The 66,279-nt window shown below is 40.6% G+C and overlaps 4 protein-coding genes across 6 annotated transcripts in view; 2 read left to right on the top strand and 2 right to left on the bottom strand.

The window, feature by feature from the left end:
* The first annotated feature begins 6,086 nt into the window (after positions 1 to 6,086).
* slc5a3b (solute carrier family 5 member 3b) lies at positions 6,087 to 11,685 on the top strand. Its single transcript, XM_042426872.1, has 2 exons — positions 6,087 to 6,402; positions 8,536 to 11,685. The coding sequence occupies exon 2, from the start codon at positions 8,832 to 8,834 to the stop codon at positions 10,965 to 10,967; it is 2,136 nt and encodes a 711-aa protein (XP_042282806.1). The 5' UTR covers positions 6,087 to 6,402; positions 8,536 to 8,831; the 3' UTR covers positions 10,968 to 11,685.
* Positions 11,686 to 32,798: 21,113 nt separating this feature from the next.
* Positions 32,799 to 39,723, top strand: casq2 (calsequestrin 2). The gene is made up of 11 exons (XM_042426638.1): positions 32,799 to 33,319; positions 34,785 to 34,869; positions 35,073 to 35,173; positions 35,286 to 35,397; positions 35,865 to 35,938; positions 36,031 to 36,161; positions 36,313 to 36,358; positions 36,456 to 36,510; positions 38,718 to 38,818; positions 38,930 to 39,004; positions 39,103 to 39,723. The coding sequence occupies exons 1-11, from the start codon at positions 33,083 to 33,085 to the stop codon at positions 39,373 to 39,375; spliced, it is 1,290 nt and encodes a 429-aa protein (XP_042282572.1). The 5' UTR covers positions 32,799 to 33,082; the 3' UTR covers positions 39,376 to 39,723.
* A 1,369-nt stretch (positions 39,724 to 41,092) lies between these two features.
* Positions 41,093 to 60,912, bottom strand: LOC121907129 (vang-like protein 1). Of its 2 annotated transcripts, XR_006098800.1 has the most exons (10): positions 60,653 to 60,912; positions 55,942 to 56,191; positions 54,046 to 54,217; positions 47,746 to 48,174; positions 46,927 to 47,102; positions 46,145 to 46,278; positions 44,199 to 44,349; positions 43,790 to 44,024; positions 42,623 to 43,126; positions 41,093 to 42,367 (listed from the first exon to the last, which is right to left on the bottom strand). XR_006098800.1 is itself a non-coding variant. In XM_042426513.1 (9 exons), exons 2-9 carry the CDS (start codon positions 56,010 to 56,012, stop codon positions 42,866 to 42,868), a joined length of 1,629 nt encoding a protein of 542 aa, XP_042282447.1. In that variant the 5' UTR covers positions 56,013 to 56,191; positions 60,653 to 60,912; the 3' UTR covers positions 41,093 to 42,865. The 2 variants fall into 2 exon arrangements, 1 of the variants encoding a protein (XP_042282447.1); XM_042426513.1 differs by having other exon boundaries at positions 41,093 to 43,126.
* Positions 60,913 to 64,320: 3,408 nt separating this feature from the next.
* Positions 64,321 to 66,279, bottom strand: part of LOC121907414 (helix-loop-helix protein 2-like) — a 2,565-nt gene continuing 606 nt past the window's right edge. Inside the window, exons 1-2 of one of the 2 annotated variants that reach the window (XM_042426959.1) lie at positions 65,902 to 65,951; positions 64,321 to 65,307 (exon numbers count right to left, since the gene is read on the bottom strand). In XM_042426959.1, the coding sequence (XP_042282893.1) occupies positions 64,907 to 65,278 (372 nt within the window). In that variant the 5' untranslated portion in view covers positions 65,279 to 65,307; positions 65,902 to 65,951 and the 3' untranslated portion in view covers positions 64,321 to 64,906. Of the gene's footprint in view, positions 65,308 to 65,901; positions 65,952 to 66,279 lie in introns of those variants that run through there. The other variant, XM_042426958.1, reaches the window with a different exon arrangement.

Raw genomic sequence — 66,279 nt, 5'->3', positions numbered from 1 at the left:
CATTTAGTTGTTTCAGTTTCAGGACCCTTATATGGTACAGTTATGGTATACTATAGATAGTTTTTTTCCCCATGAGTCATAAGTTAAAACATCTGCTGTGAAAAAGGTCTACTGTTGCTTTTGCATCAAAGCAGAGTCCTTCTTGTCTCTGTCTCATGCTGTAGGTTTCAACTGTACTGCATTTCTGCTTGTAGTTGATCGTTATCTATAGTAATGACATGACAAAATCCCTTTGTAAGACAAATGTAATGATTCTGAAAATGATACATTTTTAACTGACTTGTTGAATACGACTTGTTTAGTATTAAAATAGGTTGTAAGTGCACACAATAACCTGCAGATACAAGTTTATGTCTCTAGATGGAGCTCCTGTGTCTTGCAAAAGATTTTTGACCTTCCATAATGTGCTAAAGAGAGAGTGCTTCAAGTTTAACAAAGCAGTGCAAATGAATAACTTCAACGACAGTATACTGCCACAGCACACATATACACATTTTGTTATGGAATATACAGCATGAGCTTAATATATAAAAACATAATATAGAATTGCAACATCTCTTGTTCCCTTGTGCTTCCCCTAACATCCAGATGTTGAAACAAAATATACATCAGTGTTGTAATGTGAGATGAGGACATGATGTGTGCTGTAGCCGGTGAGAGCTTGTGAAGAAACCAGGAAGAGGTGTGAACTGTAGTAATAGGTTTGAGTAGCATTACTCCTCTTGTACTACATGTAGTATATAAACAAACAATACAAAGGCTCCCTGAACGTCACAATTTGGGATTCAGCTCTCCAGAACATAAAACATTCCATTTTTGAACATTGTTTAGTCTGGACGCCAATAAGATGGTATTACATGGTATTTATTATATTTAACATTAGGATGTTGCTCTATGAAATTAGGACAGTGACTGGCAGTACGTGCTCCATGCTTTGGGAGAAATTTGGCACATGGATGTAAGTACATACTTGAAGACAATAACGAAGTTAAATTTATTGCAAAATGTAAGTACATACTTGAAGACAATAACAAAGTTAAATTTATTGCAAAATGTGCCACAGTGGTCTCACTCTTTGCCAAAAAGCCATTCTTTGCAACATTCAGTCCTGTAAGGAGAGGGTCTTCCTGGGTCAAACAGCGGTGGACATTTGTAAATAATTTACTGCAAAATTTCCACATTTTATGACCAATTTGTATTTTTACAACATAGGCAATTATGAATACACAAATACAGGTCACAGTTCATATTACAACATGACATTGTGACTCAGGACTAAAGTCAAACAAAGGTCAGGCTTGAAGTTGTGACTCGTCACCGACATGTTCTACCCTTCATGTCCTCAATGTTCTATGTAAAGACATGAAAACTGGTTTACAGTAAACAGCAAATGCCTTTTATTTTTAGCCCTGGCAATTTTTTGAAGTTTTTTCCCATTTGAAAAAACAGAGAAAAGTCTATTATACTCACACACACAACATCTAATAGAACTTGCAATTAGATGTTTTCTTTTCAGAAGCTGACATCACACTATTTCACCATTTCTTGTTTGCATTTAATTGAAAGTGACAAGTACTAAACAAGTCCTCAACAGGCTACTGGAGAAAACATCTGTTGGGTGACATTTTCACAGACCAGTTAGTATCATTTGTGACTGTGTGATCTATTACATCAAATATAATGAATGTTTACAGCATTTACAGGCCTTTTACAGACCTAATATGGATGTCAAATAGGGCTTCTAATTATCAGTAGGCAGCTTGTGCACCATAATAATTCTCACAGGGATTGGATAAATTCAGACTATTACACTAACTTCATCCATGCACCACTAGAGAACATGAGCTCACTTTTATAATAGAGCATCTTTTTATAGACTCAACGTAATAATACAGTATTTACCAATGGAAAGTATGCCTAATAATAGAAAATCTTTCTATTATTAGAAACCCAGTATTGGACCTGCTGGCTGTGCTCTAAAAGTGGGACAGCCTGTTATTTTTGCATTGCATTATCTAGAGTGTACATCCAATAATCCTATTTAGCCTTGAAAAGTGAAACAGAAGTAGTTTTCACTTTTAAATACTTACTCATGCCAATACTTTAATACATTATTTCTTTCTGTAATAGGTCCTGAACCTTGAGACATAGATGTTATGTTTTTTCCTCAGGATTCCTTGCGCCATGTATGCATCTATATAGTTCTGATCTCTTTTTCTGTCAACACAGAGTTTGTGCCATCATGATGTTACTTTTTTCATTCAACCCTCTCCAAATTTGATCAATTTAATAATCATTCACTTATTTCATACTGTTTCCTATATGGTAAATGGTTGCCAAATTCTTAACCACCACAATGTGTTTAAAGTCCCCCTCCACTTAAAAAAAAGTGTAGTAGGAGATATGTTGTGTCGAGCAGTTGAACATTTTAACTGAACAAGATGCGCAAATTCATAGACTCTGGATTTTTCAATGAGGAAGAGGAGAAGGTGTCATTTCATGAATTTCAAACTAGGTAATTGAACTTTTTTGTGTCTTATACACTTAAGACACTCAGAAATATTATGGCATTTTGTCAGTAGGTGGCGCTACAACAACATAACATATTTAAATAGCCACAACAAAAAATTTGCATAAATCATCCAAGTACACAGGCCCTGTCATTCCCAGGTTTTTTTTCAACCTGTGCAACCTGTTTTCTGGGTTCACCGGTGTTTTTATTTGTGAAGTCAGTTAACTCAAAGATAGCCTTGCTATGCCTGAAGTGCTTTGTGACACAAAGGGGCAACTATGATCATGTTTATACACTACACACATGAAGAGTGCTGTGTAACAGTACACTGGTGTTTCTAATCAGCCAAAACTAAGCTCAACTAAAGGGAGTTGTATACTGGAACATGATTGGCTCCAAACTAGTTGTGATCTTACAAATCATGCTCGTAGGTACGCCCATTATTAAACTCTATTTTCTGCAAGCACAGAGAAACTTTCCACTTTCAGCTGACGCATGTGAAAACAGCCTTCTGGTGTCAAACTCTGCACGTACATCATTCTGCACAATGAAGCTCAAACATCCTTGTGAAGTGACAAGAAGATAAAACACATTTTTGAGCCGAGGGGGACTTTAACTTTTTTGATGAGTTTGCATTTTCAGATGATATCTTTAAAAGTTGGAATAGGAGAGGAAAAATATCAAGATAAACAAAAACTCTATAGGCATAAAGTAGAATATTAACAGAGGGTTTATAAGGTGTTAAATATAATAAGTGCATATAGGCTACATGTTCAACATTGTTAATTTGGCTATATATCCTTTTTCCTTGTTTGTACTCATGTGAGTCTGTGTGTATGTAGGTTATTTATTCCTCCCAATGTTTTATATCTTTTGGGATAGCTTATGTAGGCTGTTTGGTGTTGCCAGATGATGTTTAATAGCTTATCATAGGCTACGTTTTGGTTTGTCACTGATTCTGCTCTGTTCTGGTCATAACACAAGCAGGCACAATAACAATGATAATATAATTCATTCATTCATACGAGAAAATAAAGATGGATTGATAAATAAGATATATTTATGGCCTATCATGATCAAGATCAGTTTCCTGCCTGAGCCCGATCTCTCTCATTAACCGAGGTTCTTCTGTGTATGTTACCATCGTGAATTTATATTCACTACAATGTATGAACGTTAGACCCAGTGACACTGAAACATGAGGTACTCAGGTGGAAAAAAATAATTAAATTAGTTTGTACAAACAAACTAAAGGACAAGTAATAAAAGGTTGATACACCACTGACGTACTCAGAGAGTTGTTGTAATACATCTTTCTGCGTGTGTCCCGCTTCTGTCGAGCAACCTGCTGCTGGCGCTGAAGAACTACGCAACAGAAAAGCGCAAGGCATGCCGGGAAATGAAGTTTTCTTTGAAATGGAAAATTCCAATATATCTGTTAAGAGGAGTGAGTGGAAATTTACTCCGCTTCCCTCCCTCCATAACATGCAGAGCTGTGTCTGCCTTGCAGGATGTTTTGCTGGAAGTCAACCATTCTGTTAACCTTCTTCTCATCTGACCACTGAGGCTGTGCACAGTTATTATTATTGGGAAATGACAGTGATTATGACTATGAAGCCGATGTGTAGGCCTATTAGCCTAATATTGCACTATTTTTATGCTATGTTATCATTATCACCATTATTATTATTATTATAATTATTATTATTATAATTACTATAATAATAATAATAATAATAATTATTAGTCGTAGTAGTAGTAGTAATACTAGTAATACTAGTAATATACTTTAATGTGTATAGTATACAGAAGGAAATCATCATCAAATATTATGTTGACATGCACAGCAGGGGTCTGAATGTGAAGCCACTCTGAAAGGAAGGTGTTGCTGACTGATGATAACTGGAGATTTGCATTTTCTCACATATTTCATTTGTTATTAATACTACAACAACAACTACTCCTACTACTACTACTACTGCTACTACTACTACTACTACTACTACTACTACTACTAATAATAATAATAATAATAATAATAATAATAATAATAATAATAATAACAATGTTATATTTTTAAGCCTAATCCACTTTAACCCTTACTAACAGTATTACGTTGCAGCCTATGCCTACATACAATGATGGCACAATACTTGTAAATTAGGTCATGGTGGTGGTGGTGGTGGTGGTGTTAGGCTATGATTGGTGGGTTTTCTCCTGTGCTCTGAAATGTCAACCATTTCCTCTTGATCACTTGCCTGATGCTTTCCAGTGAATAGCTTCATCTTTGCCAGGTCACTTGTAAAATGAAAACATGTGTTGCTTGCAAAACCTAAGAGTATGCATAACTTTAATTTCATTTGTGATGGGCATTATTGGTATATTACAGGCTAAAATTATATTTTAGGGAGGCTTCTGAAAATGCAAGCATGCAAAATGTCAGAGTCAAAAAAAAAAACTTTTCAAAAATCCTCAACAATCATTCAAATCAGCAGCTGCTGGCAGTTTCTAGATTGATCCAGATTACAAAAAATCTGATTAGAAGTTAGACCTGTGTAATCAGTCAGTGTAGGAGTTTCTGGTATTTTCTATGATTTGCAACACGGCAGTGTTATTCCTGGTGAAGTAGCCTCCTTGATATCTATCAGTGGTTGCATGTTGGAGAAAATTTATCCAAGTTTAAGTATAAATTATTTTGTTTGATAAGCAGTGGTGTTAGAAGGCTGAAGTGAAACAATCATCCATATATGCAAATATCTATATACAAATGCCATCATTAGTTAAAGTCCCCCTCCACGCAGAAATACATTTTTCTTCTTATTCCTACAGTTGGAAGTTTGAGTTTCATTGTGCAGAATGATGTATGTGCAGAGTTTGACACTAGAAGGCTGTTTTCACAATCATCTGCTGAGAGTTTCTCTGTACTCACTGAAAATCTGGTTTTAAGGGGCAGGCATACAAGCATGATTTGTGACATCACAAATAGTTTGGAAGCTAATCCTGGTCTAATATGCAATTTACACAAGTGTGATGTAGAAACTTGAAGCCTCCAGTGCACATACACAGAGAGAATGGATTTTACAGTGAAGTAGGAGACATCTTGTGTCCAGCAGTTAAACATTTGAGATGAAATATATTTGCATATTTATAAATTCTGGATTTTTTTAATGAGGGAGAAGGAGTAGATGTGATTTTTAAGGGTTAGAGATAAGATAATTGTCTTTTTTTGTGTGAAAAAAACATATCAGACACAAAAACACAAGACACAAACATGTCTGGAGGGGATTTTTAAGTATTATACTATTTAGAGGAGATGTGTCTCTTTAATTCCCTTTAATTTGATAAAATAAATACATTAAACCTATACGTTCTAAGTTAGAAGACCTGAAAACAAAGTGTGAAAATACTCTTCTGCAATTAAAACAAGGAAGATGAGTGCGTTTAGTGGCCGCACTGACTTTCGGTTTTGAATGACAATTACTTAAAATATTTTTTTTATTCTTAACATGCAGATCAATATTACAAGAGTCTGGGATGAATTGTTGGAGCAATTTCCAGTAGGCGTAGAGGCACTCAAACGCGTCACGGGTGTGCTACACGTGTGGGGCGGGGACCCAAGCTGTCTTCTACCTATAAACGAGAGGAACGAGCGGCATTGTCTGACGGTTATCACCGTTCTTATAAAAACCCTTGAACCCTGGAAGAGAGGAAAGCTGGCGGCTAACGTCAAGTCAACATATTGACGGAGGAGCACTGCGTGGTACGAGAGGAAAGCAGCGATCCTGGAGCGGACGGTTTCTTTCAGGAAGGAGCCACTCATTCGTGTCTCCCCACAGGGGCGTGGAGTGGCCGTTTTAGCATCTTTAGCTCGTCTGCTAACAGCTAACACGGTACATAATTTAGTGTTTATCTGTGTAAAAACATTGGAGCCGGTTAGTCAATGTGTGACGACTGCTTGAGTACTCGAGTGTTTTTTTTTAAATCATGTAAAATAAGTAGTCATATATGTCAGTGTTAGGACTGTGAAGCTGCGTTTTCGGTGATGTCCCTTAATCTATCATAGACTGTCTCATACAAATGTCTCAGCTAACTGTTATTACTGTTGAGACATCAGGCCTACATTTTTACCGCTGACGTCAGCCAGGAAGAAATGATAAATATTTACGAGCTTACATTACATATCATACTTCTTTTATAGTGTTAAATACACACGCATGAATCCTGTAGTACACATAAAATAGCAAATAGTGAAGAATACAACTCTCTTGAAGATGCGCAGCTTGTGCGGTCGGATGAATGAGTGACTGTTCTAGAAATTTCCTGCAGGTGCATCTGTGCACTACATGCCTAGCCGTGGACTGGTGTCGCATCTCCTTTGTATCCAAAAAGTCAGTCTCAGCCTCTAATTAATTAAAGCAGCATTGTTCTGCACACCAGCTATCCATTATGCCACTCTTTCATCAATGGTGTCATTTGGGGCTTAAATGTTTTTTGGCAGTTGATTTTGATTACAAGGCATTTGCTATAACTTATGCTTGAGTTAATTGAATCCTTTGTGATTCATGCATGTCATGACTGGCTCGCCTTGGCGTCTCTCCGGGTAAATACCTTCTTGTGTCCCTGGCACAGATTCTCACATTGAACTTTCTTATAGCAGGGCTCTAGTTTTATCAACACTGGTGGAAGTGGTTGTAGTTGAGTTTATATCCTGTTGCTTGAAAAGGAAGAATAGAAGAATTACACCTGTTGTTGTATCTATTTAACCCTATTATATGAATCAACCTGGGCTGAAGTTAGTGTCCCTGTGGCACTAACAACACCATATTTTTAATGTTTTGGCAGTGCACTATGTGAAGGCTCTCAAAGTAGGTCCTGGCATACATATTGGATGGTAGTGCTTATGTTTGAATCCCGCATTATGTAACTTGCAAATTAAAAAATATTAATCTATTGAACAACATTGCTGCATTTCAGAGCCAGGGTCTGCAGGACAGTTTATGGTGAACACATGGACTGTAGCCCCTGATGATGAGATGGTAAAATGAAAACAAAGGCTTCTTTTATTGAGAGGGAGGGTTATGCATAAAGCCTAGTTGTGAAGACTGAGGCGTGGGGTTGTTTTCTACCATGCATAGTGTGCTAAAACCTCAAGAGAAGTCAGACATCCAAGTGTGTGTGTGTGTGTGTTCGTGACACAAAACAGATGTGCTCACACAACTGTGCATATTGCTTTTTGCTGAAATGGGCTTTAATTTGACCCATCTCACAATTATCTCCATGTATTTGTTGAATTTTATTACTTAATGCTGAGCACACTGAATAAGCTGTATATTAATAACTTTTTTAATGCAATTTTAAGCAAGGGTTTAGAGAGGGTCTAGATTTGGTGACGTCGGTGTAACAGATCTAGTTGTGTGTATGAGTTATGATTGGTGAATGTCATTTTTAAAAATTGCTTATTTTGTGTGATTAGGTGATGTCATGCGTGCCTCGACTCTTTATTTATTCATAGCCTAAACCAACCAACCGTTGCAAGATTTTGAAGATGATTTAAGTCAGGCCACATATTAGGTCCTGTAGGAACTGCATAGTCCTTGGCTACACATGTTTGTTCCTTCTTGACTCTCCTTGATTTCTTGCATAATGTTATTAAGCTTTCTTTGAAGTTTACAGTAGCATGGCTTGAATTCTTTTGTGCTAAAAAGATTAATCTGGAAAGTCATAGGCAGGCTAAACCCAAGGACTGGTGCTGGAAAAATACTGCAGTTGCAAAACCAAATTAATTAAAATCAGCTATCTTTTAATCTTCATGGTTTATAGAATAAAATCTTACATGAGTAATTCTAATATTTTTATGTTATTCATCATGATATGATGTTCAGTTTTGACTGCAGTAATTTTGAACCTCTGTTTTTATCGTGTTTTCAGACAGGCTGTTGTGAACTTTCATTTGTGTTCGGTGTATTTTCTGCTCAAATTAAGGCTCTAATGAGGCGTTTTTCTTTGTCTTTGCTGTCTTGCAGGAATGTTAACTCTAGGCCTTTCTAGACCAGAGGCGTACAACATCCTCCTCTAAAACTAGAACGACCTCAGTGCCGGTGGATAACCCCCTCCGAAGCACACCTAGTGAATTTGACCTGACGGTGGATACTACAGCTTCCATCCAGACAGCAAACCAAAGCAGAGCATTTCCATTGCTACTTTTTTGTATTCATTAAATCTATAACATTGACTATATATATTCCATTTTTGGACGGATTCGTATTCCTACGAGAATTATTTCCAAGAGTTTTTTTTTTTTTTTTTTTAATCTATAAAAATGGGTCCTTTAATGGAAACAGCTGACATAGCAGTGGTTGCACTGTATTTTGTCCTGGTGCTTGTCATCGGGTTTTTTGCCATGTGGAAAGCCAATCGCAGCACTGTGACTGGCTACTTCCTTGCTGGACGTTCCATGACATGGATAGTGATAGGTGCATCACTCTTCGTCAGTAACATTGGCAGTGAACATTTCATAGGCCTGGCTGGATCAGGAGCAGCAAGTGGCTTTGCTGTCGGAGCATGGGAGTTTAATGCACTTCTACTTCTGCAATTGCTTGGCTGGGTGTTTGTCCCCGTGTATATCCACTCTGGAGTCTACACCATGCCTGAATACCTGTCGAAACGCTACGGTGGAAACAGGCTGAAGGTTTACTTTGCTTTCTTGTCTGTGTTGCTTTACATTTTTACCAAACTTTCTGTGGACTTGTATGCTGGAGCTCTCTTTATTCAGGAGTCCCTTGGTTGGAACCTTTATGTGTCTATTGTCCTGCTCATCAGTATGACTGCACTGCTCACTGTCACTGGTGGTTTGGTGGCAGTGTTGTACACAGATGCCCTTCAGGCAGTGTTGATGATTGGTGGAGCCCTTACCTTAACCATCATCAGTCTAGTGAAAGTTGGTGGACTAGAGGGTGTCAGGACTAAGTACATGCAGGCAGTTCCCAATGTTTCTGCTATTATTGCCACTGGAAACTTCTCTTACTCTCCCTCCTGCCGCATTGAGCCCAAGCCCAACTCTCTACGCATCCTTCGTGGTCCTCTGGATGAAGACATCCCTTGGCCAGGCTTCCTTCTTGGCCAAACCCCTGCATCTATTTGGTACTGGTGTGCAGACCAGGTCATTGTTCAGAGAGTACTAGCAGCAAAGAACATAGCTCACGCTAAGTGCTCAACACTAATGGCTGGATTTCTCAAGATCCTGCCTATGTTTGTAATAGTCATTCCAGGCATGATCTCCCGGATCATGTTTGCAGATGAGATAGCCTGCATCGGGCCAGAGCACTGCATGGCAGTGTGTGGCTCTCAGGCCGGCTGCTCAAACATTGCCTACCCTCGCCTGGTCATGGCTGTGATGCCTGTGGGACTCAGGGGTCTGATGATGGCAGTGATGATCGCTGCCCTGATGAGCGATCTCGACTCGATCTTCAACAGCGCAAGCACCATCTTCACCCTGGATATCTACAAAAGTGTTCGGAGGGCGGCAACTTCACGCGAGTTGCTGATGGTGGGACGCATGTTTGTTGTGCTCATGGTGGCAATCAGTATAGCCTGGGTCCCCGTCATTATTGAAATGCAAGGTGGACAGACATACCTTTACATCCAGGAAGTTGCTGGCTACCTCACTCCACCAATCGCCGCCCTCTTCTTGCTAGGAGTGTTCTGGAAACGGTGTAATGAAAAAGGGGCATTTTGGGGAGGCATGACAGGTTTCACACTTGGCGCGACACGACTTATCCTAGCATTCATCTACCGCCAGCCTCGCTGTGACCAGCCAGATACTAGACCTGCCTTTATTGTTCATGTCCACTACATGTATGTGGCTGCAGGGCTGTTCTGGATTTCAGGGCTGGTAGCTGTGGTGGTCAGTCTCATCACCTCTCCACCAGATGAGGAGCAGGTTCGCACCACCACAGTCTGGGGGCTCCGCAACATTGAAAGAGTTCCCATAAAGGACAAAGAAGAAATGTACAGGCTGACTGAGAAGAGCCATTGCAATGGCGATGGAAGCCTCCACAAAGAAATGCCTCCAGATGTCAGAAACGAGAGATGTCTAGATGGGGCAGATGTCAAACTGCTGGTCCCATCTACTGACCACGACCCAACAACCCCAAGTACAGAAACATCCCCTGCAATTACCCCTGCTGAACGATTTGGTAATGGAAAGATAGAGATGATCCGAGCAGAGGAAGGCTGCCCCACTAATGGGGTGACTAGCAGGTGCATACGTTTACTGGACTGTTTTTGTGGATTTAAGGAGGGATCACAGAGCGCTCAGCAAAAAGCGGTGCAAGATGATGCAAGACTCATCGCAGAGATGCTTTATGAGCCACCTAGAGTCAAACTTCTCCTCAACTTGGGTCTGGTATTCGTCTGCTCTGTCGGTATCTTCATGTTTGTTTATTTCTCATTGTAGTCCAACCCTGCACTGAACTAATAGTGGGGACTTTTGTGAAGATGGGGGTTATGTGTGGGTGGGAGTGGGAGAGTATGGGGGGGGGGGGGCGCTGTTACAAACAGCTGAATTTTCTGAAGATTCAAGAAGCTCTGTCTGTAATATTTACAGTTGTCTTTTGTAGCTCTCTAACAGGGATCTAAGCTTATTCTAATCATTTTTTAAATGATTAAAGCTTCTCCACATAAAAAAATGTTCTCCTTTATGACTATGAAGCTTATTTGGCACTGGTGTGTCTTTTTTTTGTACAGCGCTTGTTAATCCTGCATTCAGAATATCTACTGGGATTTTTAGAATTGTTGTACTCTAAGTGAATTTAATATTTGCCTTATTTGACATATGCACTTATCTTCATTTTTTTTTTTGTATGGTGAAAAACATTCTGTGATTTAAGCTTATTTACCCTCTCTTGTTGACAGTGACTGTAGGCTTAGTTGCTGGTGTAGCATACAAATGTCTGTAGTAACTCTAAAACAGTTTTAGCTTATAGGCCATGACAATTTTGTTTTTAAGTTTCAGCCATTGAACACTATGGTTAGTACTGCATTATATCAGTAGAAGTACAACTATGTGATGACTTTTTAATTTTATTGGTGCCTGGACACTAATGTCAAGGTTGTTTAGTAAGTTACCTAATAAATGTCCAATTCTCTGCTAGAGAGAATATGTGTAAATCATATCCAAGCCTCTCTTTTATTTGGGGACCATTACGAAGTTTGTAAAACAGTTAATATTAAGTGCTATGAAGCATTGCTTCTCTGCTGTTGTTATGTATGACCATTTTTATAATTGATTTTATTTAGGTATCGTATCAAAAATTATTGATCATCAAATGTTAAGCTTAAAATTATTATCTGGTATTATGTATGTTTGCAGCACGGAAAATGGAAAGAAAAGCACAAGACTAAAAATTCTTATCCTTTTTAAAGATTATTATTTTTCCATCCTAAGAGAGTAAATAGCCAAATTTATCATAGTATGGTACTCAACCATTTTGATTGGCTGTTCAGTGTTGTCACAGATGACCAAATTCCAGTCATATCTGGAGATGTACAGCTATTATTTAATGAGATATATTTCTACTACTGTCTTTTTGTTTTGATATTTTTTGTGGCTGTATTCTGTTACATTTCAAAACCAACATACAGCTTTTTATGCACTACTATTGCATCATAACAAAAAGCCACAAGCACCAATGCTCGTGATTCTGTATCAATTTATATCTTATGCATAATCTCATTTTATGATTCACATTGTTGAAAAGTGTGTTGAGTCTGTTGTATTATGTTAACATTGTGTACAGTATAATTCTGGGTTCATTGGGTCACCTACACTATACATTTCTTCTATGGCAGGAGATCTCTTGTGTATCTACTGTGTGTGTCAATGTACGTTTAATGCACTGCAGTGCTATAATGTAATTTAATGTTGTTTCAAGTGCATCTTTTTTAAACCTCCCTACCAAATGTGTCTTAGTGTGCAATGCTTAAATGGAAAAAAAAAAGTCAGTCAGATAAAACACAATAAATGGTTTAGTTTTACGTCCTGAAACTTCTGTTCAGCACATTTGGTTAAAGTCACGTGATAAATCAGACTTGAGAATGATAATACAAAGCAGAAAAGACATTTCATTTTGTTGCAGGATTAGCACATCACTGGATGAGCTTGCTCACAACATTTTAAAGGGTTATTCTACCAGGTGCATAAAGTTGCTGGGTTCCTGGATTTTGGTCATAATTTACACACTGTAAAGTGTACAGAAAACAACACCCCAACCCTCAGATTACAAAAAGTAAGTGTTTATACTGTATTTTGGAACTTGACAAGCGTTGAATGACCTTAGTCCAAAAAACCAATGTGATAATATGACAAGCCAATCCTTATCAATGTCTGGTAAAGATGATGCATAATATATGGAAGATTGATAAGTGATGATTGCTGTGTGGCAAACAGCTTTAAATCTTTTTCTTTGTTTCTGAGAGAATATACATTGTTATTTTTATGGATTTTATTTTTAGAGACTGAAAATAAAGTTTCTGTGGAGACAAAAAGACAAATGTGTTTTCATTCTTCATGTTGTGAAAGAAATGAAATGACAGCAGGAAATTATACAGTCCCAGCCACTCCGGAGCCAGAGGAACTCTCTTGCCACACTGGCTAACGTTGGTTACAAGATACAGTGAAGTTTTGTCCAACATAATTATCCATTTGAAATAAAGACTCATTGTAATATGCGTTTAATTTCTTGTAAAGTCAGTTGATTTGTTCATTTGTAGGTTATGAAAAAATATTGCAACACCAGAGACATTCTTTATGGATCATGTGATTATCAGCTGGTTCCAAGTTATTTTCAATTGGTTCAAGTCTTAAAGAAATGGCAAAGTGATTTTAATTTAAACCAGATTAGTTGTAGACTCCACTCCAAGTTATGTCACATTGTGAAGATGGTAATGAATCATTTTATTACCACTATATATTTTGGGGCTTTTCTGTTATTGTTGACTGGGATTACATAAACCCCAGTGAGGCTTTATTAATCTGCTCAGAGCCAGAAGAGGATTGGGTTATTCCAGGCTTCAACCAATCAAAAAGCTAGGATCAGTGGTTTGCAGATCTACACTTCTTGCCAGTTTAGCTCCATGCATCGATTTACTGTCTGTCAACCAAATATTAAACCTCTGTAACTTTCTGAAAGTAAATTAAAAGTGACCTCATGAAAACACAGCTTCAAAATGTAATGCTGCTTGTTGTGAAGCCGAAAGGGGCAATATACAAAATTTGGCAATGTCATGTGGTTAGATAATGTGTTGACTAACAGTGTGTTTTTAAAAGCGATCCAATCAACACAGTAGAATTAATCTCTCTTTTAGTCAGAGGGTGGCATTTAGAGGCCATGATCTTCATTCCCATTTAGCCAATGACTCATATCACTGATTCACTATGACTAGCTTCAAGTAGTTTAGAATACATACACCCACAGGGCAGTGGGAAGTTGGGAATAAAATGGAAAAAATGTCCTACACACCTAACAGGTTTTTAGCAGGTATTTTGACCAATGCAGGTAAATCAGTAACTGATAATGGTACATTTAAATCATCTTTAATGTCTCCTGAAAACTTGAGGAAGTGCACAGTTCTGTTCATTTCATGTGTTAAAGGAAATTGCAAAAGGTCAACCCTACTTCACCTTTGCTAAAAGAGAACCCCTTTGCTGCCTTCAGGCATGCATGCCGTCAAATAAATGATTAATTGAACAATAAATTCTTTATTGTTATTACTGAGATGATAAGACTATGCCCTCTCTGTCCCTTAAAACACTACAGCTGTATCCTAATATATTATACCTATTTTAGTTACTGTAATACTCAACACACACTGTGAGATTAACAGCCCTGTAATTCAAATTATTTTGAATTCTCTTTGTCACTGATGATTCCACCTCTCCTACACATTTTACTCCTCCACCAACCGTGACCCGACTCATACCCTCCCTCTTTCCAAGAGGAAACTAATGATATTGTCCTTGTGGAAAAGTACTGGCATCCAGGCCAAGCTTTGTTCATTGTCTATTTTGGACATTGAAAACACGGACAATAGCCTGAAACAAATGCTCCAAATGGCTTCACTGCGTTGTAATAATGATATTATTAGATGGGATGAACTGTCTTCTTTCAGTTGCTACATGTAACATAAACAAAAAGTTTCATTTTATATGACTTTACTCATATATTATATAGTTATTTGCTGTGTAGGTTTGCCAAAAACTGCATGAAAAGTCAAATTCACATATATAAAAGTTACATATCTAAGCAGAAGAACAAAGAACCTTTCCTAGCATAACAACATATCAGTGTCAGATGCTCTCTGTGGAGGATAAGATACGATTATTTGCCTAAAGGCATGCTGAGCAGGACTTTCCCCAATGAAACACCATAAGTTAAATGTAAACTACTAAGTCTTTGCTTACACCCTATTGGTAGTCTGTGTGTGTCTTAGCAGTGACCCAGCCATCTGCCAATGTTATGTCTACTTATTATTACTGTTTGGGATCTTTTAGGGGGATAATCTTCTGGCCAGGGATGTGTAATACAGAAACATTCATGTCCTTAATTGATCTTCTAAAGGCAGCACTTCCTGTCATGCTGTCTACAAGCTCTACTAATTGAATGGTTCAGGTTATAGGTGGATGTTTAAGATATGGTGTAGGGCTGTGGTTGGGTTTAAGGTCTCAAAATAGAAGAACACTTTGCATATCTGTTTCATGAGACAGGTGCATAGGAAAAGGACGAATGGATCAAAATTGCAAACAAACTCTTGCACACTATCTAACTTGCAATGATACATTTATTTGTGACGTTTCCATGCTAGACCATTGTCAGGCAAATAGTTTGGATAGAAGACTGCAAGACTGGAAGCCATCTTTTTATTTCATTGTCACAAACTATTTGCTTTATGAAGGTCTAGCACAGAAACGTTGCAAATAAATTTATCATCGCAAGTTAGACAGTGTGCGAGAGTTTGTTTGCAACTTTTGGGTTCAAGGTCTGTCAATCCTGGCAAAAGAGGTGGGATATAGGACTGCCTGAGGGGTTCAACATGAAAGGAGGATATGAAAATAATGTAGTTACGGTTGTCTGAGCCTGAGCCTGCAGTGCCTGATAACAAATGAAATAATGATGGTAGTATTAAGTATTAAGTATTTATTAAGTATATATTAAGTATTTACTATTTAGCTATTAACCCACAGTTCATTGATAGATCTTTATTGAGGAAGACATTTTGAAATGTCACAGTAGGAAAAGCACAGGTTTAAATAATAATATTAATGGTGGCTGAATTCCCTTCAGTCCTGATATTGTGCATGCTGGCTCACTGTCACACTGTCATGGTTTACTGGGACACTTTAATGGAACAGAGCTATACTTGTGGTTTTCCTACTGTGGCAGGTCAAAATTTGTTGTTAAAAAGGCCTATTGTCATTTAGTAACAGCCATACTGTTTTAAGTTCAAACAATCATTGTTTCTTTAGTTTATTTACCTGTAACTGCCCTCTTTATAAATATCTTGGCATCTGGCTTGATGAGATATTTACATTTAAATACTGTGATGTGAATTGGTGAAGATACCTTCATTGGACTGACAAGCGATGAACTAATGAGTATCAGGTGTGATTGAACGTCAGGTGGGACTGATTGCGCAGCCTGCTGAACTCTGGAAAAAGGGTAGGGAAGAGCCGGGCGTTTGTGTGTGTAGGTCTGGGGAGCGAGCTTCCAGCAACGAAGCCAAGTACGATAGGGAGTTAGTGAGTTCCTGTGTTAGGAGGGGAGGTCCGCTGCCTCCTTTAGTTAGTTAGGGCTGGGGCTTTAGGAGCGCAAGCCGCCGCCGCCGCTCTCCAACCTCGTGACTCTGGCACGCCGCCGTTGGCGTTCCCTGCCTGTTCACCTGCTGCGCAGTCCAACAGAACTGTGGTTAGTGAAGATTGTCATTTTGCCTGATACTTTTGTGGTCTGGTGTTGGTTATTCTGAGGTCTCTGACATTTATCCCACATAAATTCTGGTCTCTATTTGAACTCAGATTTATTACAATACCATATAGACAATCTTGTCAGCAAACTGCATAAAAGATTGGCTTTACAGAAGCAGAACCCGCTTCCCTATGATTAGTAGAGAGAGGATTGTTGAAGCAGGTTTCCTATCAGTTATAACTTATGGAAATGCTGCTCCTTCCACTCTTAAACCCCACGCATGGTCTATCATTCTGCCTTCACATTTATTACTGGTGATAGCTAAAGTACTATTGTATCCTGTATGAAAAGGTGAGTTGGTCTTCTCTGGCAGACAGGTGTAATATATATTAGTATTTGCTTATCTGTAAAGCCATTGTTGGAAAGCTACCATATTACATTGCAATGATGCTGGGTTGGAGCTTTGGACCTTATCTAACTTGCTCAAATGACTGGCTTATGCTTAAGGTCCCCCAAGCAGGGTCTGAATTTGGAAAGTCAGCCTTTTACTTTAGTACCCCCAATTCTTGGAATGATCTTCAACACATGCTAAAAATCAATACTCTACTAACCTATGGACAATTTAAAACCATGATCACAAACCTCCCTGCTTCAATGTGTAACTGTTTTAACTGCTTTTTATTCATTCTCATTCTTCGAGTTTAAATAAATGTGGCCGTATGATCTCCATGCCACCGTGTGGCACTGTGCCAGTTCCTAGTGCGCTGTTGCTGGGAGGCACCATGCGCACCTACATAGGCAAGGTACCTGACCACACCTCTTCCTCTCTATCCTTCCTTGGATGACTCTGGTGTGTGGTGGCTGCAGCCTGGCTTGGCGGAGCAGTGTGGGCATTTTGGCGTGATTGCTTGCCGCCAACGTGCTTCACTGTCATTCAAAGGTAATGTGCTCTGCCAGTGTACCCTCTCCCATTCAAGTGCGCAGTCGGTGCTGTGTGTGCACTGGTAATGCTGGTGTTTCTGTGTGTGTGTGCAGCTGGCTGTTGGTGTGGAGGGACTGCAGGCCCAGTGTGGTCGCTTGTTTCCCTTGGTGAGTCGGCATTGTCTGCCTATCTTTAACAACTGTGCGTGTGGCTCTCAGCTGACTGACATGTTGATCGCTCCCTTGCAGCAAAGCAAAGCTGCAGACCAACTTCTCCCTCCTATCATCGGGGAGGACACTGGTTCCATGGTGTCTACCATCACAGAAAGCTCCTGGCACATTTTGCACCTTGGGGCTATGATCGCCTTCGTTCTTGTCGGTGGCTACAGCTGCAGGCAGCTAAATGACTAGCGATCCCCTACATAGGCTACTGGAATCCTGGGGATGAACGTCATTCACCATTATAGAGAGCTCTTTGGAACATTTGGCCCTTCCCTTTTTGATGCTGCTGCTGCTGTATTGCAGGCACCGGGTCCTGTCCTGCAAGCTTTGCAGGAGTGTCACTACTCTCCTACCCAAGAGCCAAGGATCCCCACTGGCACTGTGAGGGTTTGGGGTAAGTGCAGTGTGCATACCTGGTGGAGCGATGAAATTGGTCGCTAGCACTTGTCCCGACCAGTTCTCAGGAAAGGCGATAGGCAGAGTCTGGTCTGCCAGCTGGGTTGTTGGCTTCTCCATGTTTGGTCCAGGTCATCCGGGGTACAGCCTACATCCCAGTGGTCAATGTGGGGACAAACAATGTTCTTCTTTACCCACGGACTGGTCTTGGTGTCTTAGCCGCTGCCCAGGTCGTCAGCTTGCTGGAGTGACTGAAGTGGAGCCCGAGGTGGCCACTGTCTCTTCCCACCTAGCCACCACCCCAGTGCCAGACCGAGTCGACTCACTGGATCTGTCTGCATTGGCTGAGCACGAGCAGGCAGATGTGCGATCTTTGCTACATAAGTACCAATCAGTCTTTTCAGTTCATGATGGCGACTTGGGGTGCACCAACCTAATTCCACATGACATACCCCAGTTAGATGATGTTCCAGTCCGACAGAGGTACCGGCGCATTCCTCCATCGGAGTACGAGGCGATGAAGGCCCACATTAACCAGCTTCTTGAGTCCCACATCATCAGGGAGAGCAGTAGCCCCTATGCTTCTCCCATCATCCTGGTCAGGAAAAAGGATGCCTTTAGATTATCGCCTTTTGAACAGCAAGACCAGGAAGAATGCGTTCCCTTTACCTCGCATCGAGGAGAGCTTGGATGCACTCTCCGGGGCCTGCTGGTTCTCTACAATTGATCTTGCTAGTGCTTACAACCAGGTCCCTGTGACCGAGCAAGACAAGCCCAAAATGGCCTTCTGTACACCCTTTGGCCTTTTCGAGTTCAACCGCATGCCCTTTGGGTTGTGCAATGCCCCAAGTACCTTCCAGCAGCTGATGCAGAAGATGTTTGGTGCTCAGTCCCTGCTCCTCTACCTGGATGACATAATTGTCTTCTCGTCCTCTGTTTAGCAACATCTCCAGCGGCTGGAACTGGTCCTTGGTCGGCTTAAACAGGGAGGCCTGAAGGTGAAGCTCAGTGTTCCTTTTTCCAACAAGAGGTTGGCTATTTGGGGCATATCATCTCCAGCCAGGGAGTCTCCACAGACCCAGCAAAGGTAGAAGTGGTGGCTAAATGGCAGCGCCCCACCCATATTTCAGAGTTGCGCTCCTTTTTAGGGTTTGCCAGCTATTACCAGTGTTTCGTCGAGGGCTTTGCAAAGCTGGCAGCTCCTCTACATCAGTTGGTGGCCAAGCTGGCAGGCACAAAGTCAAAAAAGGGGTTGAGGCAGTCTCTGGACGAGGCATGGACCCTTCAGTGTGAGGAAAGCTTTGAGGCTTAACCCATTGAGTTATCTTCAATCTGCCAAATTGGGAGTCACAGAGCAACAATGGGCTGCCCAACTCGCTGCTTTTGATTTTGATATAAAATATCGGTCAGGTCGCAGCAATAGGAATGCTGATGCCCTGTTACGACAGTATGTATCTGGTTCAGACTTGGTCAAACATTCCCTGCCAGGTACTCCTGTCCCGACCAGTCTTCAGCAGTCATGTCCAGACCCTGTGGTGTCTGCAACTCATGGTTTCAGTTCTTCCATCCCACTCTGTGTCCGACCTCTGGTCCTTACAGGAGAAGGACCCCCTCCTGAAGGGCATCTTGACGTTTTGGTGGTGAAAGGTTCAGCCTACCCCCACTGAAAGGTGACAGCTATCCAGGCCAGCTGTTGTGCTGCTGCGTCAGTGGGACCGCCTAGTGGAGAGAGATGGTGTTCTTTTCTGTCAGGTTTTCCGTCCAGATGGGGGAGAAGGATTTTTCCAACTCATCCTGCCTGCAGTTCTTAAGCAGGAGACTTTGAACAAGCTACATCAAGAACATGGCCACCAAGGTATTGAACAGACTACTGAACTAGTCTGGCAGCGCTGCTACTGGCCAGGCATGTTCACCGACATCAAGCAATGGGTCCAAGACTGAGCGCTGCCAGGTAGCCAATGATTCTGGATGTGTACCACATAGCTTTATGGGTCATTTGCTTGCGTCTAGGCCAAATGAGATCTTGGCCCTAGACTTCACCTTGCTGGAGACATCTTGGGGAGGGTTAGAGAATGTTCTTGTCTTGACTGACGTGTTCAGTAAGTTCACGGTAGCTGTCCCCACACGAGACCAACGGGCCCCCACTGTGGCTGAGGTTTTATTGTCTTAGTGGTTTTACAAGTTTAGTGTTCTGAGTCGCCTCCACTCAGACCAGGGAAGAAGCTTCGAGAGTTGTTTGATTCACCAGCTCTGCTGCCTGTATGGAGTCGCAAAGTCTCGTATCACTCCATATCACCCTGCAGGCAATGGGCAGTGCGAGCGGTTCAATCGAACTCTGCACAACCTCCCTCGCACCCTTCCAGCTTCACGGAAGCAGGGTTGGCCCTCTTGTTTGCCTGAGGTACTTTTCTGTTACAACACCACGCCTCATCAGGGCACTGGGGAGTCTCCCTTTTTACTTGATGTTTGGACAGGAACCACGGCTTCCTGTGGACTTTCTCTTGGGTCAGGTCCAGGATCCAGTACCTGGTGAAGTACAGGACTGGGTGGCCGAACATCAGGCCAGGCTTTGTGTCGCTTTCAAGGGTGCTCGTGAGTGCTTGCTGGCTGCTGCCAGTGGACGAAAAGAGCGGCATGACCAACTTGTCCGAGATGCACCACTGACAGTGGGCCAGAGGGTGTATCTGAGGGATCACAGTGCTAGGGGCCGCCACAAAATCCAGGATCTTTGGAGCTCTGTGGTCTACCAGGTGGTGAAACCCCCTTTCGGTGATGGTACTGTATACACAGTTGCTCCTGTAAGTGACCTGCACAAGGTCAAGAATGTGCATCAGGACATGTTGAAGCCCATTGTTCAGCCTGGGACGTGAGCGCTTGCTGTTGGTGTGGAGGGACTGCTTGACCCACTTGGGGCCTGGCATGGTCGCTTTTTGTTTCCCTTGGTGAGTCAGCGTTGTCTGCCTATCTTTAACAATTGTGTGTGTGGCTCTCAGCTGACTGACATGTTGATCACTCCCTTGCAGCAAAGCAAAACTGCAGACCAACTTCTCCCTCCTATCGTCGGGGAGGCTGTGCCAGTGCCCGCTGGTAGGTATTAACCATGAATGGAACTCAACTTAAAATAATTAATCATTCACCAGATTTGTTAATAAAAATCATTTGTTCCCTTTTTGTAGAGGCTGTTGAGGTGTGTGACTTAGCACCGGCCACCACCCCCTAAATACGGCTGCTGCTTTGGTATTTTCTCACTTATTGCTGTTTCAGCTATTGTTTCACCACTGCTGCTTCACAGCTGATGCCTTGCGGCGTAGCTGTCCTGCTGACTGAGCTGCGTGGTGACTCCTGTGTACAGCTCTGGCCACTCAGTCTGTAATCCTTTTTAAATAGGTCATTTTCTTATTGTTTCCGTGTATTTTGTTTTACTGACATAGTTATTCCCCTTATTTAGTCAGTTATTTTCTTCTTTAATTTGTGTGAAGAATTAAAACAATTTGGGTTCTTTTGGTGTTTCATTGTTCTGTAAATATTAATTTGGGGACTCTGTAATTGTGTTAGATTGTATTGTCAACACCAGTGCTTTTGTACCGTCGTTGTTTGCTGTATATTAATTTTCTTTTCTTTTACTTGACAGGTGCTAGGGACCCAGGCAGCAGTCCACTCCCCTGGTGGTGGGTTTCCTTCGCACCCCCGATTTTGTTTGCTGGTTTGCTGTGTCACGGGTGGTTTTCTTTTGTTTTGTGAATTCCCTTGCCTTGGTTTGATCCCTGCCGCCTTGGTAAGCCCCAGCCCTGTCTTCAACCCCGTCTTCAATCCCTTTTTGGTTCGCCTTCCTGTGCCATTAATTCTTGGGTTGTGCCCTGGTGGCTGACATTTTTTACCCAATTACCGTTTTTTGTTTCTTCTCATATTTTGTCTAATAAATTATTTTTAATTGAACATGTCCTCTGCCCAAGTGGAATTTATTATCGAACCTGTGTCTTGCTCATTTGCTTGTAGTTAACTCCCAATTTAATAATTTCTGGCAGTGAAATTCACCCGGTGGTGTTGTTGAGGCAACTTACGGCACCACTCTGCCACATAAAGGTTTGAAATGAAATGTTGAGCTTAGGAGGAGGTGACAGAATGCCTTAAACTCCATATGTTTCTGACAACTGAGCAGCAATCAATGTACATTTCATGTACTGTAACAGCTGGGTTAGACAAGGACAAGTGGCAGTTAGGCAGTTCAGGGATAAAGCATTGCGGGCATCAGGCTTGCTGACCTCTCTTGGTCTCATTGAGAGAGGCAAATTTTCCCTGTTATCCCTGTTGATGGTGTTTGGGTTATGTTGGAGAGAAAACTGATTAACGTGTTGACGTTTTAATGTGTCGTCTTTGCAATTCAGTAAAAATACCACAACCTTGTATTGCATCACTAGTGTTGTGTCATGATTATTAAATAAAAAAAGATACACATCTGACATGAAGACAATAAGCCTTAAAATGTGTTCACAAAATTAAAATTTCAATCTATTACAACAGTATAATCCACTCAATATCAATATGGCTTTCCAGAGATTCCTGGGTATATAGTGTATTTTAAAAACAAGCAATAAAACAACTGAAATGTATGAAACTGTAGCATCTGTCAGCAAAGAATCAATCAAGTATCAAGATTTATGTCGAGAAGCCTGTAGACTGTTCTCTCACAGACCCGTCCAGCTGGTTCCAAACAGTAGCACAAACAAGCCATTCCCCTTATGTTTATTGTATCAGTGATGTACAATATTTTTCCACAGAAAGTAAACAGACAGCAGTTTTTAGTTACAGCCACCATCCAGCTGGCTCAGGTAATGTTATTATAAGCACACTTAACCAGGTAGCAAGTCAGTCAGCTCACTTGGTGAAAACCTGCATAACTGGCCAATCTCAGCTCTGTAGAGGAAGTGCAGAGGACGTCCTCGAGTGCACAAACTTTCCAGGATCTCTGCATTTTGCTTCTAGGAAAATCAGTAGAGATTGGAGAAATCAGAGGATACTGATGCATTTTATGGGTGAGAAGCACTATACAAATTAGATGTTTTGTTTTATATATTCCTATTATGAATTATCTCCCAAATATCAATGCAATGGAAAGATGGAATTATGGTTATTAGCCACAACTGAAATTAAAAATTGCTAGTTGTTATTGTTAGCAAGCTGTAGCAATGTACTTATTCCATTTAATATAAAAAATATATATACAGTATCTGCTTTTTAGTTTGTTTTCCAAACACAACTAAGGTCTTTTGGGGCTTTTCTGACTCCAGTCAAAGAGCTACTTGTTATTCAGCCATTTTGAATAGCAACTTTAAAAACATCCTGTTATTTTTTTTATTGGGGTGATACTGGAAGCAGCCACGTAGGGAATATGGTGTGACCCTTCAAATATACGGCAAACACATAGTCAATGCATTCCTGTCATTCCCCATACACAGCCCCGACTAAACTACAGCGGCATGCCTGGGATTCTGGCATTAATCCATGGAATAGAGCTTCAATGGGAAAAGGAAATATTTACCTCCTTTAATAATAACAGTAGGAAGAATAGTGTCTAGTTCCGCGACACAATGAATGAGAATCAATGAAGCATAGACTTGTGAAGCTGTTTCCTTTCTTTCTGGCTTAAACCCACCAGTGACAACAACATTCTTGATTGGTGACAAATCAACAACGTGGCGTACACTTCTGATAAAGAGTTTGCTGATATGGAAGCAATGAGTTATTGATAAGAGGAGAGTTATGACACAGGAGAAATATAGCAGCTTCAGTTTATATGTAATAAAGCAAACCTTATCAACAGTTTTCATTTTTGTAAGTCATACTTTATGTAGAGAAAAACAATTCTTATCACTCTTCTCACATGCTCCCTTCACAGCATGTGACTATGAACTCATTGAAACTACTTCCAAAAACTAGGTGAGGGGGTATGGAAATATTTAAGAGAAGAGAGCGGGACAGTGACCCCTCAGGTTAAAAGCTGAGTGTTTAATGTTTCAAGCTTTCCTTTTTAGCCTTTTTTGCTAGACTTTAAGTCTTATTATACCATTTTTTGCAGTTTCCTGTGTGAAGCGACATATTTACAGTATGTATAATAGAAAGATGGGTGTGTTATCAGAAGTACAGTATATAGGCATGTCAATACAGGTGAGTGTTTGGATAGTTCAGGCTTGGGCTTGTAGTTAAGCCGCTGTACTGTTGATGCACTCCTGCTCCATCTATCATCATGGCCGGATAAACCCATAACAATGGCACATAACAATGTGCCCTGAGTAAAAAATGAAATGGGATGTGAGCCTAATTACCTCCCAGTTTCTTCCACTCTCTTTCTGTATGTATGCATCCTGTTATCTTGAAGTAATCAGCAACTATGAAATGGAACAGATCTGCTGCTGTTACATTAGTTAAAATATAGTGATATTTGTCCAGTCGATATTTTTGGTGCTTTCCATTTGCCACTGATTGAACTGATACAATGGATGTGATGACATACTGATACGTACATACAATTAATTCAAAATGTAAAAAATGAAGCTTAGTCTAAGTTCAGCAAGAAGAAAATTGTCCAACCCCGTCCCCAAACAGTGATTGTCCGAATCTCTACAGGCAAGATAAGCCTATCAAGCTTTGGATTTCTCCACTCTGAAGCAGTGTGAATGAGGGTATAATAAGAGCAATGCTGGACATTTAAAGAGGTTTTTGTTGTTTTTGGTTTTTTGCTTACATGCTTACATAATCTGATTGTCGGTAATACAAGAATACAACTATCTAGCTTATAGTGGCTGCTTCTAAAGCCAAGGAGCATATTGTTAGCTAACTACGTAGGTTGTGGGGTTACATTGACATTTACAACTAGCACATCCCTTAGTGAAAGCTGGTCTTGGCAGCCACCCTAAATGTGCACAAAGAGAAAGCGTTGGGGAAGTTAAAATGTTGATCTAGATGCTTAATTAAAGCCCTTTGTCATGAAATATTTCTTTTTGTCCACCCATCCTGTAAGTGGCTGTCTGCCAAACAACAATTTAGTATCTCATCTATCCTTGAGTTGGCTGCATAGGCTTGTTTTCTAATTTATGGTTTAAGGATAAGCAGAGGAGATGGTAAAAATAACGATGCTAAGCATAACTATCAAGCCATCTTAAATCAACAAACAAGGGGTACTACAAATGCCAAGAAGTATGTTTTGTTCCAAGTTGTTGTCAAAACATGATTCAGTTGTGTGGGAGTGGCCGATCACATGGTGGCCTCTCAATAAAGGATTGTTCAAAATAGGCAATGACAAACTCTCTAGGATATCAGTTTGGAACACACATAAGAGATTTACCCATTTCTGTTCTGACCTTGCATCGCATCTAACAATAATGTGATGGTAAAGACGCTATCACAGTATCGCTAATAGATGTTTCATTATGAACTGGTGGCAACATTCATTAATACCCAGTCTTGTATTGGTCTTTAAACTACCTCTAATCCATAATAACCTGAATAACCTTAATCTATTTTCCTTGTTAGGCCAGAGTTCACATGTATTTACTGTCACAGTAGTTCAGTGAGATAATAATAGTAATGATTACTTGCAACAGCAGAGAGAGTGGTAATGGAAGCAAGAAGCCTCATTTGCATGTGTGGAAAAGTACAGATGTACTGTCGCCCCTAATGCCAAACAAATCAGAGGGGAGAGATTTAGAGATGTGGATTACTCCCTACACACGTTACTGCATGAATTATTTCTATTGAATTGAAAACCTGATGAATCATTTGAATAGAAAGTTAGCACCTCTGTCGCTCTTTATTGAATTTGCGGGATGTTTACCCATTCACACAGTTCTCACGTTTCTTTATTTCCGTGTCTTCTGCATTAATCATCAACTGCTGAGATTATTTGCACGGGACATGGAGCTTTAGACTCGGTCTTTTAACATAATATTATGTATGTAGCCATCAAGTGCATATTTAACACCCCCTGGGTTCTCATTTTAAAATGAGTCAGCAAGAAACATTAAAAAGGCAGCTGGAGACGGTGTTTTCATTCATCTCATGGAGATAACTCGTTACACTTGATCAAATCTGCCAGTGACAATTTGAAATATGCAACTTTTACACACAGTGGCTCCAACAAATTAGTTTATAAATAAATTTACAGTTAGAAACACCCTAAATGTGCACAATGAGAAGTTAAAAAATGGATCTAGATGCTTAATTAATTCCCTTCATCATGAAATATTTCTTTTTGTCCACCCATCCTATAAGTGGCTGTCTGCCAAACAACAATTTAGCATTTCTGTTGGCAAACTGTTGGCTAGTTGGTTTGTTGACAACGCACAGAGCTGACTGTAAACAGGCAAGAGGCCGTGTGTCGCAAATTACGGTAAAAACCCCAATTGAGATGCATATTCCGAATGCGCTGTATACATGTCCAAAGAATACTCCAAAAACATGAATAATACTGGCATATTCCACCTGTCTTAATTGGAAAATGCTACATTCGTAATAAAGCCTAATTTGGAATATCCAGACAGAATATGCTGCATACAGATGGGACATACCACTTCATCTGTCATTGCTGCTTCTGTTGTTGCACAAGCTTCCATCATTGCACTGTCAATACGCAGTCGTTGGTCTGTGCTCTTGGCAGCTCAGTTGATGTGATGTATCTTCTGCTTCATAGAGGATTGTGGGTCAGAAAAGACAGAAAAACATGCTGACTTGCATACTGCAAAATGCGACCAGAAGTAGTAGGACATCCTGCTACCTTTGGCATAATGCATTTCACATACTATATAGTGGGACATACTAGGTCCTTTTCTTGCATAATAAACAGTATGGTAGTATAGGTATCAGAATGCACCCCGAGTGACTGCTGACTGATTGAGTGATGAAGTTAGCTCATACACGGTTCAGCCACATACTAGGTTTTGACATAGTCTTGTTTATCTCTACCCTTACTAGGCCAGAGTTCACATGTATTTACCGTCAAAGCAGATCAGTGAGATAATGAGAGTAATAATCACTTGCAACAGCAGAGGGAGTGGTAACGGAAGCAAGAGGCCTCATTTGCATGTGTGGAAAAGTACAGATGTACTGGCGCCCCTAATGTCAAACAAATCAGAGGGGAGAGATTTGAAGATTTGGATCAATCCCATCACAAGTTACTGCATGAATTATTTCTATTCAATTCAAAAATCTAATGAATCATTTGAATAGCAAGTAGCCTACATATAATTCCTTGCATTAGCCAGGGGAGCGGGTACTCTGCCAACTGAAAACTCATCAAAGTTGTGATTGTACTCATTTATATAATAATGTATGCTGATTCCTGTGGCTCACAGAAAACTGATTTATGTTTTCGCTTTAGGAGTGGCATAACCACAGACACTTAGCATGTGACGCAACACAACACACTTTGACTCTATGTATGAATAAATAAATAGGCACATCATGGCGTCAGTGTGTGTGTGTATGTGAATCTGCATTTCAGAGTTTATGTAACATACAAGCCTAGTAGGGGGTTTATGGTTCACTGGCTCCGGTGGCACGTCCCTCTCTTTTGCATATGTCAGTCATGCCTTGGGGTTTCTGTTGCTGTTCCGGTCCGTCTCTGACCACTGATGTTTAATCCAGCCAGGCTTGTAATGAAGTCACTGCGCCTCTGGTTATTTCAGTCCACAGCTTGTTTACACCCAGGGGGAGATATACTTCACAACATTTTTGTCACACTTTGAATTTACTCAAGTATTTACATCATATGGGCCTTTTTTTTCATATTTTCCTCTGTCAGATACTTTTCCAATGCATTCTACTCACTCTCTTATGAAAGAGACAATAATTTGTGGTTCATTGGTCAGAAAATGTAAAATGAAATATCCTAAACAGAATAATGGGTACCATTATTATATAAAAGTAATATGCATTCAATACAGCATTCTTTATGTTGAGGGTAAAAGTATTGCAGCTTTGAAATCTTTTTCATATACATTAGTATAACTCAATAATAAGGCACTATATGAGGCTCATAAGTTGGAAGTAATTGCTTAATAATGTTAATAAATCATTCACTTATGCTTTATAGATCAGTTATAAGCTATAAATAAAGGAATTTTTGTGACAAATCCTTTTTAGTGAACTGTTTGACCATTTACTCGATGTATACAACTGCTGACTTAATTAATTAAAAAGCATTTTTAAATGATTTATTGACATTTAAAGCTGCAGATGGCTCATTACAAAGTGAAAAAAAAACCCTTGCATTTTTGAATTACCAACCTGTATAACCGCATTGTTACCAAATAGAAAGTTCAAACAACAGCAAAGGGATTTTTCACAACCTGGCAATCAAAAGCTTGTTCTTATAACTGATATCTAAAGCATTAGAAAATGATTTATTAACAATTGATAAACAATTAGTTATGACTTTACGAAGGTTGGCTTATTAAAAAGTGTGAAATGCTTCAAAGCTGGAATACTTTTACTCTCAACATGAAAGATTGAATACATAGGCCTATCTTTACTTTTTATGTTTTTATTTTAGAGTTGGATCCTTTTATCAGTGTATTATACCAGGATATTCCTACTTTTGCCATATAGCAAATGATGTGTCTGCTGCTCTGAGTTATTCTGTTGCAAACATTATGTGGGAAATAAAGTGAAGCTGTTTAGGTTGATGTGATATTCCCCTCCTTTAGTGAGTAAATAGTGTCAGATCTTGTGGTTCCCTGCAGTCAATTCATTTCAACACACATTGTTTTGTAACGTCCTTTCATCACTCTGAGCCAACAGAGACATTCCTGAAGTTACCAAAAAACAAGACATTAGGTTGTGAAACCTGAGATTATTGAGATGTTATATTAAAAATGTGCTGACTCTGAAAACTGACCAGGAATTGACATGAATGTCATGACAATATGGAGACTGGGGAGTCACCTTGAATCTTTTTGCTATGCAACATCTCACTTTACCTTTATTTGCACATGCAAATTTTCATAACTTTCATCATTTTCATTTGCATAACACACCAACTTGTAGTTTTTTAGCGAGAAGCATGGTGGATTTGCAATGCAGATACAATTTCCTTTGCAAATTTTTCTTTGCACAGTTCAAAAAATTTGCTCAGAATATTGCACAAGAATTTCAACAGATAAAGGTCTTGTTATTGCGTCTCCCTTTCCTAGCTCTGTTGTCTCTTCACTACTCCTTTAGGCTATGGAATTTTACCAGATACAAACTCATTCTCAGTTCCACTTTTCTGTGTGTATCTGTTTCTTTGTGTTTGTGCTCTTTGCTCGTACTGTTCCATTTTCTGTTCTTTCACTTTACAGAGTAGAGAGTCAGCATAGTGTCCCACTGGCACTGCAAAGCAAAACATAAATGATCTGGGAATGATCAGAAGTGGCGGGAGTCATCCGCTCCCGCAGTGTGGCTCAGAGGGAAGGAACAAAGCCCCTTCAAACACAGGATCCAGTTTCAAGTATTCTTGTCAGCAAACAGATACCACGCCGAAGTGTCCTTGAGCAAGATGATGGATCTCTAATGACTCCAGGGTGCTGCTCTGTGGCTGACACTGATACCTCACATTACCTTAACATGAAGACCCCGTTCTTAAGCACTTAAGCAAATAGCACACACTCGCTTTAACACATAACAAGAAGAAAAATAATGTTAATTTTATATGAAGGAAATTGCTCTAATATTTCACTGGAGAAATGCTTGTGAGTTTGACTCTAAAATGCATCTAGTCAGAGCAACATTAAAACCACTGTAGACTGATATTAACGTTCCCTTGCGTTGTGCTCCCACTGTGTGGGCAAACTGGGAATTACAGATGAATAAACAGACTAGCCATCCACTTTCAAACCACTTAGGTCAATTTCCCATTACTCCTGCCCTGCATAGTTACTGTTATTTGAGAAAGATTTGTATTTCTCTCTCTCTGAGAGTGTGGCAGGTTATTATGACTCCCAGTGCTCGTCCTTCTTTATCAGCTGAGGAAAATATCAGCATTTTGTACACCCAACATATTCAAGGTCATGCCCCACTATCTTTCCCTCTCGCTACATACACATACACACACAGTCATAATCCACTTTTCAGCCAAGTGCAAAGATTAAAAGAGTAAATAAAATATGAGCAGTGGTGTACTTGTGAAGTAGGAAGGACTTTGCTGCTCTAAGTACCTCTCTGTTGTGCTCTCACTCCAAGGATTTACAGACCAGTTTAATTTGGCTTTCAGAAACCCGGAAAAAGGTTGGTACAGTATAGAAAAGCTGACAAAAATATCTTGTTCTGTGTTTGATTTTAGGCTGCTGAACCTTTTTCTCTTGTTCTTCATACAGTTGGCTGTAGAATTGTGTTTGAGAGAGGATAAGTGGGTAGACAAAATCATTTTGAAGCAACTAAATCACAGTCTGGGCACTAATAATTTGGCCTTTCTTGTTCTTGCTCTATATCTTGTTGTATGTTGCTTTGAATACATATCAAGGTGCTGATTGTCAGACCACCGTTATAGTGGACAAATGGTCACTCACCTTTTTATCAAAGTTTAAGATACTCATTGGCTCTTGTTTAAATGACTTTCTGCTTTTTAGTCAACTGTTTCCACTCTTTCTCTTACACAGTTGTAGAATTGAGCTTGCATGAATCTAAAGTCCTGTAGTTGTAATAAACAAATAGCAAACACCTAGAAAACGATCCCTGGTTTTTTCTCCAACTAGATGAGTGCATCTGATTGGTCCAACCTGACCCTTCACCTGGAGGAGTCCCTGACCAATGCTTTGGATTATTACCTTGACAACTGGAGTCGTAACCAGACAGCTGCCGCGAACGCTTTGGACAAGACTCTGGCTGAGGAGAACTTCAGGAATGTCATCTGGTATCTGGCGGTGATGATTGGCATGTTTGCCTTCATTATTGTGGCCATACTGGTGAGCACAGTCAAATCCAAAAGAAGGGAGCACTCTAATGATCCCTACCACCAGTACATCAAGGAGGACTGGACTGCTCAGCTACAACAGAGTGATGTCATAACTAACTTTGCAGCTAGATAATACACGCACTTAACTTTCAACAAATCACATTATCATCAGTAGCAAGAACAGCAGCAACATACAGTAACCAAAACTGCTTTAAAAAGCTTTCCTTCCCTGATATCCTTTCTTTTGTTGTGAATGTTGCTCATGCTGGTCAAATTTGTGATATGAATAATAAAATCTAATCGATATTGTGCACGTAATTTGTGGTCTAGCTCCATCTTCATTCCATTAACATCAATAATGTAGTGATTCACTGTAAAAGATTACAGTGCAATCTTTTTTGTCTGATGTTCCCCCACAGCCCTTTCAGATGAACTCATTAACACCACCCATCATGTTCTGAATGTTCATTTGAAATGAGTTTAAACTACATGTTATTTAATACAATTAATAATTTATAAGCGGAAATTGTTACAGTTAATTTCTTATATAAGAGTGATCCTTGAATTGACAAAGTTTTGGCTTGGTCCCTCTTTTTTCATGTTGGGTCAAGATTGCAGTTGTACTACTACCACCTCTTTTCACATTTCAACATTTATCTATTACTTTTTTCTGCTTGAGAATGACTACATAAGGATCTTAAAGTCCCTCTCCACTCAAAAATGTGTTTTGCTCATTCACTTTGATGTTTGAGTTCTATTGTGCAGAATGATGTGGGTGCAGTTTGTGAGTTTGACACTAGAAGTCCGTTTTCAGGTCTGTTTTTAGCTTCAGGAAGTGGAAAGTTTCTCTGTGCTTATGGAAAATCTGAGTTTAAGGCTTGTATCTATGAGCAGAACTAGTTTGGAAGCCAGTCGTGGTTCAGTATGCAACATACAAGAGTGATGAGGAGACATCTTGTGTCCAACAGTTAAAATTTGAAATGAAAACATTAATTCATCTACGGATATTCAAATAATGAAGTAGAATGAGTAGATGTCATTTTAAAATTCTCTAATTAGGTGTGTGAACTTTTTTATGTAAAGATCACATCAGACAAAAAATATCATTCAAGGCAGAGTATTTTTGTATGTCTTAAAACATATCTGGAGGGGATAGGGGATCTTTAAACTTTTAGGAGTGGTGTTACCGCAGCTCTCGTGGTTCAGCAGCACATACACTGTTCTACCTGCAGAGGTCAGCAGAGGCTCCTTCTCAAGAATATCCTACTACTTGATACACAAGTGGAGAGTGCAGATGTAGAAGATGAAAGAGAGAGGCACAGCTCCTGCTGCTTTGTCAATAGTTAAAAAGGGGATATGTAAAGATGAAATAGAAACAGAATAAGGGGAAGATTTTTGATTAAATGTATAGGTTTGTGAATACGTTTGTTGAGAAGCAAAGGCAAATCATACCAAAATTCAAGCATATATAGATAAACATTTTTTTTCAACCAATGGTTGCTAAACTCATGGGAACACATTGCCCTTAAAACACCTGTTGCCAGATTGTCTCCTGAGCTGTCACCTAAAATATGCCACCGTTTTTTAGCACCACACATCCACATTGTTTTTGGTCCTCACAGATTGAAACATCTCAAAATAACTGAACCCCCACATCTCTGGGGCTCATCGCTGAGTCCCTCGAAGAGACATCCCAGTGATAAAGTACTGCAACTCACTATTAAACCCCCGCTATCTCTCTTTCTCACTTGCAGTTTTATTTTTAGCATTCAAACAACTGGTCTCCTAAAAATGGGCCTGTCCTACAGGGCAAGGGAGAGAGAAGTACTGCTATGTATGGTATCCGCCCCCCTAGTCCCTCACAGGCCTGGCCCTCTCTCTCCTTTGTGTCTGTCAGAGAGAGGGCGTGAAGGAGGACCACAGTGGAAGAAAGAGTTTCTGGGTCCTGAAGATGCTTGTAGAAGTTGGATTTCTGTGGACAGCTTGGGATGCCTGATAACTGCCACTGACGGACCCACTTTCGTTTACCTCAAAACCTTCGGCAGCATTTCCCACATTCCCCTACCCTATCACAGGGCTTAAGTGACCTTTACACTGTGAAACAAAACCACACTCTGACTTTCAGGGGGTGTGTGGTAGCTCTGGACGATGCTCTCCTTCTGGTTGTTTCTGCTCCCCTGCCTGAGCCTTGTGCCTCTGGCCCCGGCTGAGAAGGGTCTAGAGTTCCCACAGTATGATGGGAAAGACCGGGTTCTTGACATCAATGATAAGAACTACAAGAAAGCCTTGAAGAAGTACAGCATGCTTTGCCTGTTCTACCATGAGCCTATACCGGACAACAAGGAGCTACAAAAACAACACCAGATGACTGAGTTGGTGCTGGAGGTAAAGTATGAGGAAGAGCAAGATAAAGCAGGCAGAGAAGAGGTGGAGGAGAAATTAAAAATGTTAAAGAAAAGAAAGTTGTCATTGAAAGAGATGGAGAAAAGAAAGATAAAGGAAAGGACAAAGTTTGGTTTGCTGGCAGTTGAATGAGAGTGTGAACACTAAAATTAACCAGACCCACATAGATTTTTTTTTAACCCTCTTAATGTTAATAACTGCACATCAGGGATCCAATAAACAGAGAGCCAACTGGTGAGATATAAAACTCCAGATCTTTCAATTGTAATGTTAGTTTCCTCAAGGTCAGTGTGTGTATGTGCATGTACTCTGTGGCACACAATATTGTCCAAAGAGATGCAGTGCTGTCAAGTTATTTCTCTCAGCCTAATTCATTGTGTGCTTCCATCCCTTAAAAATATATCAAGCTAATTCTCCCCATGGCCCTCCTCTGTTGGCAGAAATAGGCTAAGAGTTCATGTGTTATGCCTTTGAGCTATGCACATGAAGGGCACAATGTTCTTCTCCAGTTTGCTTTTTTGGTTGACTTGTCAAACCATAAATAACACTGCATGAATGTACCTTGTATTGAAGCTCAGCTAAGCAGATGGATACAAGTCTTATTGATTCAAGATTAAATTAATCTCTCTGTTTGAATTCCATGCAGTAGGAAAAAATTGTGCATCGCGCCTCGTGTCATGTTACACATAACTGAGGCTGAGCTGCTCTTTCATCAGTTGAGGGTAATCTGAGCCCAGTCCTGCAGTCCTGATATTAGCCTCTCTTATTTTACACAGCACAGGTGGGCCATGTTACTACTGAGCCCCCATTTAACCACGTACAAAGACTAGCCTGTAAAGACTGATCACAGTCTACCATACACTAGTGACCAAAGCTAATTAACATCTCCTGATTCATTGATTTCTAAGGTCTGTTCACTTTCTGTCCATTAATTGTGCCAAAAACCATAACTTCATTCATCCAGAGCTTTTCACTGTGCACTGAAGACATCAGATTAGTAATCCACTGTGACATATTGTAAACTACCTTGCTGTAGTATGGTTTTTTGTGGTGGGAGAGTCCACATCTCACTCAGCTCACCTACTGTACTTCACAGAACAATTGCCAGACTGACGCTGTTGCTTTGGTTATATTTAGAACAAGACAGTCTAAGTAATTATGTAACTGTGTCTCTATGGCCTCCCGGGCAGCTTGAGCCCTTCTGTCATATTGCCAAATTCAGGATTAAGTTTTTTCTCTTAAGACCTTACCCAACGCTGCAGTCAAGCCCCCATTCATTTTTTTTCCCCACAGAATCTGCCTCAATGAACATTTTAATTGACCTGGGATTTTTGCTTCCAAAACTCCTTTATGAATAATGCTCTTTTATGTCTCCTGTTTCTTTACATCTTTTTGAAAATGCAGCTGTCTTATTTAGTCCTTCATGATATTTTCCTTTTGGATGCAGCTTGTAGCTCAGGTCATGGAAGAGAAAGAAATTGGGTTTGGAATGGTCGACTCCCACAAAGACGCAAAGGTGTCAAAAAAACTGGGTGAGTACATGTCTCACACCTTTTGATCAACGATAACACTATTGAACACAGCAAAAACCTTTATTTCACATCCTTTGTCTGATTGGTACTTGCAAGTTTTGAGTTAGGTTCACACACAATCACAGTTATTTTGTCCAGTAACTTTAGGGAAAAGGCTTTGAATGCACTGTATGTAATAGTATGTAAATTTCCCTTTATCACAGGCCTGGAAGAGGAAGGCAGTGTGTATGTTTTCAAGGCCGATCGGGTTATCGAGTTTGATGGCTTGCTCTCTGCTAACACCCTGGCGGAGTTCTTGTTGGATGTAAGTAGACCGATTTAAGGGCAGATTCCCAGCTGCTGGGACTAATCAACACCAGTCAGACCAAAGTTACAGGCTCACCCTCTTCTTTTTTCCTCTGTCTGTCTGTCTTTAGCTGTTGGAGGAGCCAGTGGAGGTGATAGGGAATGCTCTGGAGCTGAGAGCCTTTGATAGAATGGAGGAAGACATCCGCCTCATTGGTTACTTCAAGAACGAGGACTCTGAGCGTGAGTGTGTAATGTGTCTAAAATGGTGTGTTTGCACCATATATTTTACTGTCTAAACACTGCTCAGTACCTTAGAGTGCTGCAGTCATGATGGGCTCTCTATGGCTCTTGCCCTTCAATATAACATGAGTGCATTTTAACCCCCTCAACTCTACGGATTTACAGATCCATTTTTACCACTGCTGCACATACAGCTGCCCATGCCTTGTCCCCTCTCACATGCTGTGGATGAACTGAGTCTTGTGTAGTTTACTTGTGGCAATGAGCTGCAGCCACATCCCATCTGACCAACTGTGGGAGCATTAAGTAGAGGTCAAAGTTCAGCTATTTCCGCTCCCTGATGTGCAGCCAAAGATAGCATAAACAGATGTGTAATCAAGAAAACAAGACTTGTGACATAATGCATTATAACAACACTGTGTGCTGTACATAATTCCTACTTTCTCCCTGTTGTCTTTCATCCTCAGACTATGATGCATTTAAAGAAGCTGCAGAGCAGTTTCAGCCCTACATTAAGTTCTTTGCCACATTTGAGAAATCTGTGAGTAAGAAAGAAACACACAAACAATTAAACACACAAACAATTAAACATACACGTCAGTCCTCTTGAGTGATCTGTTTTTGCTGCTTCAGGTGGCCAAGGAGCTGACTCTGAAGCTCAACGAGGTGGATTTCTATGAGCCCTTCATGGAGGAGCCCATCACCATCCCAGGCAAACCACACTCCGAGGAGGATCTGGTGGAGTTCATAACTGAAAACAGACGGTAAACCAAGAGTTACTTTGAACTATACCAAATCTGTATTCTGATTTTTTTAAAGATGAATGTCTTGAAGTCAACAGTATCCACACATACTGTAACATCCATGGAGTGATATGTATTGTCCTGCAGTTCACAATATATTTTCTTTCATCAGACCAACTCTGAGAAAGCTGCGTGCAGAAGATATGTTTGAGACGTGGGTGAGTGACAATCACCTGGCTGCAGAAGCAACATTAACAACTTTTCTGACATTTTTCTGACATTTACAGTGACCTGACATTTCTCTTTTCTCCTCAGGAGGATGACATTGAGGGCATCCACATTGTGGCTTTTGCAGAGGAGGAGGACCCTGGTGAGAGCACATTTAAATGTTATACCATGATTTTTTTTATTGGATGGGTTTACATAAGACTATAAAACACTTTTACCCTAAACAGTGCTCCTTTACAGAAACTTTACAGTCAAACTTTGTTTCTATAACATATTTCATACAAGTTAAAAAACAAAATAGATAAAAGATAATAAAATAATTATAACAGGCAATAAAAAATGATGGACTTTCCAATCCAAAGCTGAGCTAATGAGTTAGGTTTTAAGTTTGTGTTTGAAGATACCAACATGTCTGCTGCTCTTAGATCAGCTTGAAGCATAGAAACCAAGAGCTGCCTCACCAAAAGTTTTTGTCTTGCACTTTCAAACAAAAACAACACTTCCTGTTTATGCACTGCAAGCATGTCACATAAAACAGACTGATGCAAGACTATGTAGTGCTTTATAAACAAGAAAATTATTGAAAAATTAATACAAGAACTAGACTGGCAACTACTGGCAATGTAAATGCTTTAAAGCAATAGCTCGAAATTTTGAGAAAGACTCTTAACCTATGAGAAGATTGATACCACTCTCACAAGTGCGCAGAGTTTTAACCAAGTCTCTGAATTCCTTTCTGAGAGCCTGTACGATCCGAATCAGTCTGACTTTAAGCGGGGTCACTCTCCCAAGACTACACTCTTGTCGATAATGGAATCATTACGTTCAGCTAGAGCTGCTGGTCAGTCCTCAGCTCTATTGCTGCTAAATCTGTCAGCTGCCTTTGACACAGTTAACCACCAAAACCTCCTCTCCACACTAACTGAGCTTGGTATCTCAGGATCTGCCCTCCATTGGTTCATGTCCTACCTCTCAGGGAGATCTTTAAGAGTAGAGAAGGGAGAAGTGTCCAAACTGCATGGCTCATCCACAGGGGTTCCTCAAGGGTCAGTGCTCGGTCCCCTTCTCTTCTCAATATACACCTCCTCACTTGGTGCAATCATCTGCTCCCATGGTTTCTGATACCATTGCTATGCTGACCATACCCAGCTCTTCCTATCGTTCCCCCTGGAAGACTGCACAGTGTTGGCTTGGATCTCGTCATGCCTTGGCGATATCTCGGCATGGATGAAAGAATGCCACCTTCAGCTTAATCTCTCTAAGACCAAGCTCCTTGTCATCCCAGCCAGTCCCTCTATACAACAACAGATCAGTGTCCAGCTCAAATCAACCCAACTCATGCCCACACACAACTCTGCCTGAAACTTAGGTGTCATGATTGATGACCACCCAACCTTTAAGGGTCATGTGGCCTCGATTGCTTGGTTGTGTCGATTTGCCCTGTACAACATCAGGAAGATCAGACCCTACCTGTCTGAGCATGCAGCACAACTCTTGGTACAGGCTCTCGTAATATCATTCACTGACTACTGCAACTCCTTACTGGCAGGTCTCCCTGCATGCACGTTCAAACCTCCGCAGATGATCCAGTATGTGGCGACGCATCTGGTCTTCAACCAGCCCAAAACAGCACCTGTCACTCCGCTGTTCATATCGCTCCACTGACTCCCAGCTGCCTGCATCAAATTCAAAACCCTGACACTGGCTTACAAAACAGCAACTAAAACAGCTTCCTGAACTCCCTTATTCAGGTCTATGTCCCTCACGCTCACTGCGCTCTGCCAGTGAAAGGCGCCTGGTACTACACCACAACAGGGCCCTAGTTGCTAGCCAGACTCTTCTCTTTTGCAGTTCCCTGGTGGTGGAACGAGTTACCAAACTCCATCCGATCCGCAGAATCCCTTTCAATCTTTAAAAATAGACTAAAGACCCAGCTCTTTTGCGAACACCTCCACGCTTGATGTACTGAAAATAAAGATCTGCTTCTATGCACTCGATGCATTGCCTCTGTGCACCGCCTGTTGGCACCTACGTCCTATCGGACTCGAACTTATCTTTGTGGCACTCACTCGCTTTGTTCCTTCCTGACTAGATCCTTGCTTGTGTTGTATCAACTCTCAGATGTAGGTTGCTTTGGATAAAAGTGTCTGCTAAATGAAGTTGTAAATTGTAAATTGTAAGTGAGTGATATTACTCTTCTCATCTACTGTAACTCTCAGCAAGAAAGCGAATGAATCACGAAATGTCAAAATATCTTAAAACGGATGTATGTATTCTCTCCAACACTCTCAACACTTGGGCAGCAGCGTTCTGAATCCGCTGATTTTATTGGTTGTTACTTTCTTCCAGATGGTTTTGAGTTCTTGGAGATCCTGAAGGAGGTGGCCCGAGACAACACTCACCTACCTGACCTCAGCATCGTTTGGATTGACCCTGATGACTTTCCTCTGGTGAGCCATGACACCTCCACACATAATCAGGCAGACAAGACAGCCTGAGAATAGATAATCAGCTCACAAGCTGAAGGTCTAATGTGATGTTTGTTTACTGACCCCTTTTAGCTGATCCCCTACTGGGAGAAGACCTTCAAGGTGGACCTGTTCAGGCCACAAATCGGAGTTGTCAACGTTACAGATGTAAGTCCATGACAACCTGACGACCTGTCTGACACGACATCAATGCCACGTTGAGTTTCTTGTGACTTAATCTGACTTCTTTGTATGTCTGTGAGCAGGCTGACAGTGTGTGGATGGAGATGGAGGATGAGGAGGATCTGCCCACTGCTCAGGAGCTCGAGGACTGGATCGAGGATGTGCTCTCCGGCAAAGTCAACACTGAGGATGATGACGATGATGATGATGACGACGATGATGATGATGACGATGATGATGACGATGATGATGATGATGATGATGACAGTGATAACGAAGAAGATGATGACAGTGATGATGATGATGAGGACGATGAGGATGATGATGAAGACGATGATGATGATGATGATGAGTAATTCATCAGTAAATCTTGATCACAGATTAGTGTTTTTACTCTTCAGGCTTGAACTCGGACTGCAAACAAACGACTGTAAAGAAACTTCTCACTAAGGCAGAATTCCAAATTTGTACTGAAGGTGTGCATGCTGATAAAAAGTCTGTCTAACATACAAAAATGTAATTTTCAACCATATGTAAATAAGCCGGGAACAGGTTTTGAGATTCACAATTAATAAAACAAATATTTAATATGTCTGGACCAGACATTTACCTCACATTACACATGACATTCATTTACATAAAGGTCTCTTTGTCAGTTATCACTGTCATCAAATTAATTTCTTCTGTTAATGGAGTAAACTGTGAAAGGCTTAATTCTCAACACAGAACTTACTCAAACAGCAACTTGAATACCTAAAGCAGCACTTCCAAATACTTTGTTTCTTTTACTTATAATCAATTTGATTACATGAGTTGTGGCTCATTGCCCTTATTGTCCATAAACCAAACTAGATGGTAAATGTGTGTTTTTGTTTCCATTTCCTTTCATTCTGCATTCCTCTTTCAGGTAATACAACTGAAGATTGAATATTTGGTTTACGGAGAAAAAGTACATTTTCTGCTCGGAGGAGGTGGCAGGTTTGAAATTGTAAAGCCACATTTAAGCAATCTCCATTTTCAATAGCAAACCTCTAATCTCTTTTCTCATCTCACACTACTTCCCCCTTCATCAGGTTTATTTCTTACCTGAATTAATGGGGCAGGCAGCAGCTGCACAGGGAGATAATACTGTCATTACACCATTGGATAGACGCCTTCCCTCAATGAAAGAAAACACATTATACAATGTAGAGGAATGTAACTAACCGGGCTTTTGGGTTTTATGGGCAGGCCCCCCGGATGGCAGGAGAGGTTCCTTGATCCATGGGTGTGCAGGGACTTTACATTCACAAACAGACCTACAACTAAACCAGTGTTGCTTTGAAAATGTAAAACAAGCAACTAATTGCCTTGTGTAGCTCTAGAGAAAATTGAATGATCTTACCTATAGAATTTAAAACTGCAAAGATACAGCTGATCAGAATGTTAACAAAATTCATATTTTATTTAAAATAAAGTGCAAGTGATGAGTATTGTGATTATTATGCTCAACACACTGACAGCTGCATCCCAGAAACTAGTCTGGACATGAATACAAACCCAATCCTCCCTGGGTTCAAGGACAGAGTGTAAGAAATAACAGGGAAAAGTGTAATAAATATTTACATCCTTTTCAATGTGTTAATCACATACCTGTCTTGTCCTAAACCACAACACACTACTACTTAAATTTGCCTTCTTCACAGAAAAAAGGTGCAAGAAAATTCACCTTTCTGTGGAATAAAAAATACAGCATTACTACAGATTCAATAATTCTGATGAACATGTCATAAATTAAGAAATAGAGAGTAAGTATTTCACATTTCTGTATAACCAATATAACTACAGGCCTAGTTGTGCATCACTAGATAGTTTTTAACAATGAAACTACTCTATTACCGCCAACCAAAATACCAATTATGTATATATGTATATATATATATATGTACATACACATATATATATAATAACATCACTGTACAAATAAAAGATATCAGGGTATACACTAATCTGTCAGATGAGTGACATAAAAATACAACAATTAAATGCCTCGAAAAGGTCAATACAAATATTTATTTTGTTACAAATGTGACTTTGACACAGCTGCTGTGATTTTACATGTTCTGTTGTAAAAAAAAAAGAAAAAAAAGAAGACAGGGACAATTTGGGAAATCAGTCTCTTCTCTTCATTTTGTTCCCCTTCTCTCTTTCTCTCTCTCTCTCTCACACACACACTCACACATACAGAAGAAAACTGCACATGTATGCTGAGCACATCCTTAATATGTTTAACTGAGGCACATGTGTAGTCAAGAAAACAGAAGAAGTATTTACAACCAGCAACACTCTAAAATCCTATTCTACACCGTCAGTGACAATAATAACACTTGTGTAAATATGAATTTACAACATAAAGGGCCTCATAAATAAAGAGGATTTAAAAATACAGATAATTAATAGTTTGATTGATGCTGAAGGACAGTGTTCCTATTCCAGTAGTGGTAGATAGGTGGCAGTAGTGTCCACAGATAAAATACTGACAGCCGAAATACTGACACTAAATGATTGATTTTCTTGTTTAAACATTTGCCAGCTTGAGTAAAATGACTGTTAATTTTGAAGAAGGATTCTATGTCAAATCTTTTGAAAAAGCTCCTGAAACCTGGTTTTAAATATTCATATATTATAGGCTTTGTCTTATGCAGCTGAGAACCTCATGGCTCAGCATATTTCACTTGTCTGACAGAATTTATGCTATGCAGAGAAGTTCTGTAATAATGGACCCCCTTAATGATGGGTTAAAGTTTATGTCCTGAAATGAAACATCACAACAGTGACAGTTTTAACGTGAGATATAAAAAAGGTCAATCACATGAACCTCACAGTCCTAACACTGAGTCTTTCTTCTGGCTAATACAAAGATCTGTGTACACTGCACACACTTAACTGTACAAACCCAAATATAACAAATAGTAAGACGTATTAGCTCACAATCTCTTGGCTAGATCGTCTGTATTCAGCTGTACTGTGGTTGGCTTTCAGTCCGAGAGATTCCAGTGATTTGTCTGACATTTACAAAGACGTCTTCAGCTATTTACAGTCCAGTTATCTCCACAAATACAGCGCGGACAGACATGGTAAAAAAATCTTTCACAAGGTTAAAAAAAATCATTCAGGCAATGCACAATGTTGATATAAAAAAGTCTGGAGGGATAAAGTATATTCACATATAAATACTGTACATACATGTGTAATACATGACATGTTAAATAATCATTGCTAAGACTGAAAAAGAGCAGTTTTGGATGAAAAGGGTTCAGTTTATATCACTTTGCAACCAGGCTTTTGGAAAATGTATCTATGGTAACGCTAAGAGAGAGGAGACAAGTTGAGTCAGATCCCGGGTGTGCACTACACTCAACACAACACACACACACACACACACACACACACACACACACACACACACACACACACACACACACACACACACACACACACACTTTTGCATCCTAAATCACACACTCCCCCTAAATCATGAATTCTTCCGTGCAGGCACACACTGGCACGTGTAATTAAAAGAGGAAAATTTGTGAGGGTCTTCTGTAGTGCATAGAGGAATACCTGAACTGTGTTCTGCAAATGTCAAGACAGAGAAATCCAAGCATATTCCCTCCTGTTTTCTGTCTTTCATCATCTTTCACGTCTCCCGGGACAAAGACAAGGAAACACAAAGATACTCTATGTAAGCAAAGGACATGAACATAAGTACAAAAAACAGTACAAAAAGCTATTTTTGAAAAATTCAGTCGAGTAATCATAACAGTCATGTAAGTCCAGATAAGCGGCACCAGCACACTGGGTCTGTTAAACTGAGGTTTCTGATTGGAGCAGCAGTATAAACTTGTGTGATTTGGGGTCGACGTACTCCTCAGTCAGTCGGATGTAAGGGATGCTCTTGACGGTGATAGCTAAGCTAAAGTCGAGACACCTCAGCAGGAACTCTGTCCCCTCCTTTATGCCGCCAGTTACAGATGCCTCGCTCACCAAAGTCCACTGGTCAGCCATCCAGCGCTCAGGGCCGTACTGCAGGGTCGGACCAGGGGCCAGGTAGGCCTCGAGGAAGGCCTGGATGCACAAACAAATTATAAAGTAAGTATTATTTTCAGACAGATTTGAAAAAATGTTAACTTATTCTTTCAAACTTGAGAATGTTTAAAGGATAATTCTGGTTTATGACAACTTGGGTCTTATTTTTTGTAGTTTTGGCCATACTCTCTATCAGGAATAATAACTGTACCCACTTACAGTAGTTAATTGCTAAGATCTGGATATGATTACTCGACTGCTGTAGTTGTATGCAGTTTCCCTGTGCAATAGGAATTATTACCAACATTTTGTGTGAGCTCACCTTTGGTTATATCTTCAAATAAAGTACTTAAAAGAAAAAAAAATCAATACTAAAGCCTCTGTTTAAGGAAATAAGAGCTCAAAGACAAAAATTAGTGAAGAGATGCCACAGACTTGAGATTTTTTTGTGTTTTTGGAGTGACACAATCCTGGTTCAAATGTGGTTTTGATAATCAGGCTAAAGTGTTTACAACTTATTAGACAGTCAAAAAGCTCATGTTTGGTGCCCCAAACATGAGCAGTTATTGCAATGTCTATGTGACCCCAGATTTCAGCAATTGCTTTGGTGAGTACAGTGTCATCATAACTGATAGAAATGATGGCCACAACAATGAAAACTTCTTTTTAGAGTTAAAAATGAAGGTGAAAAACCAAGCTCACCTTTGGGCTCATGTTATTGATGAGGCAGAACGAGAGGTGCTTCTGGATGTTCTCCATGCTGTGGCAGTGCTGCCTCCTGGTGGTGCGGAGGTACTTCTGCAGGGCACGGGCCATGGAGGGAAATATGGCCAGAGCTGCTTCACGGACATCCATGATGTCAGAGGGAGTAGCACGCTCATCCTCTTTCTTCATGCGCCGAACATGTGTGAAGGCCTCCTCCACAGCCACAACCAGCCTGACAAAGCACATACACACATCAGTTAGCTCATTGTTAGCACTAGACTTGCCTTTAATCCATACTGATTAATAGGCAACATGCTAATTTACAAGTGGAACCATCTGGCCTCCTTCTATCCCTCCTGTCTGCACACATATGCATCTATCTATGTGCTATAATTTTGTTCATCACCTGGCTCTACGTTTGCGGACTCTTCTCTCGTAGTCGGCCTCTTCATAGTACAGCTCATTGTGGGCGCTGTCTTTGTGCTTGGCGGCAGATGCAACCATTGCCCGGGACTGATTCCCATTACCAGGCTGCGCCCCTGCTGTGCTCCCTGGGGCTGCATCAAAAGGAGAAGACGGGCAAATTGGTAATATCAGCTGGAGCTGGAGGAAGTAGCCCCTGACCCCACCAGACTTTGATTAATGGGCTGTATTTCAATCTGAATCACGATGAGAAAAGGTCAGATGGAAGGAGAGCTAAGATCTTACACAATGCTGTATTTAGTCTTATGCTGGAGGTGTAAAACAGAGTTTATGCCTGCCCATTTTATATCCTGCTAACCTTTTCCAAGTTCGAGACTAGAGTAAACTGTATTTTAATCTTATCTGGGGCATCCTGCCAGATCATGTGTCTTAGTCACATAGTGTTAATTATAGCACTGAGAAAAGAAGCAATTTCCACTGTAAGCATCCATGTTTCACCTCAGACAGTCTGATGCAAAAACCTTTTTATTGGGGGTGGATTAAATATTCATCGTTTTACACTTCAAAGGCCATAGTTCTGTTCTGATCTGTGAATTTACTGGTTCGTGTGACAAACCCATAAAGCTAATGGAGCTTGTACAGCAGTATATTAGACTTCCTGGGGTATCATTGTGGGGGTGTAAGATCTGGTCCATATTTATGAAGATCAGCACAGTTTGGGGGCGTAAACCCTGCAGGTCAGGTAGGGATATAAATCATTAATAATCTGATCTGCATATGTGTTTTTATGCGTGAGTGTGTGTGTGCAGGTGAGAAAGATATTGAATACAGAAATAAAACATGCACGAAAAACCATTCTGATGTATAATCTGGAAATACTGCTGTCAGATAATTTGCACAAGGAGTGCTATAAATATTTTTCAACAAAAATATGCACAAACACATGCCTCTTTAACTTTCTGGCCTACATATTCAAGAGTGACTGTGAATGACTGTGAATGATAAAGAGAGAGGGGAGGGGGGAGAATGAGTGGGGGTTGAAGTGAGAGAGAAATGAAATAAAAAAAAAAGGGGGGAAGATAAAGAAAGCAAGCCGAGCTAGAGACAGCCTGAGCGGGAGGGTGGAAGGAGAGATGTGGGAGTATGTGAGGAATGAGCGTTACTCTGATGAATTATTTAAGGCTTGAAATTCCACGGCCCCCTAGAGGCCTTTACGCTGCACTTTGATAGGGAGGGGGGGTGGGGTGGATGGGAGGTGCTATGAGGACACCATATCCCATACTGCATCCCTGCCTTAGATCATCAAATCCACAGTGTTGCACAGAGTGATGGGGGATTGATGGTAGCAAGTGAAAGACCTTTTTAACTGTGGGAAAGGGGACAATATGTGGCATCACAGGCTGTGTGTGTGTGTGCATGTGTGTGTGTGTGCGTGTGTGTGTGTGTGTGTGTGTGTGTGTGTGTGTGTGTGTGTGTGTGTGTGTGTGTGTGTGTGCGTGCGCAGGGAGGCAATATATCAAGAGCATTGCAGAGCCACAGCAGGAATTGCGTGTGCGTCCGTGTGTGCGCGATGGAAGTGCTTGCTGCAGATTCAATATATGCATTATGTCAGGAATGGAGGCTTCAGAGTGCTGTAAAGATTGAGTGAAGTGAACCGTGACATTAGCAGCTTCCTGTGATAAAGTGCTGCACAGAGTGATGGTGAGGACTTTTATCTGTACTTACTGCCCAAAAGGTATGTTCTCAGTTTGTTTTTAAAAGCTGTGTATTGAAGAGATGAAGATGGAAAAGAGAGCATCAAAACAAAGGAGCAGAAGGAGCAGAAGACCTGATAAACCAGGGAGGGAAAGGAAACAACGAGAAGGACACGAGCAGAAATGGTATATAGTAATAGAGGATGTAATTTTTGGGACAGATGAGGTGACTAACCGTCTACGTTGTAGACCTTTAACCCAGCCAGGTGTTTGGCAGCCCGGTGCTTGGAGGCCGAAAGAAGGGCTGGGTTATGAAGTGGAAAATCTCTGTAGTAATACTCCAAAATGGACAGAGCAGCCCTCTGAATGCTACGTGAGATGAGAGAGAGAGAAAACTCAGACACCAGGAATTCAATTTACCTTCATGGCTGACGGCTGATTGACTCATGTAATAAACTTAACAACCTCTCTGAATTAACTGAACATTAATCAAATTGTTCACTGCCATGCAACAGATGATTTTTACTGCCCCTGTTCAGGCTCTTAACTTCCTGTTTACCACCCTTCCAAATGACTCACAATCACAGCCTCTTCACACAAACCTTATCTAATTACCACTGTTGTCTCTTAGTCCTGTTGTAGTCACACACTCCATCAGAGCAGAAACAAAGTAAGACAGCCATTGGATGAGTGCCTATGTCTGGCACATTCTCATCCCTCCCCCCTAACTCCTAGAATAGCGCGCCTCAAGCGAACTAGACGAGGAGTCTGATGAGTAACTCAATTACTGCTTGTGCCAGTCTTCCCTATGGACATGGGCCTCCAATTACACACATACTTTATAATGGTAGAATGTAAAGACTGTGCCACTGTGTGTGTATTGATGTGTACTGCGCAGAACGGTCATATTGACATTTCAAGGTGTAAACTGCTTCTACAGTTCTCTTTCTTTTTCATTAAGAACGATTATGAAAAGCACACAGAGGAGGTATAGTTACGGTAAGTGGGCATTTGTACCTGAGCTGTCCTATGTTGTAGTGACGCGTTTCTCCGTCAGTGGAGCGGATGACACACACGCTGTAGCAGGGTTGGAGGTGGCGGAGCTCCAGCAGCACCACAGCCAGATAGTGGACAAATAACTGTGAGTCCACGAGGGACACGGCAAACTGGACAACACCATGGTAGTCCTCATCCTGTAGCAGATCACGTCATAGGTTTAATAAAAACATTCCCTGCTGCTTGATGAAAAGCTCTTCCTTGATTTTAATTATGCTTCACTTAACCAGGAAATTGTCATTGAGATGGAAAAATAGCTGTTTGTAAGTCTGGCCTGGCAAAGATATGAAACAATAACAAGTTACAGTTGCTGATAAGAGTCATATAAATGATTACAACCTGGAAACAACCTAAAATTGCCCCTAAAAACAACACAAGAGCTGTATAAAACCATTAAGAATTCAGTAACATTCGCTTTTAGTTGTATCCAAAAAATGCAAAAAAAAAAAAGATTTTCTTTCAAGGACCAGTATGTTATTTGTTACGGCCAAAAAAAGAATAAATAATATTTCAAAATGATCATAACATGGTCATAGAGAATGTTTGATTCAGTTTGTTTTGTAAAATTTTCAGATAACCACAAAGCTCTGATGCAGCAGCCTCATTACTATTTTAAATAACCCCTTATTGTCCTCATAAAATCTTAAAAATATATATTTTCCAACTCTGGATGACAGTAATGTCACATACATATTTTGTAAGAAATAACAGAGGCTACTTTTTTTTTTAAACCATAAATAAAATACTTATGATGCTCTAATAGCACACTCTCAGACCCACCTGTGCATCGAGGATGCGGACCCCATAGAAGAGCCAATAAGACATGGTGAGCAGGAGTGTGAGTGTGGTGAGGAAGGCACGGTACACACACACTCTGGGCAGGCTAGCGCGGCCCGGGCGGAGAAACAGGGCCCAAATGGCTATTAAGAGGATGAGGAGCTTAAAGGAGATAGAGAGGAAGAGGCCCTCACAGGCTGCCCCACAAGCTTGTAGTCTGTCTGGCCACATTATCGCCGGAAGAAGCAAGAAAACCAGGGGTGTCGCCACAACCACCAGCCCCACACACAGGCCCACAGCCAAGGGAAGATAGCGTCGGAAGCCTTGGGTCCGGTCCTGTAAGCCTTTACCCAGGCCAACAACTTCCTCCTGGGAAATACTCAGCTCTGAGGTGCCGGTCACCGCGGTGGTGGTTTCTCCCCAGTTATCATCCTGAAGGGGGAGAGAAAGAGAGGTGAAGGGAAGGTGTGTTACAAGCTATGGATGCACATTTGGATATGCTGGTTTTGTTATGTTCACTCACGGTTCACTCAAATGACAAAAAAACCTATTTTTGTATTTTTCAAATTTAACTTTTCAATGATGAGCACCACTGTCATTGGGTTGTACCTGAGCCTCGTGAAAGACAATACATAGTTGCCAATATCAGAAACAAATTAATTTATTGTTTTGGCTTCAAAAAAATGTACAAAAAATGAGAAAAAAGAGAAAAAAAGTCAAAGTACAAATATTTAAGGTAGTTCTAAAATTCAGCACAGGGTAAATTAGTAGATGTTGCTCTCTGTAACCCGTCTAAGGGACTGAATTGACTACCTTTAAAAATCTGAAGCCCTCCCCATTAGCTTTATTTAAGGTAATTAATAGTTACATAACACACCTGATTTAATTTTGTACTCTAATAACCACAGAATAATAACCCAAACAAAGTTATATTCATACAAATAAACATTTTTAACATGTCTTTTCCCAACAGTCAACTCAACCAATCTAAAAATTTCAGTTATTTGACTGTTACATTATCTGGATACATGCTAGTTTCAACAGTATTTAACAGCTTGTTGGATGAACATACAACCACAAAGAAAATTCTGTTCACCTTCATTGTAGTGGAGTACAGTAAGACCACCAAAGGTAAGTAAGAGAATGTTTTTGTTGTAATTTGGGTGAAATGACCCTTTAAAATGGCTGAAAAACCAGAGTAAAATTTATGAGAAACTGGCAAATCAAGGGATAAATCTAAATGTGAAGCAGACAGACAACAATGCTTCCATTATCCTGTTTTACTCCTTCTTTTGTACGAACAGTCACTACAGATTTTATGCACCGTGCACACAGCACATCCTTCATAATATTTAGAGACGTTTGATTTTCTTGGACTTTTGCCTCATTATGACAGGAATTCAAAGTCCCATTGATGTAATATAGGATGACAGGAAGGGATGTGCAGTAACGTTTATGTTGGCAGGAAGATGCCGACATATGAAGGCACATACACACACACACACACGCACACATGCACACACACACACACACACACACACACACACACACACACACACACACACACACACACTCACATACACACTGAATCACAACAACAAAAGCTGAAGCTTTCCAGGCCCATCATTGCAAATTAGAGTCACATTTCTTTTCTTCCTATCTGGCAGGGTCATTTTAAGCATAAATCTTTCCGACAGAAACACACAGATAGAATAAATTAATGACAAGTCTGCTCTACAGAGGCATTTATTTTTGTGTGCCTGTCATTAATTCATGTAATTAGCCATTCACTCTCCCCCAGAGTGTCAATGCATTCTCAGCAGCTGCAGAGAGAGGGATGAGGGATAGAAAAATGACAAGCTGAAGAGAAAAGCCTTCATGGCTTCACATGTGTGCACACACATACACCTAAGCACATCAAACAGTCTATAAAGCCCCATGCTCAAGCCGTATGGGCCAAAGTAAATGGTGAATCTGCTGGGAAACCAGATAAGCTGTGAGCAAAGAAGATAGACGTTTACATTGATTCTCACTTGCTATTTGTAGAATGTCATATAAGAAGTTAACATTGGTTGTGCATATTTCCAGTTAGGAAGATGCAGCGTGACTATGGCACATGAAAATGAATTCTGCCCTCCATTACTGTTCACATCCAATTAATTCAGCCATGCTGGAGGAGTGAATACCAACAGCACCCAGAAGATGAATGAGCATGAGAAGAGGAGAGGAAAGGAAAGTAGGGGTGGGGGGCAGTGGGGGGCTAAGGTATGAGATAGCAGTAGATGAGCAGAGAGAGGGAAAGAAGGTGGGGGGAAGCAGAAGCAGAATTTCATTTTGGGTATCTGTCTGCCAGACTAATGTGTGAAAGCAAAGGTCAGCTATGTAAGTGTAACGCCAACTTCGTTTAGTCTCTGATCTCATTTTTATTCCGCTCACATCTCTCCACTTATGCTTCCTTTCTTTCTTAAGCCAGCTCTTCTAACAGGGTCCCAACCTTTGCTACAGAATCTGTGCACAATCGTCGTCATTCCGCACTTCAGTGAAAGAGCAGAAAAATTGTGAATACATAAACAATATCCAGGTACCTGTTACCAATATTCCTTTTTTTCCCCACTCATTTTAAATATCAATACAGCCTAGTAGAGGTGTAGTCATTAACCAGCATGTTAATTTCATTAGATGAGCTCGCTACATAAGTCAGATCAGATCAGTATTGTGTGCTTGCTCTGTTGTCTGACAACAGAAACAGAAAAATAGGCATATTAGGGCTGTAACTAGCGATTATCTTTATCATCGATTAATCTGTTGATTATTTCTCAATCAACCGATTAGTTGTTTGGTCTATAAAATGTCAGAAAATTGTAAAAAATGTCCATCACTGTTTCCAAAAGTCCAAATTGCAACTTAAAATGTTTTGTTTTGTCCTGACTAACACTCCACAACTTAAAAAAATGACTCAAAAGAATTAATTGATTATCAAAATGGTTGGTAATTAATTTTCTGTTGATTGACTAATTGCTTAATCGACTAATCATAGCAGCTCTACTTCATATGAGTGTAACTGCATGTGAGTTTGGTAGTATTAAAGGAATAGTTCGACATTTTGGAAAATATGCTCATTTTCTAGCAGAGAGTTAGATGAGAATTGATACCACTGTCTTATCTGTATATATATATGAGCTACCACCAGCAGCCGCTTGGCTTAATTTGCATAAAAACTGTAAAAAGGGGGAAACAGCTATTCTGGGTTTGTCCAGAGGTAACAACATCCACCACCTACAAGCCCCTTTAAAGGTCACTAATTAACATGTTATATCTCCTTTGCTTAATCCGTTCCATACCCAAAGTGTAAAAATGACATTTTGTGTTTCTACAGTGGGCTATGGGACTATTTCTTGGCTGGGCACACTGACTCCTGGGTCTTTGCTGGTTGTCTGGCAGCTAAGCTAAGACACGCTAAGCTAACCAGATGCTGGTTGTAGCTTCATATTGAACAGACAAATAATTACCACCTGTTTTCAGTGTTGATATCTCAAGAAATGTTTGACAGTTCAGATAAACAAAATGCAGCCTAATAGTTCATATTCTAAATCAGCCTCTATTTGGGATAATCAATCTGCTTAATTTCTCTGTCAAGGCATTCATGAAGACAAGCTTTCAAGTTAATGTCTCATTCAGTGAGAGAAACCAATGTATATCTGACAGAGCTAATACACTGTTAAACCCAGCCATTAACTCTCAGTGGAATAATCCCAAAGATTAATGCTACACTAATCAGGCCTGATCTCTATACAGTAAAGCAAGAGAGGCAGAGTTAGACTGAAACCGAGAGAGAATGAAAAAGAAAGGGTTACAGGAGGAGAGAGAGAGAGAGAGAGCAGCATGTCTGCTTGGCAGTCTTTTCATCTGTCAGAGGGTGAATATGGATTATAGTTAGGCCTGTTTCACCCTCACAAAGCATAGCAACACAACAACAGACTGATTACCACTGCTCGCAGAGACGCACTCGAGCACACACCAAACAGTCTGCCAACTACAAAACACAATGGCTAAGCCCCGCTGGCCTGGGTGGAGGTTAAAATGACATTTACACACTGGCGTATATTTGTTTGTACTGGCGGGGGTATTAGTGTCACTGTGTGTATTTGTGTGTGTGTGTGTGTGCGTTTGTGTTAAAATGAGTCATAGGACCTTTGAGACAAAAAAGTTTAAAATTCCTGGCAAGTTTCCTTCAGTGGTGTTTATTTTTACATTACATAAAAAGCAGTGAGTCTAGAAGCTGTGAGTATGTCCATCTATTTGATGAAAAAAGCAAAGAAGTGATGTGTGAAATGCCAAAGAAGAGTATGTGCTTCTCTCCATAAGCTTTGGTGTAGCTAGAGCTAACACTGAGGAAACTGAAGCTGCTGCCTTCTGGCACAAAGTCGCAACATCTAAGTCTCACAAAGCAGCATGGACAGTCTCAGTAACAGACTTGGCGCCCTCTCTATGACTCACTCACACACAGAAGCTGTGGTCCAAGACCGTGTCCTTATGTCATGCGTGTAAACATGGGGGATTATTCATATCAGCTTTCCTCAAAGTGGCGTTTGGCTGGATGCTAAGGCTAATCTCAGTCTGTGAGAATGTCTCTCTGCACATGGAGCCTGTTAGTCTTACAACAGCTCTGCCGTCCAAACAGACCTGATCCAAAACAGCACTGGCCGGGGTGGATTTGGTGGTGGTGCTGCTGCTGTGCCATTTGGACACGTCTATCTGGAGGGCTAATGCAACACAATGGCAGATTACCTTACACTGCCGACAATGGACGGAAGCTACAAGCTGACAATCACATGACATCCTGGAATGTGGCTGCCCAGGCAGAGGGGGATGTTGAGCAGATACGGCAAAATAGGTCAGACCTCTCAGAAACAGTCAAAAGGTCTGGCTGAACACATCTTCATATCCTAATCATAATAAATAATACTATTATTTTGGGGAAGTACATCTGGTGAAGGCAGCTTGTACTCAGCCACAACATGTACTGACCAGTGTTTCCACCTTTCTCTTAAACTAACAGTACATACACAAGGATAACCTCTTTTTATTATAGATTTCAAGTAGGTCAGAGAGCATGTGAAGGCAGCCCAAGGCAGTTGTTTCTATATCAATAACTTCTAATAAGCTCTCTTTCTACTCCTCGCCTCTATTGCTTCTCTCTCAGCTTTCTTTAACTTTCATTGGAGTTTACCTGATCATCGGCATTTAAAGGAATTGTTTGACATTTTTTGGGAACACACTTGTTTGCTTTCTTGGCAAGAGTTAGATTAGAAAATCGATTCCAGTCTCATATCTGTCCGTTGAACATGAAGCTGGAGTCAGGAGACAATTAGCTTAGCATAAAGACTGGAAACAAGAGGAAACAGCTCGCCTGTCTCTTTCCAGAGGTTAAAAAATCTGCCTGCCAGCACCTCTTAAGCTCACCAATTAACATGTTAAATCTGGTTTGTTTAATCCGCACAGAAATTGAAGTGTAAAAACAACACGTTGTGGTTTTATGGGGTTGTTTTTACACTTCAGTTTCTGTACAGATTGAACAAAGGAGTGTTTATAAGTGAGCCTTGGAGGTATGGTAAGTGGTTTCCAGTCTTTAAGCTAAGCTTCGCTAAGCGGCTGCTGGCTGTAGCTTCATATTTACTGTACAGATATGAAAGTGGTATTGATCTAATCATGTAACTCTCTGCAAGAAAGCCAATAAGCATATCTCCAAAATGTCAAAACTATTTCTTTAAACCATGATCACAACATCTGACTGTATTTTTAATCCATGCCGCGTCGACTTAGTTACATATCCACTCTGTCTTTGAGCTGCATTATCACAGTTTGGCTTTCCTGTGTCTGACTGGTACCAATTTACTCTGCTTTCAAAGCTATTAGGCATGACGGTTATACTCAGTGTCACACACACACACTGTAACACAGTGTGGTCTGTATAAATCCTGGCCTATAAGAGAGACGCTAATCCTCTGACCTATTTGATCCCTTGTCACCATTGTTATTATGTGTCAGGCACTCTGGCAATGGGCAGCCAGCTGTGTGAGGATGAGTTTAGAAGGTCATGTTGCAGAGTTCACAGATGGATTACTGGGTCTTCTGATTTATTCTAAAGGACTGTGATTACATAAAGGACTGTGATTACAGCAGAGAGAGAGTTTGAAAATATATTTATCTAAAAAACACAGCCTGCATCCTATCCCATATTTGTCATGTGTACACAGTATTAGGTTACTCGTATGTACATTTTCATGGGCTTTGAATCAATACCTGGCCCTCGTCTCCATGATCTGCTGCTGGTGTGGGTTCTCCTGGCAGCGGCTCTCCATTATGAACTGGGGAATCTTGGGAGGGCGTGTCAGGAGGATTTATAACGACGGACCTCTCAGAGCGACTGCTGTCTTTACTGCTGCTGGCCTTGTGCCGCTCACGGCTTCGATCTCTGGAAGACGAACACACACACAATGAACATGAAGAGGAACATAGAGACATAAACATAAGATCAGAAACATATACTAATATACTGATATTTTCATTGTTAATTAGTCATGAGACTATTTTCTTGAGTAATAGTTTTGTAATAGTTAAAAATGCCTTCACAGCCCAAGGTGATGTATTCAAATTTCCTGTTTTGTCCAGTCAACAACTCCCAAAAAATTCGGTTTATTTAATGATTTTCCTCATATATGCCAAAGAAAATCAGAAAATCATCACATTTGAGAGGCTGGATCCAGCAAATGGTTTATCATTTTTGCTTTTTAAATGACTAAAACAATGAATCTATTATCAAAATAGTTCATTTTCTGTTGATCAAAAAAGATTCATTATTGACTACTTATTTCAGGCTTCTACTCACGCACACAAGCAAATTATCCAGCGCTGAAACAATAAGTAATTAATTGATTAGTTGACCGACAGAAAATGAATTGGCAACCATCTTGACAATTGATTTAGTGTTATTTTTAAGCAAAATTGCCAAAATTCCTGGTTCATGTCTCTCAAATGTTGACATTTGTTGCTTGTCTTTGTCTTATATGATAGTGAATGGAATATCTTTGGGTTTTGGCCTATTTGTCTGACAAATCAAGACATTTGAAGACTTCACCTTGTGCTCTGGGAGTTTGTGATTGGGAATTTTTATTATGTTATGGCATTTTATAAGCTAAATGATATATCAATTAATTGGGAAAATAATTGTCACATTAATCGATAATGCCAATAACTGTTAATTGCGACCCTACACTGCACAAAGACAGAGGAAAGAGACAGAACTTGTGTAACATACAGCCCAAACTAACAAGACAAACTATTTGGAAACTATGCATTAAAAAGCCACACAAACTTGTTTCATGAAGAATGTAACTGTTTAAAATAGTTAAACTCTCTCCTTTATGCCTTTCAAATCATTTGTGTGTGTGTGTGTGTTTTTTTTTTATGTCTGTCTTTTATACTATGTCGTAATGCTGCCTTTTTGGCCATGTCTCTCTCGTAAAAGGAAATAATGCATCTCAAGAGACTTCCTGGTTAAATAAAGGTTTAATGCAGTCTTCTCCACATAAATGCTGTAAGGGCTTTATGTAGTTATTTATTTATTTATTCTTTTTGGGCTTAGAAGTACTGAAATTTAAATATGTTCAGTCTAAAAACACTAGAATTGGCTTATAAATACCCACCATGTGTGCGTTTTCCTGCTAGGTCACTGAAACCCATTAATTCACAAAACCCCCCACAAATTTTTTTTAACATAAATGAATATTCCAGCAGTAACAAAGTAACCAGAGGAGTGAAGAATGGATAGGGAGGGAATCAAATGATTCTCTCATTTGCAGAATAGACCGAGTGAATCACTGAAATAGGTTAGAGCCACTCAGCTGTGACGACCCTAATCCACCAGCTCTGTCTGTCTCAATCTCACGGTCGTTCCCTCCCTTTCTCTCTCTCAGTCTCTCATCTCATTTATTTGGCCAACATGTGGCCCACTCAAACTGAAAACAAACACAACAAACTCAATGTGCGCTGAAGGCACTACGTTAGAATTCCAGAGCAAGGGCTGGTGCGAGATATGCAGCTTGTGATCTGGTAGAAACAAATTCATGACATGGCAAGAGACAGTAAGACTGGTGAAGCAGACAGTCAGATGGCAAGGCAGACAGACAGGAAACATACCCATGTCGGTTTGATCTCCCAGAGCGGCTGGAGTGATAGGAGTAGCCCGAGTGGGTCGACTCAGTGTCCATTCCAACGCAGTTCAGAGCCGGCTATTGGCCAGGGGGATGAGGAGAGATTTGTCTTGTGGCAGGGAGGGTAAGTTGGCAGCAGTCCTCAAGAGGAGGAAAGGGTTGCTATAGAGACAGGCCTCAGGAATCCACAACGACTGACAACAACCCCAGAGAGCTGCTTCGGTAGCCACATTGACCTGAAAGATGGAGAGATAAAGACTGGCTTATGTCTAACATACAGTATAATGCATTAGATATACTATTAGCCCTGCTAACAAGCGATGTGTTTCTGTACAGGATCGTGCTGAGGCTTATCATTCATTGCATTTTAAATGGGAGCAGGCTGACCAGTGATCAAAATATTAGAGTCATCTTCAATTCCATTACACAGAAGATTGCTCTATAATTGGTCTCAACACTATTCTTCTCCTGGCTAGCAGACTAGCCTGTGGAAAGACAGATAGATACACACTGCTTTCTTTTGTCTCAGAGTTGGATCTACACTTAGCAAAACTGCGTTTTTGTAATATTCAAAACTTGTTTCATGAAGAATGTAACTGTTTAAAATAGTCAGACTCTCCTTTTTCGAATTGGCTCACCATGTGTATCTTTTTTAATTGAAGAAAAAAAAAGATTCCTGCTAGGTCGCTGAAACCCATTAATTCACAAAAAACCCACATTTCTTTTTAACAAACTCTGGTACTTTTTTTTTTTTTTTTTACAACCAATTAATTCTAAGTTGAACTGTTTTCCATCTAACATGGATACACATTGATTTAGAAATTATTTAGAAGAACCTCTCCATCCTGTCATTCCGCTTTTTCTCCTCCTAAGGCCAGACTGAATCTGCCAGACTCACTTCCTGCTCCTTAATGTCTGCTGCGTGATACATGAGGATGTCTAAGTGCTTCACCATGCATGACCATTCATTTAGACCTCAATCTACACTCTGCCCGTCTCCCAGCTGTTGTCCTGACAACCACCTGCCAATCACCATCCCCAGTGCAGTCTCATTTTACTAACAGGGATTACTCTCCCCCCCGTCGTTTTATGAGCTATTTGTTATCTCTTTTCCCAATGGTGCATATAAACACTGAAATTAGGATGTGAATCCAAATAGCGGCATGGAGATCATGCTCTGAAAACGATGGTTTACAGAAGACACTGCAATGTAGCTGATTTCCATTAAGACGATACAGATGGGTTTGAATGACTTTCTTTCCTCCCATTACCCATCTGGGGAAAAGGTGGAGGATGCATATGAGAAACCACAGATTTTCCATCAAGGATTGTCATGCAATGCATATGAATCACCATTACCACTACCTGTCTACAGGATTACATGTGTCAAACAAAAGCTAGGATTTGTATTATCTCACAAACCTGCAATAGTAATCTGCTATCATTCAAATGTAAAATGATGCTGTGGTGACAAAATGTACAGCTTCTCTGCAGCCATTCTCTGCAGGGCTATAGAACGCAGGGGAGCATAATGCTGAACAAGGCAGAGCTGCATATACGCAGGACTTTAATAAATGATGTACTAGAACATAACGGGTACACAGTTGAACACACCACTCACAGCATCAAAGCTGATGTTGTGGTATTAAATTTTAAACACAAGCCAGAGTTGAGACAGAGGAAAGTCATATCTCTCATCTCTAACCCACATCTGGAGCGTCCACTGTTGCCTTGGCAACACAGGAGGCAGGAGGCCCCATCTAGCAGTAATAATCAATCACCCCCGCTGAGAGTAAATTTGTGTGATACACTTATATGTGTGTGTGTGTGTGTGTGTATGGGAGAGTGAGGTGGGGGGTTGGCAAACTGAGAGGGCACAAAGAGCAAACAATGGCTTCTCATCGCACCCGGTGCCCGTATGGTTAAATGAAGGAGCCTATGAGTTGAATAAAAGCTGTTGACCCCCTGAGTGCTGATCTCTGAACGCGTGGCATTGGTATGTGGGCCAAGAGGATGAGAAGCCACTCATCCACGAGACGAACATGAAGACGCATAGTGAACCAGGCCATGTGGAAAATCGCAGCCAAGGGGTAAGAAAAACTATCAGTTACAAACCGACAGATAAATATGAATAAAGCATGCTGGGATAACAATGTACACCAGAGACATGGAGCTTCCTGGTTACTCTGAGTCAATCCATCTAAAAAAATTCAGTAGCCCTCTACGAGGGACTACAAAAGATAGTCTCCGGCGATGCGTGCTTGCATCGCTATGGACCGTTCTGCTTGGCTGCACCGAGAAGAGATTCATGAGGGCAGAAAGTGACACTAATGTAAAACAAACACTCATTAATGTGTTTGCTTAGTGGATGGAGGCTGTTGCACCATGGGAGCTACTGTAATTACGCATGATCAGGCTCAGAGGTGCAGGCACATGTCCTATTATGGACTAATTTTTTATTCTTATTCCAAATAGAGAATATGAACAGACTGCACTACTGTGACAAATGTGCGTGGGTGCTGCGACATCTGATAGGTCAGCTGTTTTGTCATTTGTCATTTTTCCCCGCTCGTCCAACTCATCAATTAATAACAAAATGTGGGATTTCAGTGTAATGTTTATATGTGCGTGTGTGTGTTTGCTTGCATTCAGCCATTTCACTTGGCTGCAAACACATTTGGCCTCCAAACTTGGCACCGAGAGCGAGAGAGAGGGAGAGAAGTGTGGAATTTGAGATTCCATTAAAGTGCCCGATGCAGTGCTGGCACCCTAAATGGCACAGATCAGCCTCATACCTCATCTAGAGCACATGCTGAGGTCTGGTTACCATGGCATCTGTGCCCTCCCTCACGCCCATTAGCCCTAGGGCCTTCCTTCCTTCATGTGCGCCCTGCCCTGGTGGCATTATGCCATAATCTGTTAGATGCAGCAGCTGGCCGTGTGCTGTGTTAGTTTATTTCTTTTATTTAGTGTTACCGTTTTAAAAGCCATCTACGAACTACAAAGCCCCATCTACAACACATATAGTACATATTACATTAGTGTAATGCCTACATAAAACCCATTATTTGAAAGTGGCCAATGAGTAACATAGTCCAGTAAGCTAGGTAAAACCTCTCTGAAATCAAACAAAGGGTAATAGAGTGTGTGCCAGTGTTATTTATAGTGATAGCAATCTCCAATCCGTCCCTGGACTTCAGACGACCGAGAGGAACAGCTGCTGATTAAGATATTATAGATTGATGGTATAAAATCCCCCAAACCAAGCCACTACAGACATGAAATTCCCACGGAAACAGTTTTAGTTTAGTTTAGTGCACTGCACCACTAGGATAGTTGATGGATGTAATTATGAACTTGTTTCCTGTGTATTTTCCCTGTTTTCCCAACATAATGCTGTGACACACTGACATTTTATTCTTGGCATAAAGATATTTGTTAGACACTATATGTGCAGAGGGCAAACTGGTGACCTTTGAGTGACTGGATAGAGTCCTTGTTGCTCTTTCACACACATACACAGTAAATGGAGAAGGTTAAGACCTGACACAGTTCTCTGGAATGCAAACTTAGTCCCCTCTGATCCGCTCATGTGGAACTAAATAAAAGTACAGTAGAGGGGAGAGGGAGCGAGGCGGCGGCTGCGTTGGATGGGAGGGTTGTGAGAGAGATACCTCTGTACATTCCTACTTTAAAGGCAGTGCTTTTATGTCAGTAAATACACCACTGTAAAGCACTCTGCAGTACGCTGTGCATTACACGCTGCTATACAAGCTTTGCAAGGCACTAAAGCTCCTCTGTAGCCTAAAGGCAGCTGAGAGGTAGCTGTACTTCTCATTACACATGGAATACACTATGCTGCCAGCTAGAAAAAAAAGGTTTTTAAAAGTGGAGAAGGAGAACAATGACAAAGGCTTTGCCAGCAACACTTTGCTTTGATCATTCATGGCAAGAACTGATATCTTCCAGGGGGTGACTCATCAATCTGAGGGGTTATACCTCACAGCCTCTCTGAACAGGACCTCTCACCGCTGTTCAATAATACATGTCTGTACTGTACTGTAGGTGCTGCACAGTTCCACTGCCGCATCATGACCCTGAGACACTGTGATACTGTGGAGGACAGCACCGGAGGAGACACGTGAAGCTGCCCCAGTCATAGTAACACCTCATCCAGCTGCGCACAGTGGGCTCTCCAGACAACTGCTGATGATGGCGATACGCAGCATCCTCCCGCAGAGGCAGCCTGATACGAAACGCCCTTTATTTATTTTATAGGTTGGTCTGAGAGGGCAAGTGGTGTGATGGCACTTCTCTATTACACAGCGACAGTTTCGGTTACAATAGATCTCGTTTCAGTCACATCTTGAACACCATTAGCCGCAGAATATAAGCTTCTATCACCCCCAGATCATGCGTCAATGCTGTTGGTTCTGTCTATTTAATTACACACACAGGTTACACAGAGGTGCAGGAGCAAAAACGCATAAGTATTAGGTTAATCAACACATAAAAAATGGACAAGGAGAACCACTAAAGGCTACATTTGTCTGGTGAGAATTGGAAACCATTTTTTCCACGACACCAGCATTGAACTTCATCAGTCATCCCCCTTTGGTGTTGCGTCTTCAGGCTTTTGGCAAAGAAAAAACCCGATGTGATGAACATTGCATGCGATGATTATTTCGTTTACCCACCTTTTTCTCAGAAGTGTGTCATATTCCTTCACCTGCGTCTCGGTCACAGTGAATCCGCTGCGCTGCTGTGAGGCGCGTCTACCGTACTGACAGAGGCAGCTCCCTCATACGTGCCTGGCCATTGTGGTTACTAGGACCGGAGAGGGAGGCAGCATGGAGGTACAATACAGTCTCAAGAGCACTAGAATGCGTGCATTCAGCTGTGGCCCACCAGAGGTCGTGCTTTGTTGTGGTTTCAGAGCAGCTATGAGAGGGCCTTCAACAAGGCAGGGGAAGTTTGACTTGTGAATGAAAGTTTAAAGTCCCCCTCTACTCAAAAATGCGTTTTGCGCATCCACGTGGACGCCTGAGCTTCTGTGTAGAATGATGTATGTGCAGTTGACACCAGAAGGCTCTTTTCAGCTGATACTGATACTACTACTTTAAATAATCCATATCCCTAAATTAATTTGTGTGTAAGAACACGATTCAAAAGAGATTGTAAGTAAAAGGGGGTTCATAGAGGTCCAACAGCTCATTTTTGCCCTGAGGCTCCCAAGTAGTTTAATTCAGCAACAATCACCTGCATGCGATTATTATGTGTAAGTGGGTTGGGATATGTGCAGGGATGTGAATGTTGTATGTTTTATGTATTATGCGTATTGGTAGATATGTGTTCAGGCTAAGAAAACAAATCTTCATTGGAACAATAAAGACGATATCTATCTATCTATTACATACCTGCAATAATTAGGATATTTTAGTGTTATCCCAGGAATGTTGTTTCTATAAGGGATGGAAGTTTTGGTGCCAAATGATATTATTGCAGTGCCATTACTACTGTGAGCCAGTGAAGTACACAGACACTTTCAGGGTCAGGGCATGTCACATCTGGTCTTTAGGAGACAGAAACTGAGCAGAGGCAGATGGCATAGCCACACATTCATTCTGTTTTGGATAAATTGACTAATGACAGAGGCAAAAGTGATGGGGAAAAAAGTCTTGATATATTTGCAACCAGGAAAAAGATTGAGGCCATACTGGCACCAAGTGGTGGGATGGTGATTCAATAAATATTTATTACATTTTATTCACTGCATCAGAAACAACAAAACTAACAATAATAATAGCAATAATACACAATATAGCAGTGTTGCGTTTCAGAGTTCATTCTAGATATTGGAAATAACAGTTGACAAAACAATCTCAAGGTCCATGTAGCAGGTGATCTGGAGCGTTTGATCATATCACATGATTTTCATCAACAGATGGAGTTTGCTCAGTTGTCATGGAACTGTGGATGTTCAAATTTCCAGTTTTTCTTAGCACCTTTTTTTTCAAGCCAACATGGACAAAATGGAAATTCAATGACATTATCAGCTGATAAAGATCATGTGCCTAAAATAGACCTAAATAAATAGATCTTGAGGTGAGATTGCATTGTGAATATAGCAGTGTTTTTATGGGTTCAAAGAACATAAAAACATGTGACTATAACCTTGATTATCATCTGAACAGCAGTAAGCTTTGACCACCCCGACTTTGCTTAGGTGGTCAAAAAAAACTTAATGTGTGACTCACCTCAATTTAGGTGAGCAGGGAAAACCATAGCATAAGTATATTTATTAAACCAGGTGAGATCAAGTAATGAGCTCATAAAACAACAACATCAGGACTCTGAGAGCTGAGTACCAGACTTAAAATGATTAGAAAAACTTTGAAAAACTTCGGCAGAGCACAACTGCATGATGCATTAGTGACGCAGATACTATTGTCCATACAATTGTCTTGAAAATATAGTAGAATTAAGGCCAGTGCTTTCTGGAAAAGCCTCATTAAACTAACCTTGTGAGGAAGCTGAATTCGTGAGATCAAAACATTACAAAATCACACAAGAATCCATCTTGTCAGGCTTCAAGTTTTGCGCTTGTTTCAGAAACACTGGTGGTTCAGACCAATCAGCGTTGCGAATAGAGCTGCCTCACAAAGTAAGATGGTGATAGACAGATGGTTCATCCAATCACCTGCCAAATATTTTTTGAAAGTGCCTGTCCTTTTCCAAACAGTTTCCAAAGACGACTTCTCTCTTGGTTCTGTGTAACAAACCTGGCCCTTCAGGTTATGATTAAACAACAGGAAAAATGTGCAAGATTCTCTTTAAAACAGATTAAATTTTCCACAGAGGTCGAAGACTTAAAGGTGCAGTGTGTAGAATTTAAGAAAATAAGGTGAGCGGGTCCTTGTCCACGTAGCCCACCATGTTGCACCATCACGTTTCTACAGTAGCCCAGAACGGATAAACCAAACACTGGCTCTGGAGACGGCTTTTCACGTTTTGTGAGTTTCGTGGCCACCATAGCTTCTCCTATATACTTGGAAGGGGAGGGGGAGGAGGAGGGGTATTCAGTTAGTTGCAATCTGCTACCTCACCACTAGATGCCACTAAATCCTACACACTGGTCCTTTAAACAAGGTGAATATGAACCATTTACAGTTTAATTTTCCTCAAAGAAACTCCATCAGAGGGCAGTGTTGCTCCTTCAAAACGAAGACTTTCTGACAAATCTTTAACACATTGAAGAATATTATGATCGAGCATGAGAGGGAATGTCCAAAGTATAACCACGCTTCAGCTCCAAACCTGTTCACACATGAAATTTTACTCAAAGAGACTATTCAAGTCTAATATTACTGTGGCCCCATAGTGATAGCTGTGCAGACTTTAATACCTTCCAGCCTAGCTTTGGTATTTGACCCAGAATGGCTAAAACTGTAAAGAATATTAATAATCATTTATGCATGGACTTTGTTACTTTCCCTGCCCCATTTATCTTAAACTCTGATGTCAGGCTTAGCCCCATTGTATCCAGTGTGTAGAAGAAGTGTGTAGTGTGTTTAATGTGCAGTGTGGAGACAAATGGCTGTCACTCTTGCTGCTGGAGTGGACAGGAATAATACCCTGAGCCCCCTGGGCCACATTACACCGTAGAGACTCACATAAAGGGACATGAGAAGGAGTGCAGCCTGCTTCTGACTAATGGAGAGAAAAACCAAAGGGACAAGCAAGAGTTCATGTCCACAGCCTGAGCTCATACAAGATAAAAGACACCTTTAGGCAAAGCCAGGGCAGTATGTCAAACACTGACAAAAATGTAGGTCCAATAAGTTATTTATACACAAAAATTCATTTTATTGTAATGTTCTAAAAATGTTTACTGTGTGCTACTGACAGTAAGAATAAATATAAGTAATATTGACTCCTACTGCCACTTACCAAAAGACCTATAGAGTCATTCTACTTATGGTTCTGCAAAGTATTTTGGCTATTTTTTTACTTTAACATTCACTCATTTGTATGTACTGTGTATGCATTTGTGTGTGTGTGTGTGTGTGTGTGTGTGTGTGTGTGTGTGTCTCTAGAGAGAAGGCAGATGGATGGCCACTTTGGTTTGTCTAGAGAAACACCTGCCCTATCCAGAGGGAGAGCATCCCCAACAAATACCAAGACTCCACCATGGTGACAGAGATAGAGCAGTAGCTTTGCTTGAAATAAATAAATAAATAGCTAAAAAAACAAACAGCAAACACTTCCAAAATGCTTTCAGAGGACACATTTTTAGATAAAATCTAATAAGGCTTTAATTTTCAAAAAACCCTCTAGGTTCAGAAATATTGTAAGATGACTGGGATCAAAACTGCATCAAACATGTTTTTTAAACATATTTTTAGCTCACAGTTTATTTTCAAAATGGATTTCAACTGAATCCCACAGACAAAATCCCACAAGCACAGAGGACTATATTTATACATTTTGAAAGTCCAGTAGACTATACTTTTTTTGTGTAATTGCAATAAACATTATACAAACTGGTGCAAGCAGTAGTCAAGTCCCAACAGAGGCCTGAACTAAAGACAAGGCCGAAGATTTAAAGTCAAGCTTACATAGCTAGACTACACCAGCATAGCAGCTTTCAATATATTCCATCCCTTCCATCCATAACAGTAAGCCTACAGTCCTGCAGCAGTTTTTGCTCATGAAACATTTATGTGGTATTCCCATAATCATATAGGCTGAAGAGGCTACAGTGTGTCTGTGTAGCCTAGAGTTACTCCATTACATTAAAATGACCTTACAACTCCACACAAACAGACACTTTCTTTAATCCTTTATAGGACTGTTGCTTCCAGGTATCAGTCACCTGTCCTGGCTGGTTACAAACAGTCATCCAGCCTCAGTGCAGCATCCAATTAGGCAGCTCTTTGTTCCTTACATCCCTAAACATCCAGCACATGGTTGAGGTAGGAGATGTAACAAATCGCGAGTCTCAGGATCTCTATTTTGGACAGCCTCTTGTCTGGCGGGAGCGTCGGGAGCAGTTTCCTAAGCTCTGCAAAGGCCACGTTGAAGGCCACTACACGGATCCGCTCCCTGGTGGCGTGCGCAGATCGGTATTTAGCTGTCGCGCGCCTCCTCCGTCTCTTCTCCTCTCTGCTGAGACCGGGCGCGTGCACAGAGCGCGCCTTACCATCTCCATCCATGGGCTCGAACGGCATGGGCTCACCCTCCACATTGAAAGTGTCCAACAGGGTCTCTGTGTGCAGTTGTCCCCAAGGTAGATCGGGCTCGGGCTGGTCAGGACTGAGCATCACGCTCCTGTCCTTAGACTGCAGCGCTCCTAGAAAATGACAGAAGTTCAGTAAAGTAAAAAGCCCTGCTTTGTCCCTATACCTCTTTAAAACTGCTGAACAGAGAACCTGTGTGACTTAATCTATCTATTACACAGCTGTTTATTTTTACGGACTGTAATGTATATATGATTTTATGTGCGATATTGACTGATAGTGAGTAAAATATTTTTTTTAAAGCTTGTTTTATTTAATTGGATATCTAATTTATGGACATTGGCTCCTTTGCACATCTGACTTTCACCTTTTTATTGTTTTAATTCTTATGAATATGCTCTGCCTCTGTATTGGCCACAGATCATTGTGTTTTATCATTTTATAGCAATAATGTATTGTGTATGTGTCTGTTCGGTTTCATGTACATACTGAGATTATGTACATTTTGTGTGTAGCTTGTATTTTTCTACATGCAGCTGTATCCAACACTTGAACCCAAGACAAATTACCCCTTGGGGCCAATAAAGTATATCTTGTCTTATTTCATTGAAGGTAAACTTTACTTTAAAATGTGTCAGACATCTTGGAGGATGGTGGATACAAGATTTCAAACTTGAACCAAGTTTTGGATCCAGAAAGAGACTTACTATTTTAAAGTTGGCGAAATCGTAAAATTACTTGGCTTATATTGGTGATTATGTTATGTTACGTATGTTATTATAATTGCTGATTTTTGTTTTTTTGTAGAAGTTTTAAAAACTACAGAACAAAGGACTCTGACATATGAGAGACTCGTGCTGCCCCCTGCTGGCGGATCTGCACGGCTGCGTCCCAGCGACCAGCGCTGTCCGAGGTGCTGAAACAAGATCGATCGATTTATCGTCCCAAGGGGAAATGTGTTTCCATAAAGTGTGTTTTATGCGTTCCTCAAAAACACAGACACATTTGCACAGTGTGTGCTCTCACATAAAAAACAAACACATAAAGAATATCAATACCGCAAAAACAAATGCACTTTATCCTTA

This window comes from Thunnus maccoyii, chromosome 11 (genome assembly GCF_910596095.1).
Source record: "Thunnus maccoyii chromosome 11, fThuMac1.1, whole genome shotgun sequence".
In the NCBI taxonomy this organism is placed as follows: domain Eukaryota; kingdom Metazoa; phylum Chordata; class Actinopteri; order Scombriformes; family Scombridae; genus Thunnus; species Thunnus maccoyii.
The sequence above is the reverse complement of the archived record's forward strand: the minus strand, read 5'-3'. Positions and strand labels throughout refer to the sequence as shown.

Coding starts and splice junctions, on each gene's coding strand:
- slc5a3b (XM_042426872.1), top strand. CDS start 8,832: ATGGGTCCTTTAATGGAAACAGCTGACATAGCAGTGGTTGCACTGTAT.
- casq2 (XM_042426638.1), top strand. CDS start 33,083: ATGCTCTCCTTCTGGTTGTTTCTGCTCCCCTGCCTGAGCCTTGTGCCT. Junction 35,398..35,864: donor CAAGAACGAGGACTCTGAGC/GTGAGTGTGTAA, acceptor TTTCATCCTCAG/ACTATGATGCATTTAAAGAA. Junction 35,939..36,030: donor TTGCCACATTTGAGAAATCT/GTGAGTAAGAAA, acceptor TTGCTGCTTCAG/GTGGCCAAGGAGCTGACTCT.
- LOC121907129 (XM_042426513.1), bottom strand. CDS start 56,012: ATGGACACTGAGTCGACCCACTCGGGCTACTCCTATCACTCCAGCCGC. Junction 48,175..54,045: donor ATCATGGAGACGAGGGCCAG/GTATTGATTCAA, acceptor CTCCCCCTTCAG/GATGATAACTGGGGAGAAAC. Junction 44,350..46,144: donor AAAGGTCTACAACGTAGACG/GTTAGTCACCTC, acceptor CTTTTGATGCAG/CCCCAGGGAGCACAGCAGGG.